The sequence below is a fragment of the Scyliorhinus torazame genome, chromosome 1 (assembly GCF_047496885.1).
Source record: "Scyliorhinus torazame isolate Kashiwa2021f chromosome 1, sScyTor2.1, whole genome shotgun sequence".
Taxonomy (NCBI): Eukaryota; Metazoa; Chordata; class Chondrichthyes; order Carcharhiniformes; family Scyliorhinidae; genus Scyliorhinus; species Scyliorhinus torazame.
Window position 1 is genome coordinate 411,968,545 of NC_092707.1, and position 72,089 is coordinate 412,040,633.

Here is a 72,089-nt window from a genome sequence, read left to right on the forward strand (position 1 = left end):
GGTGGAGCAGGCTCGAGGGGCCAGATGGCCTACTCCTGCTCCTAGTTCTTATGTTCTTATGAGAGTTGAGATGGGGTTTTTAATTGTTTGAGTGGGAACAAAGATAGCAGTTAAGGGTTACTGTATTCACTGTATTGATTTGCATTGTTTACGTGGCGATTGTCAGCTATTTCCTGGTGTGATGTAAAATATAATTTAATACTCTAAGTAGTCAAGTTTGTTTAATACACCATATCCCTATTTTTCCCCAAATCACTCCTGGAGTGAGGTGTCATTTCATCACAGTTTTACCAAATTAAGATCAAATATTGGGGTTCCTGTCCCGTATCTCATCCACTGTTTTCGTCTGGTCTGGGATTGTAACATCAGATCCTCAGCAATGGGGTTGACTGTTAATTGCTCGCAAGGGAAATTAGAGATTGGCAATAAATGCTGATCTTGCCAACAATGCCCACATCCCATAAACAAACAAAACAAACTATACACAATAACCGAGAGAAACTGAATTATTCTGTCAAAATTACGGGATTGTTATTTCCGAAGCAGTATGAATCCGATGAGCAAACTAAGTCCTGCAAATCCCGTAAGAGTTCCCACAATGATCCAGACAAGCTTCATCTTCTCAGCGTCAGCCGGGTCTGTGAAAGGAAATCACATGCTTACGGTTAAAGGACGTGAAATGGATTAGATTCTCGTCAGTCGATGACATTTGAAATGGTAAAGTAGAGAAATGAAAGCAGGTGGAATTCAGACTGAGCAGATATTTCTATCTGCTGGACACCTGGAATAACAATGTCAGTTTAAACTCAGATCAATTTGATTTATTGATAATGCGGCAGGCCAATCTTATATCGCACACTGACCACTTGCTGGCCATTCTGGCTGACTTGGTAACAGTGCAGCAAAGTTCCACAGATGGAAAGAAAACCACCAACAGATCCCCAGTGGGTTCCGTTCTGTATCCTCCTCCGTCCACACCAACATTACACTGTAGGGGAGTGACTTTTGGATAGGTGGTGTGTATTGTGTGACCGACACCACTAATGTGACCAGGCGATCCGTATAAACAAGATGAAGTTTGTTTTTAAACATGGAGGAGTTGAGTTGAGGAAAGGCAGAGCAATGGGGACTGAGATGAAGGTAAAGTTCTCTATATTGGAAGAGGAAATGTCAATGACACATCAGTTAGCAAGATGGAGTTTGTCTAAAAGATTGTGATTGCAAAATTAACAAGGAAGAATTTAGAGAGTTTTAGATTAATGGAACACCCTCCAAAGAGAATTAACCCATTCAAAAAAGTGACTTAAATGTGTGAGTGGGATTGGGACTAAAGTTCAGAGTAATTGTGTTGATTCAGGTCATTGCCAATGTTGGCTGTGATGGGCAGCGTGCCAGGCTGAAAGGGAGCTAATGGGATGGGTTTTGTTTAGTTTATTCCCTCGAGTTACTGACTGGGGTGAACTCTCCTGCTCTTCTTAAGCTACTGTCATGTGGCCTCCTGCATCTCCCAGAGAGAGCGGACCAGGGCTTGGTTTAAAGTCTCGTCTGATCATCCTCTGATAGAATTGTTCCGAATTCTCAATCATTTTGCTGAAGCAAATTGAGACAAACTATTCCGACTTGTGATATTCATTCTTCAGCACGACAAAGAAGAGATTATCGGGCCATTATCACATTGTTATTTAGGGAGCTTGCAGTGCACAAATTGGCCGATACATTTCCTACATTTAAATAGGGCCCAAGCTTTACAAAGGATTTAATTGGTTGTAAAGCACTTTGGGACAACTGGAGTTGTCAGTAAAGGTCCGTATGGCTTGGATTTTATGGAGGTGAGAGTTCCTTGCTCATCATTTGGAGAGTTGGCGGGGACGACTCGACAGCATTGCTGCCATTTCCTGCTCAAATTAACTCGGGTCCGCATTTGGAAAGAAGTCCCAGTCCCTCCATGCACAGCACTACAGTGGCTGAAAGAGGTACTGCAGCACTGTGCCTGAGACAATGTTCCAGGAACTGCATTGATGGTAAGTGGCAGTGTTCCCAGAAAGGGGCAGTCCAGTGGCGATTTTGGAGTTTTTAAATGTAAACCTCCAAGATTTATTGAGAAGAAAAGAAAATTTAACCACACACAATTACATAGTTAAAATTGATTTCACAATATTTTCCCCCAAAAGACTCCCTAATTGATCAGACTCATAAATAAAATTCTTCCAGGCAATACTCCCTAATATATGTTTAAATATCAAAATCCAGTTAATATTAACCAAGGCACAACTGCTGTAACTTGACTGAAAGTATCCCACATGATCTCTCAAACCACGTTTCCCTCAAATGTGAAAATCAAAGACCTTCAGAAACTGCTTTTCACAGTCCAATACATTTCCAGACTGCCTGGATGGTTGATTCAAACATCACGTACTCCCAGCCCAGAGCTGTTTCCAAGGGATCTTTCCCCAACAGCCAATCCCCAACCAGTTCAACAGCTCTCCTCACATATCCTTTTCCCTTTCATCTTCAATTCCAGTGTGTTCACTCTGTATGGACATTGTGGGCAATTCCCTTTGTCAGAGCAGAGCAGCAGGAGTAGGCCATTCAGCCCCTCGAGCCCTCTGTGTTATTCAACTGGGCTATGGCTGAGTGTTGACCTCAGCACCATTTTCCCTCACTATCCCCATAACCCTCAATATCATTGGGACCTAGAAATCCATCAATCAGTATGTCCTGCACTAGATTATATGCTCGAGTCTGTGAAGTTGGATAATGTAACTTGTCCTTACTTATTACAGTGAGCTGGGTTCCATTCCAATCGATATCTCCCCTCACTTCACAATAGTAGATGGCAGCGTCACTGAGCTGAATGTTGCTGATTGTCAGAATGAAGCTGTTACTGGACATGTTTCGAGAAGACTGGAAACGCTCGGAGAAGCCAGGACCCCATCGTGTGTTGTTCAGTATCTCATCTGTTAAAATCCACTCGATGTAAGCTGGTTGTTGTCGGTACCAATGAACATCAGCGTATGTCACAGCGGCGTTATACAGGACGCACTGTAACCGTGCACTCTGACCCTGTCTGATAGGTTCTGGGGCAGGAGACTGGATAACCACTGGGGCATCTGCACCTTTGGAGAGACAATATTCATAACTTAAAAGAGTATCTGGATTTACAAAGTAGCTGTGGTAGTTAACCATAGAATCGTTGGTGCCTCACGGCGCCGAGGTCCCAGGTGCGATCCCAGCTTTGGGTCACTGTCCGTGTGGAGTTTGTACATTCTCCCCGTGTCTGCGTGGGTTTCACCCCCACAACCAAAAGATGTGCAGGGTAGGTGGATTGGCCATGCCAAATTGGCCCTTAATTGGAAAAAATGAATTGGGGACTTGAAATTGTAAAAAAAAACACAGAATCACTGCAGTGGAGAAAGAGGCCATTCAGCCCATCCAGTCTGCACAAACCCTCTGGAAGAGCACCCTTCCTCGGACACTCCCCCACCATCCAAACAAAATCCTTAAATTGGCACCAATACCCATTTGAAGACCGCATTCCACCACCAGCATCAGGAGGGGGACTCCCCATTTGGATAAAAACTAACCACTTCGTGTTTCTAATGGTGACCTGGGGGAGTTCCTCATTGTTAAGTACTGGCTGCCATGACATCAGGAAGGGGGAGGGGGGCCTGTGAAGAGCTACCACCCTGTCCAGGTTGCTAACCCCTCTTCCCACAATCTCAACCTATGACCCCAAACCCTCCCACAATCACCTTTGGTCCGAGTCCCTCAGCCTGAGCTTGTTGTGGGCCACTGGTTTGACTGGTGTTTGCAATGTGCAGCTCCCTGTCTCAGGCACCATGGCCATGTGGAAGGCCCACCGCTGTCTATGTATGTGCCTGATCCTTCACAAAGGAAGCAACATGGGCCTCTCCCTGGATCTCAGGCCAGTGAGTGAGAGACCCCATCACCTGTATCAAGAAGCGGGCTTTGTGTCCAAAAAAGTGTGAACATTTGAGACTTCTGAGAACCACAAGACAAACACGTGGTGTGAAGATTAATGAGAATAATGGAAACTGTACTTACTGGTTACATTCAGCTGTGTTCCATTCCCACTGATATCTCCCCACACTGAGCAGTAATAGACGGCAGTGTCACTGGGCTGCACGTTGCTGATTGTCAGGATGAAGCTGTTGGAGTCGATGTGTCTGGAAGGCTGGAAACGCTCAGAGAAACCTGAATCCCGGTCTACATAATTCTTTGTATCAAGTGCTAAAATCCTCTCCCTCTCTTTCCCTGGCAGCTCCCGGTACCAAGAAACTTTTGTGTATCTCACTGCGGCGTTCTGCATGGAGCAGTGGAACCGTGCAGTCTGGCCCTCTGGGACACGTTCCACACTCAGAGGCTGGATAAGGACTGGAGGGTTCTTACCTTTAAGAGAAAAATATCAACAATTTATAAACAGGTGCTGAGGTTGCAGTCTGGGCAGATTCTCCGCTTTCCCAGCCGTGTGTTTCTCGGTGGCGCGCTGTTCCCAGGCAGCGCGATTCTGCCTTCCCGCTTGTCAATGGGATTTCCCATTGAAGCCACACCACAGGGAAAGCCCCGGGCGAGGGGGCGCTGCCGGCGGCAATCGCAACGGCCAGAGAATTGCAGCCTTTCTTTCTGCTTTTAGTAGAAGTGCCACCCTCCGATCAGAGACTCGGGGGTCCTCGATCACAGGGTCAGACCCATTATTGACCTGTCAATCCCTCCATGCTCACATAATCCAATGGAGCTTCCCAAAAAGAAATGATGTGGGGGTGTGGCTGCCTCTCCAGCCACCCGCTGAGTTCCCATCACCTCCACAAGATTCCACCCATTGTCCCGGCCGCACTGAAGCCGCCAGTTAATGTGTTCCTCACTCACATTCAAAGTGTGGGGCAACTATTTTGTGGCCCTTGTCCTATTAGCTGAAGGAGTTGCTCAATTCAAGAACAAACCTTTGTTTCTTTAGTCCACATTCCAGCAATTCTCATTGATGATTGGAAAGTGAGCATTGAGCTGCTCAATAGTTCAATAAATCATTGTCGATGCCACCAATTTGTGTGGCCAGGACTGCAGGGAACAAAGCTCAGGAAGAGTTCCCACCTCCGGGAGGGGAGGGCAAAGACAGCAAGCTGGAAAATCTCACACACTTGATGGCCCACACCCTGTGATTCTAAAAGAGATCGCTGCAGATTTAGAGAATGCACTCGTTACAAATTTCCCAAATTCCTTCATTTTAGGAACAATCCACGGGGACATCGGCCGGTATTCTGCGCTCGAGGCCGCTGAGATCGGGAAACCCGCTGGGATCGGCGCCGGGCGACAGACCCGTTCCCATTCTACCAGCCCCGCCCCCCCCCCCCCCCCCCGCCCCCTGCAAACTGAAACCTTCTTCCTCACTATTAACCACCAGCTCAATCTTTGTGTCTTTCACAAACTTACTGATCCTCCCTCCACATTCTCATCTGTATCAAACTTCAGCAACATCTCTCTCTTTTCATCAAGATTCAAGTTCTGGGCGGTCAAGTCACTGTTTTTAAACTCAGTCTTTGTGCAATAACACTATTTGGAATAAAAGTAATAAAGCATCGACATTACTCACTGGTTACATTCAGCCGGGTTCCATTCCCAAAGATTTTCCCCCAAATCCCACAGATATAGACAGCGGAGTCACCGAGCTTCACATCTCTGACTGTCAGAATGTAGCTGTTACCGGGAACATCTCTGGAAGGCTGAAACCGATCATACAGACCTGTCGCCCGGGAAACTTCGCCATTTGCATCATGACTCAATATCCATTCATGACTTTGTGAGCGGTACCAATGTACATTGTATAAATCCACAGTCTGCCCTACATTCTTGCTCTGTAAGTCACACAGAAACGTCACTGTTTCACCCTCAGGCACTTTCACAACTTGAGGAGATTGGATAAGAACCGCCCCTGTCACATGACCTGTGAACAGAAAATAACTGAAGATCAGAACAAATAAGAAAATACAAAATAGAAGCTGAAACACAAGTTATTATAAAATCCCGTGTAGATCAGGAATTAATATTGTGCATTGTCATCAGTAACTTGTAGCCCAGTTGCTTTATCCACACCCTGAACTTCACTGTCTCACATCGCACTGTACTGACCAATAATGTCAGCCCAGCATTTTGTGCTCAAAGCCTCGCGTCTCAAGTGGGATTTGAACTGAGCCAAGATGGACACAGTGGGGAGGATTTGAGGGATAGAACGATGTCCTGGAGGTGGGTCAGATTGACCAAATGTGTGCTGGAGTTATGAATGGCTGCTTGCAGGCCTTAGAGCCAGGAACAGAATGTATTCAGCCAGGAGCAGTACAGTTTCCTCTGTTAAGCGTGGTCCAAGTTTAAATTATTGATATAAATGGTAAACAAGAGTCATCCCAGCACAGAACATTGTAGAGCTCCAATTCCCGTCTTCTCTCATTCATTTGTTTATTACCTTATCAAAGGAAATCTAAATATATTACATCTACAAGTTTACCTATGTCTACTCTCTTAGTTAGCTCTTCAAAGAATTCTGTTCAGTGGCATGGTAACAAAGAGGTTAGCACTACTGCCTCACAGCACCAGGGACCCAGGTTCAATTTTGGCCTCGGGTGACTGTCTGTATGGAGTTTGCATCATCTCCCCGTGTCTGTGTGGGTTTCCTCCGGGTGCTCCGGTTTCCTCCCACAGTATAAAGATATACAGGTTAAATAGATTGGCCATGGAAAATTGCCCCTTAGTGTTCGGTTACGGGGATAGGGTGGGGGCCTGACCCTGTGTCATGTGCTCTTTCAGAGGGTCGGTGCAGGCTGGATGGGCTGAATGGCCTCCTTCTGCACTGTGGGGATTCTCTGAGTCTATGAATTGATTTGGTCAAGAATGACACGTCCATTTCAAGTCCATGTTGACTATTCATTCTTCTGTTTGTTTTTTAGAGTCTAGATTTTTTTAGTGGTAATTTCATTATGTTTCATACAACTTATGTGATACCAACTTGTCTATAATTCCCAGGACATGTTATATTTCCTTTCTTAAGTGCAACATTTCTCTTCATTTTATTTTAATTGAGATTTCTAATCACATTGTTGGATGTCATTTCCTGTCTGACTTCACTCTCTTTCCTGGCTTCTTGTGGTTTCGCATCAAGGATCCTATCAGAAGCTGAGAAAGATAAAATCCAAAAGTCTATGAAAACTGATAAAATAATCATCTCCCATTGGGCACGCTGGGTGTGGTAGTATGTATTGGGGGTCATGTGGGACTGGAAGCCCTAATGGCATTGGCTGACAGATCTCGGGTCCTGGTTGGCCGTTGACCTCAAGCTCCGCCCTGAAGGCGAAGTATAAGAAGCCGGTGTCTTCCCCCGCATGCCAGTTTACTATCGGGCTGTTGGGGAACAGACACGCTTAATAAAGCCTCATCGACTTCACTCTATTTGTCTCATGGAGTCTTTGTGCGCTACAATTTATTAAGCGTGTCTGTTCCCCAGCAGCCCGATAGTAAAACTTTCCATTCTCCCGGAGTCGACTAGGCATGGCGTCTCGTGGCCGTTAATTAGGACCGTTGTCGTCGTCGTCTGGAGAGTCCGGGGCCGAGCCTGACAGAGCGTAACCGAAGCGAGCCGTGGTTGTAGTAGTGGGGTGGGGTCCGTTGTTGCCGTCCAAGATGGCGTCGGGGATGGACAAAATGGCTGCCCCCATACATCGCACGTGGCTGAGGGGTCACAAGATGGCGTCGGGGGTGGACAAAATGGCCGCCCCCATGCGTCGTACAGGCCGGGGGCGGTCCAAGATGGCGACGCCCCTCCTCCCCTCGTGGTGGTCGGGACTCAATATGGCGGCATCTGCGGGTCGCACATGGTGTGCTGGGGGGTCTGGGGAGTGCTAGGACCGCGCGGAGTTCCTTCACTGCGAGCGCCAGGGCCGCGGGCGCTAGGACCGCGCGGAGCTCCCTCACTGCGAGCGCCAGGGCCGCAGGCGCTAGGACCATGCGTAGCTCCCTCGCCGGGGACAGCGGGGGTCGGGGCCCAAGCCGGCGGCGCCGGCGGGTCAGGCGCGGGGCCGCGAGCGCAAGGAGCGCGAGGAGCTCCCTCACCGGGGACAGCGGCGGTCGGGGCCCAGGTAGGCGGCGCCGGCGGGTCAGGCGTGGGGCCGCGAGCGCAAGGAGCTCCCTCACCAGGGACAGCGGCGGTCGGGGCCCAGGTAGGTGGCGCTGGCGGGTCAGGCGTGGGGCCGCAAGCGCAAGGAGCTCCCTCACCGGGGACAGCGGCGGTCGGGGCCCAGGTAGGCGGCGCCGGCGGGTCAGGCGTGGGGCGCGGGACGGGGGTGAGGGTGGCGTTCGGGACGCAAAAAACCCCTTTCTCTCCGTGGAGAGTGTTGGCCGGCACCCAAATCGGGAGCGCCGGCGGCGGGTCGTACATGGACTGCGGGGAGGGGGGTTGGGGAGCGTAGGCGGCGTGCAGGGCTCCCAGTTCTCCCGGGGCCGCGGTCGTCGGGACCCAAAATGGCGGCGTCTGCGGGTCGCACATGGCGTGCTGGGGGGGTTGGGAGGCGTAGATTGCTTGTAGGGCTCCCTGTGGCCCCGGGACGGCGGCGACCTCGTGGGATCGGCACACCACCGCATAATGGCCCTTTTTCCCGCAGCTTTTGCAGATGGCTGCGCGGGCCGGACAGCATTGTCGGGGGTGTTTCGCCTGGCCGCAGAAATAACAGCGGGCACCCCCGGTGCGACTCGGCGTTTGGACTGCTCAAGCCTGTGGGGTGTCCGGGGGGGGGGGGGGGGTAGGGAGTTTGCCGCGACGGGTACGTACGGGGCCCAATGGCCTGCCGCACGGTCGGGGCCGTAGGCGCGGGTATTACGCGCGGCGACGTCTAGGGAGGCTGCTAGGGCCCGTGCCTCTGAGAGTCCTAGCGACTCTTTTTCTAGAAGTCTTTGGCGGATTTGGGAGGATTGCATACCTGCCACAAAAGCGTCGTGCATTAACATGTCCGTGTGTTCGTTTGCATTCACCGACGGGCAGCTGCAGGCTCGTCCCAAAATCAGCAGCGCGGCGTAGAACTCGTCCATCGATTCTCCGGGAGCTGGTAGCGAGCGTAGATTTGGTTAACTGGGCGAACGTAGAGACTTCTCAGTGCTGTGAACGCCGTCTGGAAATCGTCGGTGTCTTCAATGAGGGTGAAAATCTCCGTGCTCACCCTCGAGTGCAGGACCTGCAGTTTTTGTTCGTCTGAGACTCGGCCTGTGGTCGATCTGATGTAGGCCTCGAAGGCTACATCACGCTTAATAAAGCCTCATCGACTTCACTCTATTCGTCTCATGGAGTCTTTGTGAGATACACTGGGTAAACTGATCTCCTGACCCAACGATCGTCCAACAATCAAACTGGATCTCGAGAATTTCTGACCACTTTGAGTTCCCAACGCCCCCTGCAGCCTACGGCAACGTTACTGGATTCAGGACCCTCAACGCAAGGGGCAGGGTTCTGACCCTCTGGTGGGCAGAACATTCCAAGGTGGCTTTCTGAGATTGTGAACTCTGCTGAGGCACCGAGTGGGACCTCTTCACATCCCCCTCAACATCACCACAGGATTCCCATTGGGAAGCTCGGATCACTCACACTAATTAGATCAGGAAACATGCTCACAAAATTCCTGACTGAAGCATAGAGGCAGAAAAATGCCTGGAGTTGTGTCAGAGTCACTTCAGCCTTCAGCATCTGTACATTAAACATCCTCCTCAGTGTGCTGACCCCCTCAGCAATCCCTACACCTCCCATTCCCAGTCACACAGCCAGCAGTAAATAGGGGCACACGTTTGGGGGAAAGGCTTCAATAGCGTGACTGTTCCTATGAGACGGATCAGGCTCCTCACGGACATGAAAGGGGTCTGGAGGATTTTGGGATGATAATTCAGGAGCAGTTTATGAATGGTGGATTTGAGGAAGAAATCCGCTGGAAAATTAATTCCCTCCATTTAACATTCTAGGACGGTAAATAATCCAATGAAAATCATCACGCAAATCAGGAGAAATGGGAATAAAAGAATTAACGAGGTGTTGTTAATTTTAAAATTAAATTTAGAGTACCCAAGGAGCAATTTGGAATGGACAATCCATCTACCCTGCACATCTTTGAGTTGTGGGGGTGAAACCCACGCAGACACGGGGAGAATGAGCAAACTCCACACAGACAGTGACCCGGGGTCGTGTTTTAACCCAGGTCCTCAGCTCCCTAGGCAGCAGTGCTAACCACTGTGCCACCGTGCCGCCCAACGATGTTTTGAACATGAAGAGTGAGACAATTGTGTCTGTGAATTGCCGGCCGCTGGAGTTTCAGAGTGGGATCACTGAGCTGGGGGCTCAGTGTTGTCTCTGACGCTGTATTTTCCCATTGAACCATGAGAACCCCAAACTATCCCAACTCTTAAACAGGAAAATCTGACTAAAAACACACATCACCCCCAATAACCAGAAAATCAACTCAAAAACATAACGATGTGCAAGCAGCCCCAGGTTACTTACCCACCACCATACAGAGGGTGAGAGTCAGAACAGAGAGAGCTGGGCAAAACATTCCAAACAAAGTCCTTTTGCAAACACACAATTCTTGTTTCTTTCACACACTCTTCTATTCGATGTTGCTGTGAATGATTGCGGGATGTCTCAATATTAATTCCTATTTTTACTTCTAGAGGTGTGACAGCACGGTGACATTGAGGTTATGACTGCTGCCTCACAGCGCCAGTCACCCGGGTTAGCAATGCTATCTCACAGTGCCAAGGACCCGGGTCAGCTGCTATCTCACAGTGCCATGGACCCGGGTCAGCACGGCTGTCTCATAGTGCTAAGGACCCGGGTCAGCACAGCTGTCTCATAGTGCCAGGGACCCGGGTCAGCACAGCTGTCTCACAGCGCCAGGGACACAAGTTCAATTCCAGTCTTGGGTGACTGTGTGGAATTTGTACATTCTCCCCGTGTCTGCGTGGGTTTCCTCCGGGTGCTCCGGTTTCATTCCACAGAGAAAAGATGCACAGGTTAGGTGGATTGGTCATGCTGAATTATCCCTCAGTGTCCAAGGCTATGCAGGTTAGGTGGACTGGCCATGGTAAATTGTCCCTCAGTGTCTAAAGATGTGCAGGGTAGGTGGATTGGCCATGCTAAATTGCCCGTACTATTCAAAAGCTTACATGGTGACATGGGGCTAGATGTTGGGCGGCACGGTAGCACAGTGGTTAGCACTGTTGCTTCACAGCTCCAGGGTTCCACGTTCGATTCCCGGCTTGGGTCACTGTCTGTGCGGAGTCTGCACGTTTTCCCCCGTGTCTGCGTGGGTTTCCTCCGGGTGCTCCGGTTTCCTCCCACAAGCCGCGAAAGATGTGTTGTTGGTGAATTGGACATTCTGAATTCTCCCTCTGTGTACCCGGACAGGCGCCGGAATGTGGCGACTAGTGTTAACGTAAGCCTACTTGGGACAATAAAGATTATTAAAAAACAAAATTAAGTGTGGAGGAGTGGGCCTTGGCGGGGGGCTCGTTCACAGGGTCAATATCGACTCAATGGGCCCAATGGCCTCCTCCTGCACTGTCGGGAATGTTTCTGTGATTCTCTGATTCATTCCCGTGGAACAGATTGGGTTACTGAGGGACATTAAAGTGGTTTTGGGGATGATAATTCAGGAGCCCCAGCAGCAGACTTCAGCAAGGTTCACCCTGCGTCTCCACAGATACTCGGAGAGCTCGTCAGTACTGACCAGTGGAAATGGCTCCATTTTATTCTATAGACAATGGTCTCCATCCCCTCACTCTGATGGTGTTTTTTAAAAATAAATTTCGAGAACCCAATTCATTTTTTCCAATAAAGGGGCAATTTTGTGTGGCCAATCCACCTACCCTGCACATCTTTGGGTTGTGGGGGTGAAACCCACGCAAACACAGGGAGAATGTGCAAACTCCAGAGCCGGGATCGAACCTGGGACCTCGGCAACGTGCTAACTACTGCGCCACCGTGCTGCCCTCCTGATTCCAGGGATGGCAGGACTGACATATGAGGAGAGATTGATTAGGTTAGGATTGTTTTCGCTGGAGTTCAGACGAATGAGGGGGGATCTCTTAGAGACTTATAAAATTCTATTTATCTAATTCTAGTCGCCATAAATGCCATCTTATTGATCGAGATCGTAACTCCTCTGAACCTTGAATGAAAATTTAAATGGAACCTCTGCCCCTCCCACCCTTTCCTCAGTCTCGTCTGATCCCTAATTGGCAAATATGTCTCCTGCAAGAAGACTACTTCTGCGCGGAGAGTCCGCAAATGAGTAAACACCCGAGACCTTTTAACCCGACCATTACCCCCTCACCTTCACTTTCTGTGGTCCACCTTGAACTTGAACACAGGGAAGTGCGTGACAATGAGCTACCTGTGAACCACTGACCTGAGAATACAGGAAGAAAGAATGGGAACCTCAACCGGTCCATGAACCGCCTCATCCCTTCCCCTCCCCGGGGGGGCTTTCCGAATTGTATAACCTTCCGTAGAACTCCCTGAAGACTTCATTGACCCTCTCTGGGCTCAGCACCATGTTGCCTTCCCTATCCCGCACTCCCCCAATCTCTCTGGCCGCCTCCCTCCTGCGCAGCTGGTGCGCCAGCATCTTACTCGCCTTCTCCCCATACTCATAAACTGCCCCCTTCGCTTTCCTCACCTGCACCTCCGCCTTCCCCGTGGACAGCAAGTCAAACTCCGCCTGTAATTTCCGGCGCTCGTTCAACATCCCCCCTCTGGGGCCTCCGCGTACCTCCTATCTACCCTGAGTATCTCTCCCACCAGTCTCTCCCTCTCCGCCCTCTCCTTCTCTCTGTGGGACCTAATGGAGATTAACTCTCCCCTCCTGACCGCCTTCGGAGCCTCCCAAACCACTGCCACCGTCACCTCTCCTGTGTCATTCGTTCCCACATAATTCTGAATACTCCTCCTTATCCGCCCGCACTCCTCTTCGTCCGCCAGCAGCCCCACATCCAATCGCCAGAGAGGGCGCTGACCCGTTCCGCCCCAGTCGCAGGTCCACCCAGTGCGGGGCATGGTCCGAGACCGCAATGGCCGATCTTTCTACCCCCTCCACCCTCGGGATTAACGCTCTACTCAACACAAAGAAGTCTATTCGTGAATAGACTTTATGGACATGGGAAAAAAAGGAAAACTGCTTCAACCTTGGCCATGTAAACCTCCAGGGGTCCACTCCCCCCATCTGGCCCATGAACTCCCACAAGGCCCTGGCCGCCGCCGGCCTCTTTCCCGTTCTGGATTTGGAACGATCCAAGCCCAGATCCAAGACCGTATTAAAGTCCCCTCCCATAATCAGTTGACTTATCTCCAAGTCCGGGATCCTACCCAGTACGCGCCGCATATGGTCCGCATTGACCCAGTTCCGGGCATATATATTCACTAACACCACCCGAGCCCCCTGCAGCTTGCCACTCACCAATATATACCTGCCCCCCTTGTCCGCCACGATACTCCCCGTCTCAAACGCCACTCATTTACTGACCAAAATAGCCACTCCAATGGTCTTTGAGTCTAACGTTGAGTGAAACACCTGTCCAACCCATCCTTTCCTTAGCCTCATCTGGTCCGCGAGCTTTAAGTGCGTCTCTTGCAACATGGCCACGTCTACCTTCAACCCCTTCAAATACGAGAACACGCGGGACCGCATGACCGGCCCATTCAGGCCCCTCACGTTCCATGTGATCAGCCTGCTTGGGGGGGGTGGGGGGGTAACCATCCCCCCATCCCGCCGACTAGCCATCTCCCTTTTTCGGCCAACCGCGTGCCCCGGCCTCCCTCCTCCAGCTCTCCCCCCGGCGACCCCCCCCGCCCGACTCTCCATCCATACCCCTCACCTGGCTCCCCTTCAGTCAGCAAAGCAGCACCCCTCCCCCCCTTCCCCCCCCAAACCCCCCCCCCCAAACCTCCCCCCCCCCCCGGCCAAGCATCCGCTTAGCTCTGGTTTCCCCCCCATTTTGCTTCCGTGAGTCAGCTCACCCATGCTGATCCCGGCCGCTCCCGCCTCTATATATCCACCCTTAACTTGTTGCCCCCTTCGGGCCACCCAATCCCCCCCCTCCCCCACAGGGTAGAGGGACAAGCGCCATCTGGGACCTCCCCGTGCCCCGGACAGCCCGTCCCGGGCGATTCCCACCCCCTAGCACCGAACACCTGTAAAACAAAACACCTGGAAAACAAGCAAAACAAACAACAAACCCCAACCAAACTAGGGCAGACTTGCCCATAAACTTATGCTTTACCCGCAGTCCTCCCCTCGGTCCCACCCCACCCGCACATTTCACCCCCATACAACAGTCCCTTAGTTCAGGTCCGGCTTCTCCTGCCTGATGAACGACCACGTCTCGTCTGGGGTATCAAAATAGTGTTGCCTGTCCTGGTATGTTACCCACAGTCTCGCCGGGTGCAGGAGCCCAAACCTCACCCCTTTAGCGTGAAGGACCGCCTTTGCCCGGTTAAACCCTGCACGCCTCCTCGCCAGCTCATCTCCCAGGTCCTGGGAAATTCGGATCTCGCCATTCTCCCACTTCCTGCTCCGCTCTTTCTTCGCCCACCGCAGGACTCGCTCCCGGTCTGCCAAGCGCTGAAACCGTATCACCATCGCCCTCGGTGGCTCGTTTACCCTCGGCTTTCCAGCGAGAACCCTGTGCGCCCCATCCAGCTCCAAGGGCCGTGGGAAGGCCCCCGCGCCCATCAGCATCCCCAATATTGTGGCCACGTACGTGCTCACGTCCTCCCCCTCCGCTCCTTCAGGAAGGCCCAGGATCCGCAGATTGTGGCACCGAGATCTGCACTCAAGGCCATCCAGCCTCTCCTGCCATCTGTTATGGAGCGCCTCGTGCGCCTCCACTTTCACCGCCAGGCCCAGGATCTCGTCCTCGTTCTCTGCCACCTTCCTCCTCACCTCCTTGATCTCCTTTTCCTGCGCCTTCTGGGTCACAACAATTCTCTCTATGGAGGCCAGCATCTGCCTTTTCAGCTCCATGAAGCAGTTTTTCAGGAGCTCCTGCTGTTGTCTGGCCCACTGGGCCCACACCTCCCGATATTCTCCGGCCGACATTTTGTCCTCCCGGACCTTCTCGACCTTCTTCCCCGGGTTCGCGCATCTGCCGGCTCCGCTCCTGGTCCTCTCCATGCACCAGCGCGGGGAGGGGGGCTCTCCCACGTCTGTTCCCATGCCGGTCCCTCCTGTTAATTGCCGCCGCCGCTCCTTTTAGCGGCCCGAAACACCGATCCCGGCGGGAGCTGCCGTTCGCGTGACCTAGCAGGTCATGGCCGCTACTGGAAGTCTACACACAATATTTAGGTGTGGCCGCACCAAGGCCCTGTATAATTGCAAAAACCCATTCCTGCTCCTGTACTCGAAACCTCTCGCAATGAAGGTCAACATGCCATTCGCCTCCTTTACCACCTGCTGTACCTGCATGCTTACCTTCAGCGAATGGTGCACAAGGACACCCAGGTCCCGCTGCACACTCCCCTCTCCCAATTTACAACCATTCAGGTAGTAATTTGCCTTCCTGTTTTTGCTTCCTCACACTTATCCAAATTCTACTGCATCTGCCAATGATTTGCCCACTCTCCCAACCTGTCCGGATCATGCTGTAGGATCCCTGCATCCTCATCACAATTCACCCTCCCACCCAACTTGGTGTCACCTACAAACATTGAGACGTTACATTTTGTTCCCTCATCCAAATCATCAATATCTCTTGTGAATAGCTGGGGTCCCAGTATCGGTCCGTGTGGTACCCCACTAGTTACTGCCTGCCAATTTGAAAAGGACCCAATAATCCGTGCTCTTTGTTTCTGCTCTCCCAACCAGTTTTCTATCCACCTCAATACACTTCCCCCAATTCCATGCACTTTAATATTGCACGAGAATTTCTGATGCGGGACTTTGTCAAATGTCTTCTGAAAGTCCAAATATACCACATCGACTGGCTCCCCCTTGTCAACTCTACTACATACATTTTCAAAGAATTCCATTCGATTTGTCAAGCATGATTTCCCCTTCATAAATCCATGCTGACTCTGACTGATCCTGCCACAGCTTTCTAAATGTCCACTACAAAGTTCTTGATAATGGATTTGAGAATTTTCCCCACTGCCAATGTTAGGATTACTGGTCTATAATTCCCTGCTTTCTCTCTGTCTCCCTTTTTGAATATTGGAGTGACATTAGCCACCCTCCAATCAGCAGGGACTGCTCCAGAGTCTATAGAATCCAGGAAGATGACCACCAATGCATCCACTATTTCCAGAGCCACTTCCTTCAGTATTCTGGGATGTAGATTATCAGACCCTGGGGATTTATCCGCCTTCAGTTCCATCAATTTCCCCAACGCCATTTCTCTCCTAATATTGATCTCCCTCAATTCTTCCCTCTCACTCAGCCTTTCATTCTCCAACATTCCTGGTATCTAATTTGTCCTCTTTTGTGAAGATAAAACCAAAGTATGTATTCCATTGCTCAGCCATTTCTTTGTCACCAATTATACATTCCCCCATTTCTGTCTGTAGGGGGCCGACATTTGTCTTTACCAATCTCTTTCTCTTTATGTATTATAGAAACAGTTATAGTCTGTCTTTATGTTCCCTGCAAGCTTACTTTTGGACTGTATTTTCCCCTTGTTAATCAATCTCTTGATCCTTTTTTCTTGAATTCTTTACTGCCCCCAATCCTCAGACTTATTATTTTTCTTGGCCAATCTGTGTGCTTCTTCCTTGGATCGGATACTATCCCTAATTTCCTTTGTAAGACAGAGATTGGTCCTCTTACCCAAGCGAGGCCAGCAGCGCGGGTTCAATTCCTGTACCAGCTGAGGTTATACATTCAGGCCTCGCCTTCTCAACCTTGCCCTCGCCTGAGGTGTGGTGATCCTCAGGTTAAATGGGCTGACAATTGGCAAATAACATTTGCGCTACACAAGTGCCAGGCAATGACCGTCTCCTACAAGAGAGGATCTAACCATCGGTCCTGGACATTCAATGGCATTACTATCGCTGAATCCCCCACAGTCAACATCCTGGGGGTTACCATTCATCAGAATCTGAACTGGACTAGCCATATTGATATTGTGGCTACCAGGACAGGTCAATGGCTAGGAATCCTATGGTGAGTAACTCACCTCCTGACCCCCAAAGCCTGTCCACAACCTACAAGGCATAAGTTAGGAGTGTAATGGAATACTCTCCACTTGCCTGGATGAGTGCAGCTCCAACAGCACTCAGGACAAAGCAGCCCGCTTGATTGCTCCTCCTTCCACAGATATTCAAACCCTCCACCACTGACAAGCAGTGGCAGCCGTGTGTACCATCAACAAAATGCACTGCAGTAACTCACCAAGGTTCCTTAGACAACACCTTCCAAACCCCCAACCACTACCATCTAGAAGGACAAGAGCAGCAGGTACCTGGGAACCCCACCAGCTGGAGGTTCCCCTCCAAGTCACTCACCACCCTGACTTGGAAATATATCGCCGTTCCTTCACTGTCACTGGGGCAACATCCTGGAATTCCCTCCCTAGCAGCACAGTGGGTGCACCTACACGCCAGGGACTGCAGCGATTCAAGAAGGCAACTCACCCCACCTTCTGAAGGGTAACTAGGGATGGGCAATAAATGCCGGCCTAACCAGCGATGCCCCGTAAATAAATATAAAAACATCTAAATCCCCAACCCCAAAGTTGTGAGTGAAGTGCAGCTCGCCAGGTGAGGCCCTCCCTCTGGTGTCCAGTGTTGAATGGGACCGGTTGAATTATCTGTCGGTGGAGCACCGTGAACATGATTTCAGAGAGCTGGGTGTTTGATCAGCATATCTGAGACGCAAAGGGGTAAACGTGGTGCCAAACATTCACCCGGCACCGACCCCGGCACCCGGCATCGACCCCGGCACCCGGCACCGACCCCGGCAGCCGGCATCGACCCCGGCAGCCGGCATCGACCCCGGCACCCGGCATCGACCCCGGCACCCGGCATCGACCCCGGCACCCGGCATCCGAACAGTCGGGATTTAGGTGTCCGGGAATCCTCCGTGTTTGTCCCAGAGGAACTGTATGAACATTCTCTGGATTTCTGTGACAGAGTCAGGGGGAGGGGCCAATGTGACCAGCCGGTACCACAACATGGAGGCATCAGCTGGTTTATGACCAGAACTCGGCCCCTGTAAGACAGCACTCGGAGCAGTCCTGTCCACTCTCTCAGGCGAGCGGTGGCCTTGGCCTCCAGCTCCTGCCAGTTAGCCGGCCAGGATTCCTCAGCCGGACAAAGATGAACGCCCAAGTAGAGGAGGCTGGTCCTGCTCCAGGTGAAAGGCCTGATCTCCTCTAGGAGGGATGTCCATCCGCCCCGGACTGACCCGGAGTCAGGAGCACTCCAGTGGATCCAGGGAGGAGACGCAGCTTCCGCTGCAGGTCAGCAAGGTTCATGAACATGAGGACATGTCATCAGCGGAGGCCAGAAGGACCACTCCAATGCCCAGCTGGCACAGAACCAATCCGGACCACCTCCTCCGCAGGAGGCGCTGAACATGGGTTCAACAACAGGAAGACTCCTTCAATCACCACCAGAGACAATGATTGGGTTCAACAATCATTGACAAATTAATTGCTGCTTATTTTCTCCTGACTCCGAGTTTCCGGAGGTGCTGGGTGCTTTGAGACAGAAAGTCTCGTAGCAGGTAGCCTTATCCATGCTGGGTGGTCAGGGAGCATTTTCCATATCTCCTGTAGTATCCAGAGTTATGCGTGTGCTGTCTGTGGTTCCTGGAGGAGGCCCTCACAGAGATGTACTCCTCTGGAATCAGATCCACATTCCAGTTCTGTAAAAGTCATTTAGATCCGAAACGTGTTTCCTTCTCCAAATACACTGCCAGACTTGCTGAGGTTATCCAGCATTTTCTGTTTATAGTCCATGGGCACCGTGCCCACCACCTGCCCACCCACCCTGACCCCGTCACAATTGTACCCATGGCAAGGGTAATATCGGGAGGCCGACCTGTCCACTGGGCCAATAGAGGCCATTAATTGGCCAAACATTTTGCCACCACTGGCATTGAACCAGCAGCAGGAGAAATCCAAAGCTGACCTGCAGCCGGGCAGCTTTCATTGGGTGGGCTGCTGGCGAGCGAGGGGGCTCCTCCTTTATGCCCCATTGGGCCTATCTGGGCAATGCCCCCAAGCTCTTCCCCACACCCCCCTGCCCCCACCCCCCAGTGAAGTTCCTCATCCTCAAACCATTTCTGTCAATCTTTTCTGCATTTTCTCCAATGCCTTCACATCCTTTCTAAAGTGTGGTGCCCAGAGCTAGACGCAAACCTCCATTGAGACTGGACCCGTCATTTATAAAGGTTCACTAGACCATCATTGCTTTTAGTCCACATCACAATATACATGAACGATCTGGAAGAAGGAACTGAAGGCACTGTTGCCAAGTCTGCAGATGATACAAAGATATGTCGAGGGACAGGTCGTATTGAGGAAGCAGGGGGGCTGCTGATGGACTTGGACAGGCTGGGAGAGTGGGCAAAGAAGTGGCAGGTGGAAAATAATCTGGAAAAGAGTTTATGCATTTTGGTAGGAAGAATGGAGGCATAGACTATTTCGAAATAGGGAGATGCTTCGGAAATCAGAGGCACAAAGGGACTTGGGAGTCCTTGTTCACAATTCTCTTAAGGTCAATGTGCATCTTCAGTTGGCAGTTAAGAAGGCAAATGAAATGTGAGCATTCATGTCAAGAGGGCTAGAATACAAGACCAGGGGTGTTCTCCTGAGGCTATAAAAGGCTCTGGTCAGACCCCATTTGGAGTATTGGGAGCAGTTTTGGGCCCCGTATCTAAGGAAGGATGTGCTGGCCTGAGGTTCACAAGAATAATCCCTGGAATGAAGAGTTTGTCATATGAAGAATGGTTGAGGACTCTCGGTCTGCACTCAGAGTTTAGAAGGATGAGGGAGGATCTCATTGAAACGTACAAGATACTGCGGGGCCTGGATAGAGTGGACTTGGAGAGGATGGTTCCACTCGAGGAGTTTCCACGTGGAGAGGAGTTTCAAAATAGCGACAGCGATTGCTTATTCAGTCAAAGAGAGATAATGGCTTCCCAGCCAGGGATTTTCCTGCCCGGCTTGGGAATGCTCCAAAGCATACTTCCCAATCTCATTTCATTTTCATTTCATTTCATTTTCATTTCATTCATTTCATTTCAAGCACACTTCCCCATGGTGAGAAGTAGAACATCGGGACTGAGTTTCGGGTGAGTTCAGGTTGATGAAGGGTGGAAGATGTGAGGCTGGCTTGGAGAGCATTAGGGGTGTTCTATTTGAAAGTGAGCAATGACGAGGGTTTCAGATGGATGGGGGTTGTTGAGGGATTCGGGGGAGGCAGCCAAAGTATGTCCTCAGTTTACAACATCACATTTTCCTTTGCACCACAATTGGGACAATCTGTAAATAAAAAGAGGATCTCTGTCAAGCCTATTTGTCCTTGTATTTCTCTTCAGGAGGCAGTGGTGTAGTGGTATTGTCACTGGACTAGTAAACCAGACACCCAGAGTAATACTGTGGAGACACAGGTTCAAATCCCACCAGGGCAGATGGAGAAATTTGAATTGAAGGAAATAAATCTGGAATTAAAAATCGAACGATGTCCATGAAACCATTGTCGATTATCATATAAACCCATCTGGTTCACTAATGTCCTCGAGGGAAGGAAATCTGCTGTCCTTACCTGGTCTGGTCTACATGTGACTCCAGACCCACAGTACTGTGGTTGATTCTTTACTGCCCCCTCAAGGGCAATGAATCAATAAATGCTGGCCCGGCCTGCCCCGCCCACATCCCGTGGAATAAAAAACCTGTTGCCAGACAGACTGCAATGATTGTGCATTTTTTAAATGACTTCCTTAAATGTTTCAACGCAGACTTCAGTGGAGAAGTGACAATGCCAGCAGCATTGTTTTGTGCACCCTGCTATTGGACAGTCAAATATGCAGAGGCCACAACTCCACAAACAAAAGCGCGCATTGAGACATGTTCAATCCGATGAGGTCACAAGGATGATTGATGCAGATAGGGCAGTGGATGTTGTCTATATGGACTTCAGTAAGGCCTTTGACAAGGTCCCTCATGGCAGACTGGTACAAAAGGTGAAGTCACACGGGTCAGAGGTGAGCTGCAAGCTGGATACAGAACTGGTTAGGTCATAGAAGGCAGAGAGTAGCAATGGAAGGGTGCTTTTCTGATTGGAGGGCTGTGACTAGCGGCGTTCCACAGGGATCAGTGCTGGGAACTTTGCTGTTCGTAGCATATATAAATGAATTAGAGCAAAATGTAACTGGTCTGTTTAGTAAGTTTGCAGACGACACAAAGTTTGGTGGAATTGTGGATAGCGATGAGGACTTTCAGAGGCTACAGCAGGATTTAAATCGTTTGGAGACTTGGGCGGAGAGATGACAGGTGGAGTTTAATCCGGGCAAATGTGAGGCCTGTTCCTGTGCTGTACTTTTCTTGGTTATTTGTTCTTTGTTCAAAAATAAACTCCTGTGGTATTGTTTAAAGTTCAACTTCCCCTTTTACAGCTTCCTCAATAACATTTCCATCAAGAAGGGGTTTGTGTCCTTTGCATATACGGCCAGCACTGAAAACTGAGTCAGCAACAAACTCGGATGTATTTCTTATCAAAGTTGCTATTCTGGAAGGAAGGTACCTGAATAAAGAGCCAAAAAAATAACAGTTACATTTCTGTAGCACCTTTCACATCAGCTGGACTTGTCCTAGTACATCACACCCGCTGTCTGCCGAGTAAAGTAGGAAATTCAGCTGCTCATTTTCACCCAACGATATCAAAATGGCAGGTTTTAAATGGTCACAGAATTGCTACAGTGCACAAGGAGACCATTCGGCCCATCGAGTCTGCACCTAGCCGCTGACTGATCACTCTACCTAGGCCCACTCCCCGCCCTATCCCGTTTTGGGTGAATTGCTTCCACAGCCTGAAGTTTACACAGTGCCTGTGGACCTGCACTTGAGTGGGAGTCACTGGATTCAATAAAAGAGACATTGAAGGGTGATTGGTGCCAATGTGTTTGCCCTCTTGTTCCTGATTTGTGAATTGTATATCAGAGTGCAGTCCCTCTTTCTCTTGTTATTCCTTTCTCTTTCTGTGACTGGTATTCGAGTTACGTGAACCGTAGTGAGAGTCAGTTACATCTGAAACTTCAGCAGTATCAGATTATACTCGGTGTGAAAGATCAGGAATTTCACCTTTGAAAAATCAGCTTGTTTAAAATGTTTGACTGGATTCTCTCAGCGCTGACTCTGGCCCTCGGTCTCACAATCAGTAAGTAAACACCCAGGGTTGACTTTGTTTGGTGTGGTTATGTTTTGGAATTCGATTTGCTGGTTATTGGTGGGCGACGTGTATTTTGGGTCAGATATTTCTGTTTTGGAAGGTGATAGTTTGGGATTCCTCGCGGTTCGATGGGAAAGTCGGAGATAAGACTGAGTCCCCAGCCCAGTTATCGGTGTGTGTCAGACTGCTGGACTTGGAGGCCAATCAGCTGCTCTTCGAGCTCGAGAAGCCACCCAAACGTTTTCCTGCAGCCTCCCAGAGAACAATCATTTCCACACCAGGGCTGACATCACCTGTCAGCTCAAGCTGATATTAAACTAAAAGGCAGATACAATAAAAAATGTGAAAAGGAAAGAGATACAGAGAGAGTGAGGGAGAATAGTGAGGAAAGGAATGCAGGAAAAGACTGTGAAGAATGATCGATGAGAAGGAAATGGCAGGTTTGTTCACTGAGAATGTTGCAGTCCTTCAGGAAAACAGATTGGATTTGATACGGGTAAAGGCAGTGACAGTGGAGTAAGTGTTGGGATTTAAGATCGATAAATCTCAAGGACCTGATGGTTTCCATGTCAAGTTATCAAAAGAACAGATGAGAAAATTGTAAACGTGTTCCTCAGAAGTTTCCAAAGCTCGGGAGACCCAGGGGTAGTATTTGCACTGGAGAGTAACAAATGTCACCCGGGGTGGCACAGTGGCACAGTGGTTAGCACTGCTGCCTCACAGCGCCAGGGACACGGGATCGATTCCAACCTCGGGTGACTGTGTGGAGTTTGCACGTTCTCCCCGTGTCTGCGTGGGTTTCCTCCGGGTGCTCCGGTTTCCTCCCACAGTCCAAAGATGTGCAGGTTAGGTGGATTGGCCATGATCACTGCACGGGCTTGCGGGGGAGTGGGCCAAAGGAAACAATTGGAAGTTGTTCAAACTCTCCTCATTTCCTCTGTTCAGAAGGTTCTTCTTCCACAATCCGTATTCCCCGGATCTGCTCCAAAGCTCAGCTTCTCAGCGATTGCCGGGAAATGTAACTGTGAAGCAATTCTTTAGCAAGAAGAAGTTGTGAAACTGAAGCAAGGAGGACATTGTGAATTCCGGCATAACCACAATATACAACCTGGCCAGCACTCAATTTCCTCTCCCGAGCTCAGATCGCAGTTGGTCGGGTCGATATCAGAGGGTGTTGGGTGTGGGGCTGGGGGTGCCAGAGAGCAGAGTTGACCATTTCACACTACGATATGTGTTAGTTACTAACCCTGCCCTCCCCACCTCTCCCAGGGGTTAAATACACTTTACATTGGTACCGCTCACAAAGTAAGGAATGGATATTGAGTCATGATGTAAATGGCGAAGTTTCCCGGGCGACAGGTCTGTCTGATCGGTTTCAGCCTTCCAGAGATGTTCCCGGTAACAGCTACATTCTGACAGTCAGAGATGTGAAGCTCGGTGACTCCGCTCTCTATATCTGTGGGATTTGGGGGAAAATCTTTGGGAAAGGAACCCGGCTGAATGTAACCAGTGAGTAATGTCTATCTTATATTGCTTTTATTCCATATTTGACCATATATTCGAGGAATATGATGGAACATTGCCAGCCTCGGAGGCTGTGACCCAGAGGGAGGAACGATCTGGGAAGAAGCCTGAAGTCTGTGAAGTAAAAATGTACAATTTAAACACACACACAGACGTAAAGCGACAGCGTGAGTGTAAAGGTGTGACATCAAAGTTTCACCCCTGAAATCTCTCAGAGCTCCAGGGGGTGTTGTCCGGGATTTTCCCGTTCAGATTCCCGGTGGGGATTCGGGGTGGATTTTGACAGAACTGAAAGTGTGAATTTCTGTCCTCTCTCTCTCTCTGCCTTTCCCCAGCTGATTGGAATTAAACTTTACCGTGCGGGCAGTGTGGGCACTCTGCTGTTCTGTGGGCAGGGAAGCTGCTGATGTGGCACCGATAGGTGGGCTACAGAACCTCTGGTCAAACAGGGAAGCTCTTCCACAATGTCCTCCCTTGATGGTTACATCCTGGCCAGCCTCTCTGCCGCTGCCATTGCAAACCCTCTTGTTGACCAGCGTCACACCCCCGCCTCCTGCTCCTGAGGTTACGGGAATATTGGGTGTCTGAGATCCAGAGGTGTTCCAGTGGCCAAACTGTGTCTAGAGGGAAGGCCGTGATTGTCACTGTCTACAGAGGCTGCTGGGTCTCCTGAGCATTCATCCCAGCATTTTCTGAAATCCTCATTGTCAAAATCTGCAGCACTTTGCTTGCGGTTTATTGTAACAAGTTAGTGCGGATAATACACAATATCCAGGCATCAATACACAGGAACTGGACACAATATTCCAAGTGTGGTCTAACCAAGGTTTTATAAAGTTGCAGCAAAACCTCGCGGCTCTTAAACTCAATCCCCCGTTAATGAAAGCCAACACACCAGACGCCTTCTTCACAACCCTATTAACCTGGGTGGCAACTTTGAGGGAGCTCTGTACGTGGAACCCAAGATCCCTCTCTTCCTCCACGCTTCCAAAAATCCTGCCTTTAACCCTGTATTCAGCATTCAAATTTGACCTTCCAAAACAAATCACTCCACATTTATCTAGGTTGAACTCCATCTCAGCCCAGCTCTGCATCCTGTCAATGTCCTGTTGTAACCTGCAACCGCCCTCAACACTATCTACAACTCCCCCAACCTTCGTGTCGTCGGCAAACTTACTAACCCACCCTTCCACTTCCTCATCCAAGTCATTTATAGAAACCACAAAGAGCTGAGGTCCCAGTGCATATCCCAACACTTAGCCTCAGGATCAGAGAATCCCGCCCCCTATCTCTCAGAATCCTGAAGCAAAAATACTGAAGCAAAATATTTATTCAGGGCCTCCGCTATTTCCTCTGACTCCAGGCACAAGTAATAATAATAATAATCGCTTATTGTCACAATTCGGCGTCAGTGAAGTTACTGTGAAAAGCCCCTAGTCGCCATATTCCGGAGCCTGTTCGGGGAGGCCGGTATGGGAATTGAACCCGCGTTGCTGACATTGTTCTGCATTACAAGCCAGCAGTTTAGCCCACGCTGCTAAACAGCCTCTGTTTCCTCCACTATCCCTGTTCGGCCCTAATCTCACTTTGATCATCCTCTTATTTCTCACATAAGTGTAGAACGCCTTGGGTTTTTCCCTAATCCTTCCCCCCAGGGCTTTTTCATGCCCCCTTCGAGATCTTCTCAGTCCATTTTTGAGTTCCTTCCAGGCTACCTTATAACACTCCAGAGCGGAGTCATGTCCTTGCTTCCTCAACCTCACGTAAGTTTCCTTCTTCCTCTTGACTAGAAGCTCCACTTCTCTTGTTATCCAAGGCTCCTTCACCTTTCCATTCCTTCCTCGTCTCAGTGGGACAAAACTATTCAGCACTCGCAGCAAGTGCTCCTTAAACAACCCCCATATTACTGTTGTGCATTTCCCAACAACAACTGTTCCCACTTTATGCTCCTCAGTTCCTGCCTAATAGCAGTATAATTTCCCCTCCCACAATTAAATACTTTCCCATACTGTCTGTCCCTATCCCTCTCCATGTCTGGCGTAAATGTCAAGGAGTTGTGGTCACTGTCACCGAAATGCTCTCCCACCAAGACATCTGACACCTGGCCTGGTTGTCAAATGTTGGGGTCTGGTCCGGATCCTAACAAATGTTGGGGTTTGCTCCGGGATCCTAACAAATTTTGGGCTCGGGTCCGGGATCCTAACAAATGTTGGGGTTTGCTCCGGGATCCTAACAAATGTTGGGGTCTGCTCCGGGATCCTAACAAATGTTGGGGTCGGGTCCGGGATCCTAACAAATGTTGGGGTTTGCTCCGGGATCCTAACAAATGTTGGGGTTTGCTCCGGGATCCTAACAAATGTTGGGGTTTGCTCCGGGATCCTAACAAATGTTGGGGTTTGCTCCGGGATCCTGATGCCGGATGGATTTGAACAGGTGGATTTGAGATGGTTTATGGATTGAGATTAGATGAAGAGTCAGCAGTCGGGGGGCAGATATGTCTGGATGGTTTCTATGAAGAGAGGATTGATGACAATGGTTTTGAATATTTGAGGAAAGCCCCCAGTGTGTGACCCGAGAGTAAACAATGACAAAGTGTCAGGGGAGGTAAGAAATAGAAATTAACGGGGGAGGGGGGCAATTAGGAAATACGGAGAGAGGGATTGGGAGGGAGAATGGGAAGATTCTGCAGTGATAGGGATCAGGGAGGAGGAATAGGGAAGTTGGGAATGGTGGGGGGAGAGGCAGAGGCAGCTGAACATGTGACCTTAAACAAATAAATCTTTAGCTTTTTCAGATCAGAGCGTTTGATAATTTCTTTACTTTGTCCCCAAGGTAACATCAGCGGATACATTTTTCATTGAAACATTTGCAGATATTCACAACCGTCAGACTGGTGTTTAACTTGTTGATATTTTTCTCTCAAAGGTGCGAATGCTCCAGTCCTTATCCAGTCTCCGAGTCTGGAACGTGTCCCAGAGGGTCAGACTGCACGGTTACAGTGCACCATGCGGAACGCCGCAGTGACACACACCGATGTTCACTGGAACCGGGAGCTGCCAGGGAAAGATATGGAGAGGGTTTTAACACATGATATAAAGAACAACACACAACGGAGTCCAGGTTTCACTGAGCGTTTCCATCCTTCCCGAGACACGTCCAATAAAACCTTCATCCTGACAATCAGCAACGTGCAGCCCAGTGACACTGCCGTCTATTACTGCTCTGTGTGGGGAGGTATCAATGGGAATGGATCACAGCTGAGTGTACCCAGTAAGTGCATTCACAATGACATCACTACATAGAGGGGAGTCCTGTAACCAAACATTCCCAGTGAAGAGGAGAATGGGCTGGGGAATTGCCATTGTGATGTTCTAACCCAATATTCCATGGGACTGTGACTCCTCCCTGGGAGCACGGCATTGTCAACTCTTTCTCCTGCACACTTATCAGCTCCGAATAGAGGTCGTAACCCCAAAACGTTATTTCTGTTCCTCAGCAAAGTTGTGAAGACTGGTTTTATGAAGTGAAATGATTGGAAATAAACACCCACATAGCAGCCAATTAAATGTGGAGTTAGAAACACAGGATTTGGAAATGGGACTGCTGTTTGCCTGGCTGAAATATCCATTATTCCCAGAACTCCAGAGGTACGCCCACTCCTCTGCTTCTGTCCTCTGAAGCGGCCCAATTTTAATAACTCCACCACTGGGAACTTTGCCTCAATGGATGAGGCTGAAGTCTACAATTCCCTCCCTACACCCCTCTACATCTTGACCTATCGCTCCGTTTTAAGATGCTGTGTATTACCTACGCTTGTTGACCAAGGTTATGGTCACCGGGAGAATATTTCCTTGTGTGGTGCAGTGTCAGACATTTTTTGATCAAGCTCTTACTGAAGCTCTTTGTGTTGTTTCCCATGTCAAAGGCGCTACGTAAATGAAAGTCATTGTTTTAATTGTTAGGCTGTTAGATATCACAGCGGCCTTCAGTCCTGCTTCTCCAAAGTACAGCTCCCTCCCTCTCTCAACCCATTTAACTGCAAACATTCCAATTCTACACAGAATCACAATAAAATCATTGTGAAAATAACTGGGAAAAGTGGGGCCAGAGAGATGTCTCTTTGTGGATACAGAAATGGCAGAAAATGGATTTTATGCTGCAAGATTGAATTTTCTGTGCCTGCGTGACCTCACAATATTGTTCGTCGACCATTTTGCAGGTTAAGAGTGTCTTGGGTCCTGAACCCACCCACACACATCCATTGATGATGGGGTCACCAAAACAAGGCCCATAGGAAAAAAACATTTCCTGTCTCCCAGTGTTTTTGAAATCGGTTTGGTCGGTGTTTGATAACTTCTAAAACCCAGGAAGTAAGACCGCTTGAGAACCTGGAGGGAAACCTGACGAGGAGCCAGGGACGTTCTGACAGGTAAGTGTCAAATGGTTTGATGGCTTCAAGTGGTCTTGCTCGGTGCTGAATTGCAGGGTAGATGTGTTTTTACTGAAGTGATTGAAAATGGGAGTCTGATTTGCAAAGGGAAGCTTACCATTACTTTGAACAACATTTTATAAGTGTTGAGATGCTTTAGAGTACTTTGACCATTTGGAAAAATGCTAGACTGCAATCAAAACTGAAGAAAATGCTGTTTTTGATCCCAGGCGCCATGATATACAGTTATTTAAATGTCCAGAGCCCTTTTGAATTGAAAAGAAAAACCTTCAGGTTTCCTTTGGATTGTCCTGATTTTTGTTAATGTCCATTTTAAAGACGTGGTTCCTGAGGAAGCCCCTTATGGATACTGGAGTGTGTGGCTACATATGAGAATATAGGTAGAGATATAGGGATATAAATTATATAAATGACATGGAGGGGGCAGGTAGGGTGTGGAAGGTGACCAGGGGGTTGATGGGGTCAGGATGAGATGGTATAAAATCATTCTTGGAGAGCTGGCCTGATATCCCAGTGAACTGACACTGGCTTTCTAACCAGCCGGCATCACCAGCTGCCCTGGGCCTCAGGAAACCTGGACCTCACCAACAGCACCTCCACAAGGTGAAATTCTGTATCTCTGGGCAGAGGTGAGGGGCTCAGGTTTCCAAAGGCAGGAATTGGCCTGGATCACGTTGTCCAGCCCAACATGAAAACCCAGTCGGTGGTGTCAGGAAACTCAAACCCACCCTCAGATCCATCACATGAGAGAAAGTAACATCCTCAAAAACCAACTGAACTCAGCCGAGTGAGTCCAACTTTCACACAATCTGCAGCCGTGTTCTGACCATCAGCTGCTCCCGGGGCTGCTGGGAAATGAATTATAAAATCGCACCAACATCAGCCACAATGTTCATCACATTTATCAGCGGACAACAACATTTCTGTCCTCACCAATTACTTTCCTTTTATAATGGGGTGGGGGACGCACTGACACAGCGACGAGTCATTGCTGAGGCCCAGGCTCATTGGTTTCAAATTCCACCATGGCTTCCGGTGAGATTTAAATTCAAGTTTTTAATTAATACAGACTCTGGAATATAAAGCTATTCTCCTCAATGGCGACCTTGAAACCATCTGTGACTGTTGTAAAATCCATTTGATTCTCTGATGTCCTTTAGGGAAGGAAGTCTGCCGTCCTTACCTGGTCTGGCCGACATGTGACTGCAGTGTGGTGAATGTAGGAATTTCAGACATGTTGTACTGTGGGTATTTGGTACAATAAGGGTTAAAATCCGGAGTTAGTGTGTGTGACTGCTGCAGTCATGTTTTTATAAATCCTGGTTTTGGAGCCATGGGTGCAATTAAAGCATAGTAAAAAGCTTGGGCTAATGGAGTTTTGTTTGGATTAAGGGGTTTCCCTGTGGAGTTAATTAAGATTTTAGCTTGGTAAAATAATGTCATTTCTGGGAGGAGCAAAGATGTCAGGCATTTTGCGGAGCAGCAGAGTTCAGTTGAGTTTCAGATGGAGATGTGAGCAGGCAGCAAGCATCTCAGTTCAGTTCAAAGATTTATGCCTGTGACTAGATGAGCACTTTCTTCCCAAGCAGTTCAGAAGAGTGTAATCAGAAGGTGAGCTAAAACAAGCTGAAGTATCTTCTGAAGAAATACAGCCAGACTTTCTGCACGATTCTGACAGGGTTGAGATCTTGTCTTCAAATGATCGCTCTTCTTCAAAGAACATCTCTGTGAAGCAGGTATTCTTGAAGGCTAACTGTATTTAACAGTGGATTGAGAGTTGAGATGGGATTTTTAATTGTTTGAGTGGGAACAAAGATAGCAGTTAAGGGTCACTGTATTCACTGTATTGATTAGCATTGTTTACGTGGCGATTGTCAGCTATTTCCTGGTGTGATGTAAAATATAATTTCATACTCTGTAAGTAATCAAGTTTGTTTAATACACCATATCCCTATTTTTCCCCAAATCACTCCTGGAGTGAGGTGTCATTTCATCACAGTTTTACCAAATTAAGATCAAATATTGGGGTTCCTGTCCCGTATTCCATCCACTGTTTTTGTCTGGCCAGGATTGTAACATCAGATCCTCAGCAATGGGGTTGACTGTTAATTGCTCGCAAGGGAAATTAGGGATTGGCAATAAATGCTGCTCTTGCCAACAATGCCCACATCCCATAAACAAACAAAACAAACTACACACAATAACCGAGAGAAACGGAATTATTCTGTCAAAATTACGGGATTGTTATTTCCGAAGCAGTATGAATCCGATGAGCAAACTAATTCCAGCAAATCCCGTAAGAGTTCCCACAATGATCCAGACAAGCTTCATCTTCTCAGCGTCAGCCGGGTCTGTGAAAGGAAATCACATGTTTACGGTTAAAGGACGGGGAATGGATTTGATTCTCGTTAGTCGGTGACATTTGAAATGGTAAAGTAGAGAAATGAAAGCAGGTGGAATTCAGACTGAGCAGATATTTCTATCCGCTGGACACCTGGAATAACAATGTCAGTTTAAACTCAGATCAATTTGATTTACTGATAATGCGGCAGGCCAATCTTATATCACACACTGACCACTTGCTGGCCATTCTGGCTGACTTGGTAACAGTGCAGCAAAGTTCCACAGATGGAAAGAAAACCACCAACAGATCCCCAGTGGGTTCCGTTCTGTATCCTCCTCCGTCCACACCAACATTACACTGTAGGGGAGTGACTTTTGGATAGGTGGTGTGTATTGTGTGACCGACACCACTAATGTGACCAGGCGATCCGTATAAACAAGATGAAGTTTGTTTTTAAACATGGAGGAGTTGAGTTGAGGAAAGGCAGAGCAATGGGGACTGAGATGAAGGTAAAGTTCTCTATATTGGAAGAGGAAATGTCAATGACACATCAGTTAGCAAAATGGAGTTTGTCTAAAAGATTGTGATTGCAAAATTAACAAGGAAGAATGTAGAGAGTTTTAGATTAATGGAACACCCTCCAAAGAGAATTAACCCATTCAAAAAAGTGACTTAAATGTGTGAGTGGGATTGGGACTAAAGTTCAGAGTAATTGTGTTGATTCAGGTCATTGCCAATGTTGGCTGTGATGGGCAGCGTGCCAGGCTGAAAGGGAGCTAATGGGATGGGTTTTGTTTAGTTTATTCCCTCGAGTTACTGACTGGGGTGAACTCTCCTGCTCTTCTTAAGCTACTGTCATGTGGCCTCCTGCATCTCCCAGAGAGAGCGGACCTGGGCTTGGTTTAAAGTCTCGTCTGATCATCCTCTGATAGAATTGTTCCGAATTCTCAATCATTTTGCTGAAGCAAATTGAGACAAACTATTCCGACTTGTGATATTCATTCTTCAACACGACAAAGAAGATATTATCGGGCCATTATCACATTGTTATTTAGGGAGCTTGCTGTGCACAAATTGGCCGATACATTTAAATAGGGCCCAAGCTTTACAAAGGGTTTAATTGGTTGTAAAGCACTTTGGGACAACTGGAGATGTCAGTAAAGGTCCGTATGGCCTGGATTTTATGGATGGTGAGAGTTCCTTGCTCATCATTTGGAGAGTCGGCGGGGACGACTCGACAGCACTGCTGCCATTTCCTGCTCAAATTAACTCGGGTCCGCATTTGGAAAGAAGTCCCAGTATCTCCATGCACAGCGCTACAGTGGCTGTAAGAGGTACTGCAGCACTGTGCCTGAGACAATGTTCCAGGAACTGCATTGAGGGTAAGTAGCAGTGTTCCCAGAAAGGGGCAGTCCAGTGGCGATTTTGGAGTTTTTAAATTTAAACCTCAAAGATTTATTGAGAAGAAAAGAAAATTTAACCACACACAATTACATAGTTAAAATTGATTTCACAATATTTTCCCCCAAAAGACTCCCTAATTGATCAGACTCATAAATAAAATTCTTCCAGGCAATACTCCCTAATATATGTTTAAATATCAAAATCCAGTTAATATTAACCGAGGCACAACTGCTGTAACTTGACTAAAAGTATCCCACATGATCTCTCAAACCACGTTGCACTCAAATGTGAAAATCAAAGACCTTCAGAAACTGCTTTTCACAGTCCAATACATTTCCAGACTGCCTGGATGGTTAATTCAAACATCACCTACTCCCAGCCCAGAGCTGTTTCCAAGGGATCTTTTCCCAACAGCCAATCCCCAACCAGTTCAACAGCTCTCCTCACATATCCTTTTCCCTTTCATCTTCAATTCCAGTGTGTTCACTCTGTCTGGACATTGTGGGTAATTCCCGTTGTCAGAGCAGAGCAGCAGGAGTAGGCCATTCAGCCCCTCGAGCCCTGTGTTATTCAACTGGGCTATGGCTGAGTGTTGACCTCAGCACCATTTTCCCTCACTATCCCCATAACCCTCAATATCATTGGCACCTAGAAATCCATCAACCAGTATGTCCTGCACTAGATTATGTGCTCGAGTCTGTGAAGTTGGATAATGTAACTTGTCCTTACTTATTACAGTGAGCTGGGTTCCATTCCAATCGATATCTCCCCTCACTTCACAATAGTAGATGGCAGCGTCACTGGGCTGAATGTTGCTGATTGTCAGAATGAAGCTGTTACTGGACATGTTTCGAGAAGACTGGAAACGCTCGGAGAAGCCAGTTCAGTATCTCATCTGTTAAAATCCACTCGATGTAAGCTGGTTGTTGTCGGTACCAATGAACATCAGCGTATGTCACAGCGGCGTTATACAGGACGCACTGTAACCGTGCACTCTGACCCTGTATGATAGGTTCTGGGGCAGGAGACTGGATAACCACTGGGGCATCTGCACCTTTGGAGAAACAATATTCATAACTTAAAATAGTATCTGGATTTACAAAGTAGCTCTGGTAGTTAACCATAGAATCGTTGGTGCCTCATGGCGCCGAGGTCCCAGGTGCGATTCCAGCTTTGGGTCACTGTCCGTGTGGAGTTTGTACATTCTCCCCGTGTCTGCGTGGGTTTCACCCCCACAACCAAAAGATGTGCAGGGTAGGTGGATTGGCCACGCCAAATTGGCCCTTAATTGGAAAAAATGAATTGGGTACTTGAAATTGTAAAAAAAAACACAGAATCACTGCAGTGGAGAAAGAGGCCATTCAGCCCATCCAGTCTGCACAAACCCTCTGGAAGAGCACCCTTCCTCGGACACACCCCCACCATCCAAACAAAATCCTTAAATTGGCACCAATACCCATTTGAAGACCGCATTCCACCACCAGCATCAGGAGGGGGACTCCCCATTTGGATAAAAACTAACCCACTTCGTGTTTCTAATGGTGACCTGGGAGAGTTCCTCATTGTCAAGTACTGGTTGCCATGACATGGGGGAGGGGGGCCTGTGAAGAGCTACCACCCTGTCCAGGTTGCTAACCCCTCTTCCCACAATCTCAACCTATGACCCCAAACCCTCCCACAATCACCTTTGGTCCGATTCCCTCAGCCTGAGCTTGTTGTGGGCCACTGGTTTGACTGGTGTTTGCAATGTGCAGCTCCCTGTCTCAGGCACCATGGCCATGTGGAAGGCCCACCGCTGTCTATGTATGTGCCTGATCCTTCACAAAGGAAGCAACATGGGCCTCTCCCTGGATCTCAGGCCAGTGAGTGAGAGACCCCATCACCTGTATCAAGAAGCGGGCTTTGTGTCCAAAAAAGTGTGAACATTTGAGACTTCTGAGAACCACAAGACAGAACACGTGGTGTGAAGATTAATGAGAATAATGGAAACTGTACTTACTGGTTACATTCAGCTGTGTTCCATTCCCACTGATATCTCCCCACACTGAGCAGTAATAGACGGCAGTGTCACTGGGCTGCACGTTGCTGATTGTCAGGATGAAGCTGTTGGAGTCGATGTGTCTGGAAGGCAGGAAACGCTCAGAGAAACCTGGAGACCGGTCTACATAATTCTTTGTATCAAGGGCTAAAATCCTCTCCCTCTCTTTCCCTGGCAGCTCCCGGTGCCAAGAAACTTTTGTGTATCTCACTGCGGCGTTCTGCATGGAGCACTGGAACCGTGCAGTCTGACCCTCTGGGACACGTTCCAGACTCGGAGACTGGATAAGGACTGGAGGTTTCTTACCTTTAAGAGAAAAATATCAACAATTTATAAACAGGTGCTGAGGTCGCAGTCTGGGCTGATTCTCCGCTTCCCCAGCCGCGTGTTTCTCGGTGGCGCGCTGTTCCCAGGCAGCGCGATTCTGCCTTCCCGCTTGTCAATGGGATTTCCCATTGAAGCCACGCCACAGGGAAAGCCCCGGGTGAGGGGGCGCTGCCGGCGGCAATCGCAACGGCCAGAGAATTGCAGCCTTTCTTTCTGCTTTTCGTAGAAGTGCCACCCTCCGATCAGAGACTCGGGGGTCCTCGATCACAGGGTCAGACCCATTATTGACCTGTCAATCCCTCCATGCTCACATAATCCAATGGAGCTTCCCAAAAAGAAATGATGTGGGGGTGTGGCTGCCTCTCCAGCCACCCGCTGAGTTCCCATCACCTCCACAAGATTCCACCCATTGTCCCGGCCGCACTGAAGCCGCCAGTTAATGTGTTCCTCACTCACATTCAAAGTCTGGGGCAACTATTTTGTGGCCCTTGTCCTATTAGCTGAAGGAGTTGCTCAATTCAAGAACAAACCTTTGTTTCTTTAGTCCACATTCCAGCAATTCTCATTGATGATTGGAAAGTGAGCATTGAGCTGCTCAATAGTTTAATAAATCATTGTCGATGCCACCAATCTGTGTGGCCAGGACTGCAGGGAACAAAGCTCAGGAAGAGTTCCCACCTCCGGGAGGGGAGGGCAAAGAGAGCAAGCTGGAACATCTCACACACCTGATGGCCCACACCCTGTGATTCTAAAAGAGATCGCTGCAGATTTAGAGAATGCACTCGTTACAAATTTCCCAAATTCCTTCATTTTAGGAACAATCCACGGGGACATCGGCCGGTATTCTGCGCTCGAGGCCGCTGAGATCGGGAAACCCGCTGGGATCGGCGCCGGGCGACAGACCCGTTCCCATTCTACCAGCCCCCCACCCTCCCCCGCCCCCTGCAACCTGAAACCTTCTTCCTCACTATTAACCACCAGCTCAATCTTTGTGTCTTTCACAAACTTACTGATCCTCCCTCCACATTCTCATCTGTATCAAACTTCAGCAACATCTCTCTCTTTTCATCAAGATTCAAGTTCTGGGCGGTCAAGTCACTGTTTTTAAACTCAGTCTTTGTGCAATAACATTATTTGGAATAAAAGTAATAAAGCATCGACATTACTCACTGGTTACATTCAGCCGGGTTCCATTCCCAAAGATTTTCCCCCAAATCCCACAGATATAGACAGCGGAGTCACCGGGCTTCACATCTCTGACTGTCAGAATGTAGCTGTTACCGGGAACATCTCTGGAAGGCTGAAACCGATCAGACAGACCTGTCGCCCGGGAAACTTCGCCATTTGCATCATGACTCAATATCCATTCCTGACTTTGTGAGCGGTACCAATGTACATTGTATAAATCCACAGTCTGCCCTACATTCTTGCTCTGTAAGTCACACAGAAACGTCACTGTTTCACCCTCAGGCACTTTCACAACTTGAGGAGATTGGATAAGAACCGCCCCTGTCACATGACCTGTGAACAGAAAATAACTGAAGATCAGAACAAATAAGAAAATACAAAATAGAAGCTGAAACACAAGTTATTATAAAATCCCGTGTAGATCAGGAATTAATATTGTGCATTGTCATCAGTAACTTGTAGCCCAGTTGCTTTATCCACACCCTGAACTTCACTGTCTCACATCGCACTGTACTGACCAATAATGTCAGCCCAGCATTTTGTGCTCAAAGCCTCGCGTCTCAAGTGGGATTTGAACTGAGCCAAGATGGACACAGTGGGGAGGATTTGAGGGATAGAACGATGTCCTGGAGGTGGGTCAGATTGACCAAATGTGTGCTGGAGTTATGAATGGCTGCTTGCAGGCCTTAGAGCCAGGAACAGAATGTATTCAGCCAGGAGCAGTACAGTTTCCTCTGTTAAGCGTGGTCCAAGTTTAAATTATTGATATAAATGGTAAACAAGAGTCATCCCAGCACAGAACATTGTAGAACTCCAATTCCCGTCTTCTCTCATTCATTTGTTTATTACCTTATCAAAGGAAATCTAAATATATTACATCTACAAGTTTACCTATGTCTACTCTCTTAGTTAGCTCTTCAAAGAATTCTGTTCAGTGGCATGGTAACACAGAGGTTAGCACTACTGCCTCACAGCACCAGGGACCCAGGTTCAATTTTGGCCTCGGGTGACTGTCTGTATGGAGTTTGCATCATCTCCCCGTGTCTGTGTGGGTTTCCTCCGGGTGCTCCGGTTTCCTCCCACAGTATAAAGATATACAGGTTAAATAGATTGGCCATGGAAAATTGCCCCTTAGTGTTCGGTTACGGGGATAGGGTGGGGGCCTGACCCTGTGTCATGTGCTCTTTCAGAGGGTCGGTGCAGGCTGGATGGGCTGAATGGCCTCCTTCTGCACTGTGGGGATTCTCTGAGTCTATGAATTGATTTGGTCAAGAATGACACGTCCATTTCAAGTCCATGTTGACTATTCATTCTTCTGTTTGTTTTTTAGAGTCTAGATTTTTTTAGTGGTAATTTCATTATGTTTCATACAACTTATGTGATACCAACTTGTCTATAATTCCCAGGACATGTTATATTTCCTTTCTTAAGTGCAACATTTCTCTTCATTTTATTTTAATTGAGATTTCTAATCACATTGTTGGATGTCATTTCCTGTCTGACTTCACTCTCTTTCCTGGCTTCTTGTGGTTTCGCATCAAGGATCCTATCAGAAGCTGAGAAAGATAAAATCCAAAAGTCTATGAAAATTGATAAAATAATCATCTCCCATTGGGCACGCTGGGTGTGGTAGTATGTATTGGGGGTCATGTGGGACTGGAAGCCCTAATGGCATTGGCTGACAGATCCCGGGTCCTGGTTGGCCGTTGACCTCAAGCTCCGCCCTGAAGGCGAAGTATAAGAAGCCGGTGTCTTCCCCCGCAGGCCAGTTTACTATCGGGCTGTTGGGGAACAGACACGCTTAATAAAGCCTCATCGACTTCACTCTATTCGTCTCATGGAGTCTTTGTGCGCTAGAATTTATTAAGCGTGTCTGTTCCCCAGCAGCCCGATAGTAAAACTTTCCATTCTCCCGGAGTTGACTAGGCATGGCGTCTCGTGGCCGTTAATTAGGACCGTTGTCGTCGTCGTCTGGAGAGTCCGGGGCCGAGCCTGACAGAGCGTAACCGAAGCGAGCCGTGGTTGTAGTAGTGGGGTGGGGTCCGTTGTTGCCGTCCAAGATGGCGTCGGGGATGGACAAAATGGCTGCCCCCATACATCGCACGTGGCTGAGGGGTCACAAGATGGCGTCGGGGGTGGACAAAATGGCCGTCCCCATGCGTCGTACAGGCCGGGGGCGGTCCAAAATGGCGGCGCCCCTCCTCCCCTCGTGGTGGTCGGGACCCAATATGGCGGCATCTGCGGGTCGCACATGGTGTGCTGGGGGGTCTGGGGAGCGCTAGGACCGCGCGGAGTTCCTTCACTGCGAGCGCCAGGGCCGCGGGCGCTAGGACCGCGCGGAGCTCCCTCACTGCGAGCGCCAGGGCCGCAGGCGCTAGGACCGCGCGGAGCTCCCTCACCGGGGACAGCGGTGGTCGGGGCCCAGGTAGGCGGCGCCGGCGGGTCAGGCGTGGGGCGCGGGACGGGGGTGAGGGTGGCGTTCGGGACGCAAAAAACCCCTTCCTCTCCGTGGAGAGTGTTGGCCGGCACCCAAATCGGGAGCGCCGGCGGCGGGTCGTACATGGACTGCGGGGAGGGGGGTTGGGGAGCGTAGGCGGCGTGCAGGGCTCCCAGTTCTCCCGGGGCCGCGGTGGTCGGGACCCAAAATGGCGGCGTCTGCGGGTCGCACATGGCGTGCTGGGGGGATTGGGAGGCGTAGATTGCTTGTAGGGCTCCCTGTGGCCCCGGGACGGCGGCGACCTCGTGGGATCGGCACACCACCGCATAATGGCCCTTTTTCCCGCAGCTTTTGCAGATGGCTGCGCGGGCCGGACAGCATTGTCGGGGGTGCTTCGCCTGGCCGCAGAAATAACAGCGGGCGCCCCCGGTGCGACTCGGCGTTTGGACTGCTCAAGCCTGTGGGGTGTCCGGGGGGGGGGGGTAGGGAGTTTGCCGCGACGGGTACGTACGGGGCCCAATGGCCTGCCGCGCGGTCGGGGCCGTAGGCGCGGGTATTACGCGCGGCGACGTCTAGGGAGGCTGCTAGGGCCCGTGCCTCTGAGAGTCCTAGCGACACTTTTTCTAGAAGTCTTTGGCGGATTTGGGAGGATTGCATACCTGCCACAAAAGCGTCGCGCATTAACATGTCCGTGTGTTCGTTTGCATTCACCGACGGGCAGCTGCAGGCTCGTCCCAAAATCAGCAGCGCGGCGTAGAACTCGTCCATCGATTCTCCGGGAGCTGGTAGCGAGCGTAGATTTGGTTAACTGGGCGAACGTAGAGACTTCTCAGTGCTGTGAACGCTGTTTGGAAATCGTCGGTGTCTTCAATGAGGGTGAAAATCTCCGTGCTCACCCTCGAGTGCAGGACCTGCAGTTTTTGTTCGTCTGAGACTCGGCCTGTGATCGATCTGATGTAGGCCTCGAAGGCTACATCACGCTTAATAAAGCCTCATCGACTTCACTCTATTCGTCTCATGGAGTCTTTGTGAGATACACTGGGTAAACTGATCTCCTGACCCAACGATCGTCCAACAATCAAACTGGATCTCGAGAATTTCTGACCACTTTGAGTTCCCAACGCCCCCTGCAGCCTACGGCAACGTTACTGGATTCAGGACCCTCAACGCAAGGGGCAGGGTTCTGACCCTCTGGTGGGCAGAACATTCCAAGGTGGCTTTCTGAGATTGTCAACTCTGCTGAGGCACCGAGTGGGACCTCTTCACATCCCCCTCAACATCACCACAGGATTCCCATTGGGAAGCTCGGATCACTCACACTAATTAGATCAGGAAACATGCTCACAAAATTCCTGACTGAAGCATAGAGGCAGAAAAATGCCTGGAGTTGTGTCAGAGTCACTTCAGCCTTCAGCATCTGTACATTAAACATCCTCCTCAGTGTGCTGACTCCCTCAGCAATCCCTACACCTCCCATTCCCATTCACACAGACAGCAGTAAATAGGGGCACACGTTTGGGGGAAAGGCTTCAATAGGGTGACTGTTCCTATGAGACGGATCAGGCTCCTCACGGACATGAAAGGGGTCTGGAGGATTTTGGGATGATAATTCAGGAGCAGTTTATGAATGGTGGATTTGAGGAAGAAATCCGCTGGCAAATTAATTCCCTCCATTTAACATTCTAGGACAGTAAATAATCCAATGAAAATCATCACGCAAATCAGGAGAAATGGGAATAAAAGAATTAACGAGGTTTTGTTAATTTTAAAATTAAATTTAGAGTACCCAAGGAGCAATTTGGAATGGACAATCCATCTACCCTGCACATCTTTGAGTTGTGGGGGTGAAACCCACGCAGACACGGGGAGAATGAGCAAACTCCACACAGACAGTGACCCGGGGTCGGGTTTTAACCCAGGTCCTCAGCTCCCTAGGCAGCAGTGCTAACCACTGTGCCACCGTGCCGTCCAACGATGTTTTAAACATGAAGAGTGAGACAATTGTGTCTGTGGATTGCCGGCCGCTGGAGTTTCAGAGTGGGATCACTGAGCTGGGGGCTCAGTGTTGTCTCTGACGCTGTATTTTCCCATTGAACCATGAGAACCCCAAACTATCCCAACTCTTAAACAGGAAAATCTGACTAAAAACACACATCACCCCCAATAACCAGAAAATCAACTCAAAAACATAATGATGTGCAAGCAGCCCCAGGTTACTTACCCACCACCATACAGAGGGTGAGAGTCAGAACAGAGAGAGCTGGGCAAAACATTCCAAACAAAGTCCTTTTGCAAACACACAATTCTTGTTTCTTTCACACACTCTTCTATTCGATGTTGCTGTGAATGATTGCGGGATGTCTCAATATTACTTCCTATTTTTACTTCTAGAGGTGTGACAGCACGGTGACATTGAGGTTATGACTGCTGCCTCACAGCGCCAGTCACCCGGGTTAGCAATGCTATCTCACAGTGCCAAGGACCCGGGTCAGCTGCTATCTCACAGTGCCATGGACCCGGGTCAGCACGGCTGTCTCATAGTGCCAAGGACCCGGGTCAGCACAGCTGTCTCATAGTGCCAGGGACCCGGGTCAGCACAGCTGTCTCACAGCGCCAGGGACACAAGTTCAATTCCAGTCTTGGGTGACTGTGTGGAATTTGTACATTCTCCCCGTGTCTGCGTGGGTTTCCTCCGGGTGCTCCGGTTTCATTCCACAGAGAAAAGATGCACAGGTTAGGTGGATTGGTCATGCTGAATTGTCCCTCAGTGTCCAAGGCTATGCAGGTTAGGTGGACTGGCCATGCTAAATTGTCCCTCAGTGTCTAAAGATGTGCAGGGTAGGTGGATTGGCCATGCTAAATTGCCCGTACTATTCAAAAGCTTACATGGTGACATGGGGATAGATGTTGGGCGGCACGGTAGCACAGTGGTTAGCACTGTTGCTTCACAGCTCCAGGGTCCCACGTTCGATTCCCGGCTTGGGTCACTGTCTGTGCGGAGTCTGCACGTTTTCCCCCGTGTCTGCGTGGGTTTCCTCCGGGTGCTCCGATTTCCTCCCACAAGCCGCGAAAGATGTGTTGTTGGTGAATTGGACATTCTGAATTCTCCCTCTGTGTACCCGGACAGGCGCCGGAATGTGGCGACTAGTGTTAACGTAAGCCTACTTGGGACAATAAAGATTATTAAAACACAAAATTAAGTGTGGAGGAGTGGGCCTTGGTGGGGGGCTCGTTCACAGGGTCAATATCGACTCAATGGGCCCAATGGCCTCCTCCTGCACTGTCGGGAATGTTTCTGTGATTCTCTGATTCATTCCCATGGAACAGATTGGGTTACTGAGGGACATTAAAGTGGTTTTGGGGATGATAATTCAGGAGCCCCAGCAGCAGACTTCAGCAAGGTTCACCCTGCGTCTCCACAGATACTCGGAGAGCTCGTCAGTACTGAGCAGTGGAAATGGCTCCATTTTATTCTATAGACAATGGTCTCCATCCCCTCACTCTGATGGTGTTTTTTAAAAATAAATTTCGAGAACCCAATTCATTTTTTCCAATAAAGGGGCAATTTTGTGTGGCCAATCCACCTACCCTGCACATCTTTGGGTTGTGGGGGTGAAACCCACGCAAACACGGGGAGAATGTGCAAACTCCAGAGCCGGGATCGAACCTGGGACCTCGGCAACGTGCTAACTACTGCGCCACCGTGCTGCCCTCCTGATTCCAGGGATGGCAGGACTGACATATGAGGAGAGATTGATTAGGTTAGGATTGTTTTCGCTGGAGTTCAGACGAATGAGGGGGGATCTCTTAGAGACTTATAAAATTCTATTTATCTAATTCTAGTCGCCATAAATGCCATCTTATTGATCGAGATCGTAACTCCTCTGAACCTTGAATGAAAATTTGAATGGAACCTCTGCCCCTCCCACCCTTTCCTCAGTCTCGTCTGATCCCTAATTGGCAAATATGTCTCCTGCAAGAAGACTACTTCTGCGCGGAGAGTCCGCAAATGAGTAAACACCCGAGACCTTTTAACCCGACCATTACCCCCTCACCTTCCCTTTCTGTGGTCCACCTTGAACTTGAACACAGGGAAGTGCGTGACAATGAGCTACCTGTGAACCACTGACCTGAGAATACAGGAAGAAAGAATGGGAACCTCAACCGGTCCATGAACCGCCTCATCCCTTCCCCTCCCCGGGGGGGGTTTCCGACTTGTATAACCTTCCGTAGAACTCCCTGAAGACTTCATTGACCCTCTCTGGGCTCAGCACCATGTTGCCTTCCCTATCCCGCACTCCCCCAATCTCTCTGGCCGCCTCCCTCCTGCGCAGCTGGTGCGCCAGCCTCCTACTCGCCTTCTCCCCATACTCATAAACTGCCCCCTTCGCTTTCCTCAGCTGCACCTCCGCCTTCCCCGTGGACAGCAAGTCAAACTCCGCCTGTAATTTCCGGCGCTCGTTCAACATCCCCCCTCTGGGGCCTCCGCGTACCTCCTATCTACCCTGAGTATCTCTCCCACCAGTCTCTCCCTCTCCGCCCTCTCCTTCTCTCTGTGGGACCTAATGGAGATTAACTCTCCCCTACTGACCGCCTTCAGAGCCTCCCAAACCACTGCCACCGTCACCTCTCCTATGTCATTCGTTCCCACATAATTCTCAATACTCCTCCTTATCCGCCCGCACACCTCTTCGTCCGCCAGCAGCCCCACATCCAGTCGCCAGAGAGGGCGCTGACCCCGTTCCACCCCAGTCGCAGGTCCACCCAGTGCGGGGCATGGTCCGAGACCGCAATGGCCGATCTTTCTACCCCCTCCACCCTGGGATTAACTCAACACAAAGAAGTCTATTCGTGAATAGACTTTATGGACATGGGAAAAAAAGGAAAACTGCTTCATCCTTGGCCGTGTAAACCTCCAGGGGTCCACTCCCCCCCATCTGGCCCATGAACTCCCACAAGGCCCTGGCCGCCGCCGGCCTCTTTCCCGTTCTGGATTTGGAACGATCCAAGCCCAGATCCAAGACCGTATTAAAGTCCCCTCCCATAATCAGTTGACTTATCTCCAAGTCCGGGATCCTACCCAGTACGCGCCGCATATGGTCCGCATTGACCCAGTTCCGGGCATATATATTCACTAACACCACCCGAGCCCCCTGCAGCTTGCCTCTCACCAATATCTACCTGCCCCCCTTGTCCGCCACGATACTCCCCGTCTCAAACGCCACTCATTTACTGACCAAAATAGCCACTCCACTGGTCTTTGAGTCCAACCTCGAGTGAAACACCTGTCCAACCCATCCTTTCCTTAGCCTCGTCTGGTCCGCGAGCTTTAAGTGCGTCTCTTGCAACATGGCCACGTCTACCTTCAACCCCTTCAAATACGAGAACACGCGGGACCGCATGACCGGCCCATTCAGGCCCCTCACGTTCCATGTGATCAGCCTGCTTGGGGGGGGTGGGGGGGTAACCATCCCCCCATCCCGCCGACTAGCCATCTCCCTTTTTCGGCCAACCGCGTGCCCCGGCCTCCCTCCTCCAGCTCTCCCCCCGGCCGACTCTCCATCCATACCCCTCACCTGGCTCCCCTTCAGTCAGCAAAGCAGCACCCCTCCCCCTTCCCCCCCCAAACCCCCCCCCCCCCCAAACCTCCCCCCCCCCCCCCCCGGCCAAGCAGCCGCTTAGCTCTGGTTTCCCCCCCATTTTGCTTCCGTGAGTCAGCTCACCCATGCTGATCCCGGCCGCTCCCGCCTCTATATATCCACCCTTAACTTGTTGCCCCCTTCGGGCCACCCAATCCCCCCACTCCCCCACAGGGTAGAGGGAGAAGCGCCATCTGGGACCTCCCCGTGCCCCGGACAGCCCGTCCCGGGCGATTCCCACCCCCTAGAACCGAACACCTGTAAAACAAAACACCTGGAAAACAAGCAAAACAAACAACAAACCCCAACCAAACTAGGGCAGACGTGCCCATAAACTTATGCTTTACCCGCAGTCCTCCCCTCGGCCCCTCCCCACCCGCACATTTCACCCCCATACAACAGTCCCTTAGTTCAGGTCCGGCTTCTCCTGCCTGATGAACGACCACGTCTCGTCTGGGGTATCAAAATAGTGTTGCCTGTCCTGGTATGTTACCCACAGTCTCGCCGGGTGCAGGAGCCCAAACCTCACCCCTTTAGCGTGAAGGACCGCCTTTGCCCGGTTAAACCCTGCACGCCTCCTCGCCAGCTCATCTCCCAGGTCCTGGGAAATTCGGATCTCGCCACTCTCCTACTTCATGCTCCGCTCTTTCTTCGCCCACCGCAGGACTCGCTCCCGGTCTGCCAAGCGCTGAAACCGTATCACCATCGCCCTCGGTGGCTCGTTTACCCTCGGCTTTCCAGCGAGAACCCTGTGCGCCCCATCCAGCTCCAAGGGCCGTGGGAAGGCCCCCGCGCCCATCAGCGTCCCCAATATTGTGGCCACGTACGTGCTCGCGTCCTCCCCCTCCGCTCCTTCAGGAAGGCCCAGGATCCGCAGATTGTGGCACCGAGATCTGCACTCAAGGCCATCCAGCCTCTCCTGCCATCTGTTATGGAGCGCCTCGTGCGCCTCCACTTTCACCGCCAGGCCCAGGATCTCGTCCTCGTTCTCCGCCACCTTCCTCCTCACCTCCTTGATCTCCTTTTCCTGCGCCTTCTGGGTCACAACAATTCTCTCTATGGAGGCCAGCATCTGCCTTTTCAGCTCCATGAAGCAGTTTTTCAGGAGCTCCTGCTGTTGTCTGGCCCACTGGGCCCACACCTCCCGATATTCTCCGGCCGCCATTTTGTCCTCCCGGACCTTCTCGACCTTCTTCCCCGGGTTCGCGCATCTGCCGGCTCCGCTCCTGGTCCTCTCCATGCACCAGCGGGGGGGGGGGCTCTCCCACGTCTGTTCCCATGCCGGACCCTCCTGTTAATTGCCGCCGCCGCTCCTTTTAGCGGCCCGAAACACCGATCCCGGCGGGAGCTGCCGTTCGCGTGACCTAGCAGGTCATGGCCGCTACTGGAAGTCTACACACAATATTTAGGTGTGGCCGCACCAAGGCCCTGTATAATTGCAAAAACACATTCCTGCTCCTGTACTCAACCTCTCGCAATGAAGGTCAACATGCCATTCGCCTCCTTTACCACCTGCTGTACCTGCATGCTTACCTTCAGCGAATGGTGCACAAGGACACCCAGGTCCCGCTGCACACTCCCCTCTCCCAATTTACAACCATTCAGGTCGTAATCTGCCTTCCTGTTTTTGCTTCCTCACACTTATCCAAATTCTACTGCATCTGCCAATGATTTGCCCACTCTCCCAACCTGTCCGGATCATGCTGTAGGATCCCTGCATCCTCATCACAATTCACCCTCCCACCCAACTTGGTGTCACCTACAAACATTGAGATGTTACATTTTGTTCCCTCATCCAAATCATCAATATCTCTTGTGAATAGCTGAGGTCCCAGTATCGGTCTGTGTGGTACCCCACTAGTTACTGCCTGCCAATTTGAAAAGGACCCAATAATCTGTGCTCTTTGTTTCTGCTCTCCCAACCAGTTTTCTATCCACCTCAATACACTTCCCCCAATTCCATGCACTTTAATATTGCACGAGAATTTCTGATGCGGGACTTTGTCAAATGTCTTCTGAAAGTCCAAATATATCACATCGACTGGCTCCCCCTTGTCAACTCTACTACATACATTTTCAAAGAATTCCATTCGATTTGTCAAGCATGATTTCCCCTTCATAAATCCATGCTGACTCTGACTGATCCTGCCACTGCTTTCTAAATGTCCACTACAAAGTTCTTGATAATGGATTTGAGAATTTTCCCCACTGCCAATGTTAGGATTACTGGTCTATAATTCCCTGCTTTCTCTCTGTCTCCCTTTTTGAATATTGGAGTGACATTAGCCACCCTCCAATCAGCAGGGACTGCTCCAGAGTCTATAGAATCCTGGAAGATGACCACCAATGCATCCACTATTTCCAGAGCCACTTCCTTCAGTATTCTGGGATGTAGGTTATCAGACCCTGGGGATTTATCCGCCTTCAGTTCCATCAATTACCCCAACGCCATTTCTCTCCTAATATTGATCTCCCTCAATTCTTCCCTCTCACTCAGCCTTTCATTCTCCAACATTCCTGGTATCTAATTTGTCCTCTTTTGTGAAGATAGAACCAAAGTATGTATTCCATTGCTCAGCCATTTCTTTGTCACCAATTATACATTCCCCCATTTCTGTCTGTAGGGGGCCGACATTTGTCTTTACCAATCTCTTTCTCTTTATGTATTATAGAAACAGTTATAGTCTGTCTTTATGTTCCCTGCAAGCTTACTTTCGTATTGTATTTTCCCCTTGTTAATCAATCTCTTGATCCTTTTTTCTTGAATTCTTTACTGCCCCCAATCCTCAGACTTATTATTTTTCTTGGCCAATCTGTGTGCTTCTTCCTTGGATCGGATACTATCCCTAATTTCCTTTGTAAGACAGAGATTGGTCCTCTTACCCAAGCGAGGCCAGCAGCGCGGGTTCAATTCCTGTACCAGCTGAGGTTATACATTCAGGCCTCGCCTTCTCAACCTTGCCCTCGCCTGAGGTGTGGTGATCCTCAGGTTAAATGGGCTGACAATTGGCAAATAACATTTGCGCTACACAAGTGCCAGGCAATGACCGTCTCCTACAAGAGAGGATCTAACCATCGGTCCTGGACATTCAATGGCATTACTATCGCTGAATCCCCCACAGTCAACATCCTGGGGGTTACCATTCATCAGAATCTGAACTGGACTAGCCATATTGATATTGTGGCTACCAGGACAGGTCAATGGCTAGGAATCCTATGGTGAGTAACTCACCTCCTGACCCCCAAGGCCTGTCCACAACCTACAAGGCATAAGTTAGGAGTGTAATGGAATACTCTCCACTTGCCTGGATGAGTGCAGCTCCAACAGCACTCAGGACAAAGCAGCCCGCTTGATTGCTCCTCCTTCCACAGATATTCAAACCCTCCACCACTGACAAGCAGTGGCAGCCGTGTGTACCATCAACAAAATGCACTGCAGTAACTCACCAAGGTTCCTTAGACAACACCTTCCAAACCCCCAACCACTACCATCTAGAAGGACAAGAGCAGCAGGTACCTGGGAACCCCACCAGCTGGAGGTTCCCCTCCAAGTCACTCACCACCCTGACTTGGAAATATATCTCCGTTCCTTCACTGTCACTGGGGCAACATCCTGGAATTCCCTCCCTAGCAGCACAGTGGGTGCACCTACACGCCAGGGACTGCAGCGATTCAAGAAGGCAACTCACCCCCACCTTCTGAAGGGTAACTAAGGATGGGCAATAAATGCCGGCCTAACCAGCGATGCCCCGTAAATAAATATAAAAACATCTAAATCCCCAACCCCAAAGTTGTGAGTGAAGTGCAGCTCGCCAGGTGAGGCCCTCCCTCTGGTGTCCAGTGTTGAATGGGACCGGTTGAATTATCTGTCCACCGACCCCGGCACCCGGCATCGACCCCGGCACCCGGCACCGACCCCGGCACCCGGCATCGACCCCGGCACCGACCCCGGCACCCGGCACCGACCCCGGCAGCCGGCATCGACCCCGGCAGCCGGCACCGACCCCGGCACCCGGCATCGACCCCGGCACCCGGCATCGACCCCGGCACCCGGCATCCGAACAGTCGGGATTTAGGTGTCCGGGAATCCTCAGTGTTTGTCCCAGAGGAACTGGATGAACATTCTCTGGATTTCTGTGACAGAATCAGGGGGAGGGGCCAATGTGACCAGCCGGTACCACAACATGGAGGCATCAGCTGGTTTATGACCAGAACTCGGCCCCTGTAAGACAGCACTCGGAGCAGTCCTGTCCACTCTCTCAGGCGAGCGGTGGCCTTGGCCTCCAGCTCCTGCCAGTTAGCCGGCCAGGATTCCTCAGCCGGACAAAGATGGACGCCCAAGTAGAGGAGGCTGGTCCTGCTCCAGGTGAAAGGCCTGATCTCCTCTAGGAGGGATGTCCATCCGCCCCGGACTGACCCGGAGTCAGGAGCACTCCAGTGGATCCAGGGAGGAGACGCAGCTTCCGCTGCAGTTCAGCAAGGTTCATGAACATGAGGACATGTCATCAGCGGAGGCCAGAAGGACCACTCCAATGCCCAGCTGGCACAGAACCAATCCGGACCACCTCCTCCGCAGGAGGCGCTGAACATGGGCTCAACAACAGGAAGACTCCTTCAATCACCACCAGAGACAATGATTGGGTTCAACAATCATTGACAAATTAATTGCTGCTTATTTTCTCCTGACTCCGAGTTTCCGGAGGTGCTGGGTGCTTTGAGACAGAAAGTCTCGTAGCAGGTAGCCTTATCCATGCTGGGTGGTCAGGGAGCATTTTCCATATCTCCTGTAGTATCCAGAGTTATGCGTGTGCTGTCTGTGGTTCCTGGAGGAGGCCCTCACAGAGATGTACTCCTCTGGAATCAGATCCACATTCCAGTTCTGTAAAAGTCATTTAGATCCGAAACGTGTTTCCCTCTCCAAATACACTGCCAGACTTGCTGAGGTTATCCAGCATTTTCTGTTTATAGTCCATGGGCACCGTGCCCACCACCTGCCCACCCACCCTGACCCCATCACAATTGTACCCATGGCAAGGGTAATATCGGGAGGCCGACCTGTCCACTGGGCCAATAGAGGCCATTAATTGGCCAAACATTTTGCCACCACTGGCATTGAACCAGCAGCAGGAGAAATCCAAAGCTGACCTGCAGCCGGGCAGCTTTCATTGGGTGGGCTGCTGGCGAGCGAGGGGGCTCCTCCTTTATGCCCCCATTGGGCCTATCTGGGCAATACCCCCAAGCTCTTCCCCACACCCCCCTGCCCCCACCCCCCAGTGAAGTTCCTCATCCTCAAACCATTTCTGTCAATCTTTTCTGCATTTTCTCCAATGCCTTCACATCCTTTCTAAAGTGTGGTGCCCAGAGCTAGACGCAAACCTCCATTGAGACTGGACCCGTCATTTATAAAGGTTCACTAGACCATCCTTGCTTTTAGTCGACATCACAATATACATGAACGATCTGGAAGAAGGAACTGAAGGCACTGTTGCCAAGTCTGCAGATGATACAAAGATATGTCGAGGGACAGGTCGTATTGAGGAAGCAGGGGGGCTGCTGATGGACTGGGACAGGCTGGGAGAGTGGGCAAAGAAGTGGCAGGTGGAAAACAATCTGGAAAAGAGGTTATGCATTTTGGTAGGAAGAATGGAGGCATAGACTATTTCGAAATAGGGAGATGCTTCGGAAATCAGAAGCACAAAGGGACTTGGGAGTCCTTGTTCACGATTCTCTTAAGGTCAATGTGCATCTTCAGTTGGCAGTTAAGAAGGCAAATGAAATGTGAGCATTCATGTCGAGAGGGCTAGAATACAAGACCAGGGGTGTTCTTCTGAGGCTATATAAGGCTCTGGTCAGACCCCATTTGGAGTATTGTGAGCAGTTTTGGGCCCCGTATCTAAGGAAGGATGTGCTGGGCTTGGAAAGGGTCCAGCTGAGGTTCACAAGAATAATCCCTGGAATGAAGAACTTGTCATATGAAGAATGGTTGAGGACTCTCGGTCTGCACTCAGAGTTTAGAAGGATGAGGGCGGATCTCATTGAAACTTACAAGATACTGCGGGGCCTGGATAGAGTGGACTTGGAGAGGATGGTTCCACTCGAGGAGTTTCCACGTGGAGAGGAGTTTCAAAATAGCGACAGCGATTGCTTATTCAGTCAAAGAGAGATAATGGCTTCCCAGCCAGGGATTTTCCTGCCCGGCTTGGGAATGCTCCAAAGCATACTTCCCCATCTCATTTCATTTTCATTTCATTTCATTTTCATTTCATTCATTTCATTTCAAGCATACTTCCCCATGGTGAGAAGTAGAATATCGGGACTGAGTTTCGGGTGAGTTCAGGTTGATGAAGGGTGGAAGATGTGAGGCTGGCCTGGAGGGCATTAGGGGCGTTCTATTTGAAATTGAGCAATGACGAGGGTTTCAGATGGATGGGGGTTGTTGGGGGATTCGGGGGAGGCAGCCAAAGTATGTCCTCAGTTTACAACATCACATTTTCCTTTGCACCACAATTGGGACAATATGTAAATAAAAAGAGGATCTCTGTCAAGCCTATTTGTCCTTGTATTTCTCTTCAGGAGGCAGTGGTGTAGTGGTATTGTCACTGGACTAGTAAACCAGACACCCAGAGTAATACTGTGGAGACACAGGTTCAAATCCCACCAGATGGACAAATTTGAATTGAAGGAAATAAATCTGGAATTAAAAATCGAAAGATGTCCATGAAACCATTGTCGATTATCATAAAAACCTATTGGGTTCACTAATGTCCTCGAGGGAAGGAAATCTGCCGTTCTTACCTGGTCTGGCCTACATGTGACTCCAGACCCACAGTACTGTGGTTGATTCTTTACTGCCCCCTCAAGGGCAATGAATCAATAAATGCAGGCCCGGCCTGCCCCGCCCACATCCCGTGGAATAAAAAACCTGTTGCCAGACAGACTGCAATGATTGTATATTTTTTAAATGACTTCCTCAAATGTTTCAACGCAGACTTCAGTGGAGAAGTGACAAGGCCAGCAGCATTGTGCACCCTGCTATTGGACAGTCAAATGTGCAGAGGCCACAACTCCACAAACAAAAGCGCGCATTCAGACATGTTCAATCCGAGGAGGTCACAAGGTTGATTGATGCAGGTAGGGCAGTGGATGTTGTCTATATGGACTTCAGTAAGGCCTTTGACAAGGTCCCTCATGGCAGACTAGTACAAAAGGTGAAGTCACACGGGTCAGAGGTGAGCTGGTAAGATGGGTACAGAATTGGTTCGGTCATAGAAGGCAGAGAGTAGCAATGGAAGGATGCTTTTCTGATTGGAGGGCTGTGACTAGCGGCGTTCCACAGGGATCAGTGCTGGGAACTTTGCTGTTCGTAGCAGATATAAATGATTTAGAGAAAATGTAACTGGTCTGATTAGTAAGTTTGCAGACGACACAAAGTTTGGTGGAATTGCGGATAGCGATGAGGACTTTCAGAGGATACAGCAGGATTTAAATCGTTTGGAGACTTGGGCGGAGAGATGACAGGTGGAGTTTAATCAGGGCAAATGTGAGGCCTGTTCCTGTGCTGTACTTTTCTTTGTTCTTTGTTCTTTATTCAAAAATAAACTCCTGTGGTATTGTTTAAAGTTCAACTTCCCCTTTTACAGCTTCCTCAGTGACATTTCCATCAAGAAGGGGTTTGTGTCCTTTCCATATACGGCCAGCACTGAAAACTGAGTCAGCAACAAACTCGGATGTATTTCTTATCAAAGTTGCTATTCTGGAAGGAAGGTACCTGAATAAAGAGCCAAAAAAAGAACAGTTACATTTCTGTAGCACCTTTCACATCAGCTGGACTTGTCCCAGTACATCACAGCCGCTGTCTGCCGAGTAAAGTAGGAAATTCAGCCGCTCATTTTCACCCAACGGTATCACAATGGCAGGTTTTAAATTGTCATAGAATTGCTACAGTGCACAAGGAGACCATTCGGCACATCGAGTCTGTACCTAGCCTCTGATTGATCACTCTACCTAGGCCCACTCCCCGCCCTATCCCATTTTGGGTGAATTGGTTCCACAGCCTGAAGTTTACACAGTGCCTGTGGACCTGGACTTGAGTGGGAGTCACTGGATTCAATAAAAGAGACATTGAAGGGTGATTGGTGCCAATCTGTTTGCCCTCTTGTTCCTGATTTGTGAATTGTATATCAGAGCGCAGTCCCTCTTTCTCTTGTTATTCCTTCCTCTTTCTGTGACTGGTATTCGAGTTACGTGAACCGTAGTGAGAGTCAGTTACATCTGAAACTTCAGCAGTATCAGATTATACTCGGTGTGAAAGATCAGGGGCGAAATTCTCCCGAAACGGGGCGATGTCCGCCGACTGGCGCACAAAACGGCGCCAATCAGACGGGCATCGCGCCGCCCCATAGGTGCGGAATGTTCCGCATCTTTGGGGGCCGAGCCCCAATATTGAGGGGCTAGGCCGACGCCGGAGGAATTTCCAACCCGCCAGCTGGCGGAAACGGCCTTTGTTGCCCCGCCAGCTGGCGCGGAAATGACATCCACGGGCAGCGCATGCGCGGGAGCGTCAGCGGCTGCTGACAGTTTCCCACGCATGCGCAGTGGCGAGAGTCTCTTCCGCCTCCGCCATGGTGAAGACCGTGGCGGAGGCGGAAGGGAAAGAGTGCCCCCACGGCACAGGCCCGCCCGCGGATCGGTGGGCCCCGATCGCGGGCCAGGCCACCGTGGGGGCACCCCCCGGGGCCAGATCGCCCCGCGCCCACCTCAGGACCCCGGAGCCCTCCCTCGCCGCCTTGTCCCGCCGTTCAAAAGGTGGTTTAATCCACGCCGGCGAGACAGGCAATTTATCGGCGGGACTTCGGCCCATCCGGGCCGGAGAATCGAGCGGGGGGGCCCGCCAACCGGCGCGGCCCGATTCCCGCCCCCGCCGAATATCCGGTGCCGGAGACTTCGGCAACCGGCGGGGGCGGGATTCACGGCGGCCCCCGGCTATTCTCCAACCCGGAGGGGGGATCAGAGACTGACGCCCCAGGAATTTCACCTTTGAAAAATCAGCTTGTTTGAAATGTTTGACTGGATTCTCTCAGCGCTGACTCTGGCCCTCGGTCTCACAATCAGTAAGTAAACACCCAGGGTTGACTTTGTTTGGTGTGGTTATGTTTTGGAATTCGATTTGCTGGTTATTGGTGGGCGACGTGTATTTTGGGTCAGATATTTCTGTTTTGGAAGGTGATAGTTTGGGATTCCTCGCGGTTCGATGGGAAAGTCGGAGATAAGACTGAGTCCCCAGCCCAGTTATCGGTGTGTGTCAGACTGCTGGACTTTGTCACGATATGCAGACATGCACATAATGAGATACAGACAGGCAGCTAATGAACACAGAGAACAGGACATAACTAATCAGCAGGCAGAACACTTGGGGGTGGTTTCCCATTATAAAAAGCACGAGGCACTCACACTCCACCTCTTTCAACTGGGGACATCTACAGAGTGAGTCAGGTGTATATATCACATAACACCTACAGTACATGGCTAAGAGCCAGTCTGGTTCAGTCAGACAGAGTAATCACATTTAGGATAGCAGAGTGTTGAACTCACAGAGAACTGAGCTAACTGTGTGACAGGTTCAATAAATCAAATTGAACTAACTTCAAGGTCTGGAGTATATTTCAGTTATAGCTGCACCAGTTGCAGCCCGTGTTACCTCAGTGTGCTTAACACGACATAGTACCAGAAGACTGCTATCCCTAGGTTGTTTACCTCAATCTGTTCCGTGACGACCAGCAAATGTATCCCGGTACCATGGAGAAGATCCAGGCTCCTCAACAGCTGCGGACCTCCAGCAATCTCAGTGCCAATTGACGGAATTTCAAGCAAAGGTTTCTGCTGTACATCGAAGCCTCAGACCTCGAGGGTGCGCCTGATACAAGAAAGATCGCGCTTCTCCTCTCAACTGCGGGGGATCAAGCCATCCAACTCTTTAACTTGTTTAACTTCACCGAAGGCCAGTACAAGACAAAGTTTCAGACCATCCTGGACAAGTTTGATAGTCATTGTGAAGTGGACTCCAATGAAATCTTCGAGCGCTAGAGATTCAAACAACGCCTACAAGGTAAAGATGAATCTTTCATCTCCTTCTTAACTAATCTCCGTCTACTAGCGCTGTCCTGCAACTTTGGTGATATTGCTGACTCCATGATCAGAGACCAAATCGTGTTTGGAGTTCACTCTCATCCTCTGAGAGAGCAGCTCTTGAAAATCAAGCATTTGACCCTGTCAGTCGCGATTGAAACATATACAGTGCATGAGCATGCCAAAAATCGGTATTCCCAATACAAATCGGCTGAAAATGAGAAACTTGCCTCCCACGAGGCAGAGAGTGTACAGGTCATCGCCCGGATGCAGCACCTCAGCATTGAAGACAGCGGCCATCTCGCGCGCTTTTCCTGGAGCCCCACGCATGCGTGATGCGAACGGGTTAACGAAGCGGCCGACACCCACACTGCGCAGGTGCTGATGTCTGCCGACCGCACTGTGCATGTGCGACGACGCACGGAGCGTAACAACGTCATGACGTGCCCGAACTGCAGCACCGCCCACTTAAAGAAACACTGCCCTGCAAGAGGCAGGTGCTGTTTAAATTGCGGAGAGCCTGGACACTATGCAGCCTTGTGCAGGTCTGCACCACCAGTCAAGGGCCAGCACTCCCAATTCCAACGCAGGCGCATTCGGAGTGTCCAACAAGGTTTACAGGATTCTGATCCTGGTAGTCCAACGGATCCAGAGGACGATTGCCTGGAGTTCCCCTGCCATGTGGGCATCATTACCACACGTGAACATGCCTGACTGACATCATCACGGTGCCTGCCCATCCTCACTGCGGATTCTGCGGACCAATGGCGAGCGGTGATGCAAGTAAATCAATGCTCTATCCAGTTACAGCTGGACACAGGTGCTTCTGCCAATCTCCTTTCACAGGCAGATTTCAACCGCATCAAGAAGCCACCCAAGCTCCTTCCAGCAGTCTGCCAGCTCCTGGATTATAACGGCAATGCCACCACAGCACTGGGATCCTGCCAGCTGCTCGTCTCCAACAGGAGCATTCGCGCAAGGCTAAGGTTTGAAATCATCAAGCCAGACATGGCCTCCCTGCCCGACGCATGCGCATGCAAGCAGCTAAACCTTGGCAGCGGGTCTACACAATGCCCTCCCCCAACGTGGATCTTCAAGCCAGCATTAACGACATCCTCGCTCAGTATCCGGATGTGTTTGACGGGATGGGCATTCTGCCATATCGGTACAAGATCCTGCTACGGCCTGATGCCACGCCTGTGGTCCACGCACCACGACGGGTCCCGGCTCCACTGAAGGAGCGTCTGAAGGCTCAGCTAAAGGATCTTCAGGACCAGGGCAGCATTTCCAAAGTTACAGAACCGACTGACTGGGTCAGCTCGATGGTATGTGTAAAAAAGCCTTTGGGGGAGCTGCGCATCTGCATTGATCCCAAGGACCTCAATCAGAATATAATGCGGGAACACTACCCCATCCTGGAGCGGGAGGACACTGACAAGTGAGATGCACACGCCCAGTTTTTCACAAAGTTAGATGCGTCACATGGATTCTGGCAAATCCAGCTGGCTGAGTCCAGCAGAAGGTGTCATAATATAAACCAGTATATCATGGTGCAGACACACACTGATGGACACACAGTGGGACCAATCAACACACACAACACCGCAGCCAATCACCAGTGAGAGCACATGCACCATAAAGACAGGGGGCATCAGAGTTCCCGCTCATTCGAGTTGCAGCTAGCTAGGAGGACAGAGCTCACAGCCTGCAACACAGACATTCACCATGTGCTGAGTGCATCGACTGGTTAGAACAAGGCAAAGGTTTTTAGTTCAAGCTAGTATCTTATTAACCCACAGTCTAAGTATGTTTAAACAGTTAATGATTCAGTAAAATAGTGGCACTATTTCAAGTGTTGGTGACCTGTATGTGATCCAGAACACCCAACACATCATGATACCAGGGGTGGTGGGATACTAGCACTTCTTAGACCAACCTGCAAGTGATCTGCCTTCCGCCAGCATTCCATCATCCTGCAACATGGACAACATCAGCCCGCCGCCGCCGCTCCGCATCGCCGGCAACCTTGGGGCCAACTGGAAGATTTTCAAACAGTGCTTCCAGCTCTTCCTCGAAGCCACGGACAGGGAGGGCGCCTGGGACACCAGAAAGACTGCTCTTCGCCTCTCCACGGCCGGGGACTATGCCACCCACATTTTCAACTCTCTCACCTTTGCAGATGATGAAGATAAGATGAAGTTCAAGACGGTCCTCCTCAAGTTTGACACTCACTGCAGCGTAGAGGTGAATGAAAGTTTTGAATGCTACGTGTTCCAGTAGCATTTGTAGGATAAGGATGAACCTTTCCAATCTTTTCTCACGCACCTCCGCATCCTTGCGCAATGTTGCAGCTACGACTGGGAGGTCATTGTGTAGACCCGCTGCACAAGGTTTAGCTGCTTGCATGCACATGCGTCGGGCAGGGAGGCCATGTCTGGCTTGATGATTTCAAACCTTAGGGCCCACGTCCGACTCCATGATATGCGACCTGATCGTTTTCGGTGTTCAGTCAGACCCCCTATGTCAGCAGCTCCTCAAAGTAAAGCAAATCACCCTAGCGACCGCCCTCGAGACCTGTGTCTTACATGAAAACGCCACAAGTCGGTATTCCCAGAAACAAGCGACTCAAACGGCGCGGCAAGGTCCCTGCGAGGCGGAATGGGTCCAAGTGATTGAGCACCTCCAAGGCCTCAGCCTGGATGAGGGCGGTCATTTCCGGAGTCAGGAGGTCATGTTGCAGCTGTACAAAACTCTGGTATGGCCGCATTTGGAGTATTGCGTACAGTTCCGGTCACCGCATTATAGGAAGGACGTGGAGGCTTTGGAGCGGGTGCAGAGGAGATTTACCAGGATGTTGCCTGGTATGGAGGGAACATCCTATGAGGAAAGGCTGATGGACTTGAGGTTGTTTTCGTTGGAGAGAAGAAGGTTAAGAGGAGACTTAATAGAGGCATACAAAATTATCAGGGGGTTAGATAGGGTGGACAGTGAGAGCCTTCTCCCGCGGATGGAAATGGCTGGCACGAGGGGACATAGCTTTAAACTGAGGGGAAATAGATATAGGACAGAGGTCAGAGGTAAGTTCTTTACGCAAAGAGTGGTGAGGCCGTGGAATGCCCTACCTGCAACAGTAGTGAACTCGCCAACATTGAGGCCATTTAAAAGTTTATTGGATAAGCATATGTATGATAATGGCATAGTGTAGGTTAGATGGCTTTTGTTTTGGTGCAACATCGTGGGCCGAAGGGCCTGTACTGCGCTGTATTGTTCTATGTTCTATGTTCTATGTTCTATTTCGCGCGCTTTTCACGGCCTCCCGCGCTTGTATGCACCAAACGAGGTGACGGCGACGTTGAGGGACGTAATGCGCAGGCGCGCACCACGCACGACCGCACCACGCATGCGCGGTGGTGCAGCGAACGTGCTGACGTCACAACGTGCGGCAACTGTGGCTCTGCCCATTTAAAGCGGCAATGACCCGCAAAATCTCGTCCATGTCTACGATGTGGAAGACTTGGCCACTATGCTGCCTTCTGTCGAGCAGCTCAGCCTGCCAACTCATATCACTTCAGCCAGCCTCGCAGGAATGTTTTTTTTCTCATAGATTATCATAGAATTTACAGTGCAGAAGGAGACCATTCAGCCCATCGAGTCTGCACCGGCTCTTGGAAAGAGCACCCTACCCAAGGTCAACACCGCCACCCTATCCCCATAACCCAGTAACCCCACCCAACACTAAGGGCAATTTTGGTCACTAAGTGCAATTTATCATGGCCAATCCACCTAACCCGCACATCTTTGGACTGTGGGAGGAAACCGGAGCACCCGGAGGAAACCCACGCACACACGGGGAGGATGTGCAGACTCTGCACAAACAGTGACCCAAGCCAGAATCGAACCTGGGACCCTTGAGCTGTGAAGCAATTGTGCTATCCACAAGGCTACCGTGCTGTTCGGGCAATTCAACCCGCGGTCACCGAGTCCGATGCGGACCTCCCACACAGCAGTGACACCGAGGACCAGAAGGCGCCTTTTGAGTCGGTGTCGTAACGAAAAACAGGCTGTCCCCGAAGCAAAGACACCAGCCGCTGTCGGTATACAGCATCGATCCAGACGATGAGTGGTGTGCCACCCTGACAGTCAACCAGAATTCGTCGCCCACCTCAGAGACTTAATTTGTGAACTTTGTGGATTTATGGACTTTCTGATTCGTTCTGTTCTTCCGTTTAATCGTTCATTGGTTTGTATATAGTGTTCATCTCGTTATTCTTGTGACACACTGTTTTTTTCTGCACCAGGCACCTTCCCATGTAAATAGCTTAGTTTTTACGTACATAGTCCGGTAAATATTTCGCACACACGTAGTCACGAACATTCACCATACACTATTTATTGCCACGCAGGTACATTTTTATAAAAGGGGGGATGTCATAACATACACCAGTATATCATGGTGCAGACACACACTGATGGACACACAGTGGGACCAATCAACACACACAACACAGCAGCCAATCACCAGTGAGAGCACACGCACTGTAAAGACAGGGACCATCAGAGTTTCCGCTCATTCGAGTTGCCGCTCGCTAGGAGGACAGAGCTCACAGCCTGTAACACAGACATTCACCATGTGCTGAGTGCATCGACTGGTTGGGACAAGGCAAAGGTCTTTAGTTAAAGCTAGTATCGTATTAACCCACAGTCTAAGTATGTTTGAACAGTTAATGATTCAATAAAATAGTGTTGCACTATTTCAAGTGTTGGTGACCTGTATGTGATCCAGAACACCCAACACATCAGAAGGCTCTGCACCTTCAACACACCCTTTGGCAGGTACTGCTATAACCGTATGCTGTTCAGCATTGTCTCGGCCTCAGAGATCTTCCATAGAATCATGGAGCAGATGATGGAGGGCATTGAAGGGGTTCGTGTGTATGTGGACGACGTTATCATATGGTCCACAACCCCCGAAGAGCACATCTCTCGTCTCCAGCAGGTATTCCGCCGTGTCCATGCCAATGGCCTCAAGCTGACAGGGCCAAGTGTTGCTTTGGCATGTCGACACTTAAGTTCTTAAGTGACCAGATATCTCAGCAGGGTGAGCGCCCGGACACAGATAAGGTCTAGGCCATCGAAGCCATGAAGACCCCTGAAGACAAGAAGGCAGTGCTGCGCTTCCTAGGCATGGTAAACTTTTTGGGCAAGTTCATCCCTAACCTGGCCTCACACACCACGGCCCTCAGACACCTGGTGAAAAAGTCTCCTGCCTTTGAGTGGCAGGCAGCTCATCAAGCAGAGTGGTTGGAGCTGAAAACCAAGCTCACCACTGCACCTGGATTGGCATTTTTCACGCCGCAGTGACACACACCGATGTTCACTGGAACCGGGAGCTGCCAGGGAAAGATATGGAGAAGGTTTTAACACATGATATAAAGAACAACACACGACGGAGTCCAGGTTTCACTGAGCGTTTCCATCCTTCCCGAGACACGTCCAATAAAACCTTCAACCTGACAATCAGCAACGTGCAGCCCAGTGACACTGCCGTCTATTACTGCTCCGTGTGGGGAGATATCAGTGGGAATGGATCACAGCTGAATGTAACCAGTAAGTGCATTCACAATGACATCACTCCATAGAGGGGAATCCTGTAACCAAACATTCCCAGTGAAGAGGAGAATGGGCTGGGGAATTGCCATTGTGATGTTATAACCCAATATTCCATGGGACTGTGACTCCTCCCTGGGAGCATGGCATTGTCAAATCTTTCTCCTGTCGCCATATCAGCTCTGAATAGAGATGGTAACCCCAAAACATTATTTCTGTTATTCAGGTCGGCTTTGAGAATTCCAAAAAAGTTACAAATTGGACATTGCAAAACATTAATACATGAGTGACCATCGCTGATGCAGGTACCATAACCTCCCCGAATACATCACTAGTTCACCCCCAACAACATCAGGTCTGTGTACGTTATTAAACACCCTTCTTAACTTGTCCTACAGGTTTGAAGGAATGTGCCCGTACCGACCGAGCTCTCTCAGCCCCTGCACCCTGTTTAAAATTGTACCAACTCATTCACATTGCCTCTCCTCATCTTTACCAAACTGAGTCACTTTCCACTTCTTTGTGATAAATTTCATCTGTCCCGACTCTACCTATTTCACCGTTCTGTCAATATTCCCCGGAACCTGACACTGTTCATCTCACTCTTCCCGACATTCCTGAAATTGGAGGGAGCTGTTCACTGGGAAATTCTGCCTCCTCTACTCGAGCCCATTTTAAATATTTAAAAATCTTGCTCATGTCCCCTCTTGCTGAAAATTAACCAGTGCGACAAAATCTGATTGTGTCATCACACCGAGCCTCCCCCATTGTCTGCCTGTCTCTCTGAGGACATGGTGCTGGGCACAGCCCTCTGCACACACTGCTGCCATCACTTTAGTCAGGGTGCATGCGGGAGCTGGACATTACTCTCAGATTCGGGTTGCCTTGTCCCAGCCTTGCCTTGTTATTTTAGGACAATTACATTGAGCAGAAAAGGAATGAAACAATTGTTTATAAATCACCTATCACAACTTCAGGGTGTCCAAACACGATTCGCAGACAATTAAATATATTTACACAGGAAAATAGGAATGTAGTATTACCACCCCCTGAGCTAGTGTGCGGTCAATTCCAGCCCCACTGGACCTGGAGTCGCAACACAATTGAAATTAAACAATAATTCTTCGAAAAACTCCCAAATTTTTGACTGCCCAATAATTAGTCACCAGGTTTGTAAATCCCAAAACATTAATTTTTATCAATGACAATAACTATAATTAAATATGCAGCAAGTACAACAGGCTAACAAATATATAATTCCTCATCCCCCCACTTTAATTCACCCCACCCTCTACACACACATACACAAGACAAACAAACACAGAGGGAAAAGAGGGGTGTATACGTAATGGTGACAGTTAAAGGATAAGAGTCCTTGTTGCAGATGGTTGTCTTCTCTCCCACCTTCCTTCAGTCCAGGCTTTCAGTTCGAGGTTTCTGCTTTCAGTCTCTAAGGGTTTGCACTGCAGATTCATCCAGGTTCTCTGTAGATTCAGAAATACAGCAGCTGTGCAGCATTTCTGAGGAAAGGGAGAGAGAGAGAGACTTACACAGTTTCTTCTCTGAGTGTTCACAGCCTGACTGTCCTTTCCTTGGTTCTCTGGGAACCATCTCTCTCGGATAGGATCCAATCACCACCTGTCGCCGGGCAGAATACAGCCTTTTGCCAATTCATTGGCCACCAAGCAACCAATCGAGCTGAATCCCTCCAGTCTCCCTTGGGTGCCAAAATGCCGGCTGTTCAAAGGTTAACACAACGCACTAGATTGCAAGCACTTCATCTGCGCGGTTTAAAGGTACATGTCCATTAAACATCCATGGATCGAAAATGATAGTGGCAAAATAAATGAAATGGAAAATAAGGGAATCAACAGGAGTGGCCCTTACAATATGAACAGTAGTAGGCCATTCAGCCCCTCGAGCCTATCCCGCCATTCAATGAGATCATGGCTGATCCGTGCTAACTCCATATCCCTACCTTTGGCCCATATCCCTTAATAACTTTGCTGAACAGAAATCTATCTTGGATTTAAATTTCACAACTGAGCTAGCTTCAGCTGCTGTGTGTGGGAGAGAGTTCCAAATCTCGACCACACTTTGAGTGAAGAAATGCTTCCTGACATCTCTCCTGAACGGTCTGGCCCGAATGTCTAGACCATGCTCCCTAATTTTAGAGTCTCCAAACGGTGGGAATAGTTTATCTGTCTTTCCCTGCTTTCTCCTGCTATCGGAATCACTGCTGTAGGGAACACACAAATCCCACACAAACGGCAATGATAGAAATGGGCATATCATCTGGTTTAGGGATCTTGAAATAATGGTGTGGGGTATTTCATCTCGAGCTGCAAGGATGGACTTGGCTGAACCCCTCAGTTCAGTGATGGCTCCTCCTAAAGAGCAGCTTCAATACTGTACAGATTGTCTCGATATCTGTGGAACTCTCTGCACTGGAACCGAATCCATGACCTCCTAACTCGGAGGTGTGATCACTTCCACTAAGTCACACCTGACACTCTTCATCATGTCCATTGCAATCTGTTTGGAAACTCATATATTAAACAACAAGTCATCATATAACTTTATTTAATGAATCGTTAAACTTTGAGTGATGGAAAATCTATTTCTTTGCATTGAACTCCATCTGTTTGCTATGCACAGGTCGATTGGCTGACCCAGTCCTTATTCAGTATCCAAACATCAGCAAGGTGCCAGAGGGTGATACTGTGGAGTTACAATGTGCCATGTACAATGCCAGTGTGAATGACACTGATGTCCACTGGTATCACCAGAGACCCGGGTACGAGAGGCAGTGGACGATGAGCTGGTTTGTAAATGGCACCATCAGCAAGTCCCGGGTTTTCCAGGACCGTTTTCAGCATTCCCAGGATTTCAGCAGGAACAGTTACATTCTGACCATTGTGAATGTGACCCTCAATGATACAGCTGTCTATAGCTGCAGTGTGTGGAGCTACATCCATGGAGCAGGGAGCCAGCTCAATGTCACAGGTAAGTCAATACTGACTCACACTGACCGAGTGACAGTAACAATAAGCGGATTGGGAACCTGTTTTACCTCCCACAGCAGAGTAGACACGTGCAAACATACACAGCCACACACAATACTGTAGTGGGCACAGAATGCAGAGTGGCAATGTGATTTGGAGAGTGAAAGATGCAAGAATTGAAGAGTGGAGATATGAGAATGGATCAATAACTTTTCAATGATCCATGGGAGTGTCTGTCACTGACTAGGTCAGCGTTTATTGCCCATCCCTAAATGCCCTTGAGAAGATGGTGGTGAACTGCTTTGTTGAACTTCTGCAATCAGAGACGTTTGATACATCTGAGTGTCCTGTTGGGCTATTTCAGAGAGCAGTTACTATCAACAACATTGCTGTGGGGCTGGAGTCGCCTACAGGCCAGACTGGGTAAGGATGGCAGATTTACTTCACTGCAGGATATCAGCAAACCAGATGGGTCTTTGTAACAATCTGGCAATTTCATTATCACCATTACTGGGAATAACATTTTTATTGTAAATGTATTTAATTAACTGTATTGAAAATCCTCGGGTGCCGTGGTGGGATTTGACCAATGGAAGAAACAAGGACGAGTGTTGGACATACGATGTTCGAAGCTGCTCCAGTATTTAATCTGCTCTTGTCAATCCACTCCATTCCCCCATCCTCTCCCCAACTCCTTTGATTCACTCAGTGAACACAAATTGATCAAATTCAGTCCTGAAAACACCCAACAACAGGACAGAGCTTCCTGTGCTCGTGAATTCCAAAGGTGCACAACTATTTTCCTCCTTATCTCATGGCCAAGCCCTTATTCTGAGATGGTGATTCTCCCATTCGAAACTCCCCAGCCAGGGGAAGCAGCTTCCCAGTTCTCCCCTGCCAAATCCCTCAAGGATTTTCAATGTTTCAATGAGTTTATCTTTAATTTTTCTCAACTCCAGAGATGATACGCCCTGTCTACTCAATGATAGGCCCTGTCGACTCAATGATAGGCCCTGTCTACACAATGATAGGCCCAGTCTACACAATGATAGGCCCTGTCTACTCAATGATAGGCCCTGTCGACTCAATGATAGGCCCTGTCGACTCAATGATAGGCCCTGTCGACTCAATGATAGGCCCTGTCGACTCAATGATAGGCCCTGACTACTCAATGATAGGCCCTGTATACACAATGATTGGCCCTGACTACTCAATGATAGGCCCTGTCTACTCAATGATAGGCTCTGTCTACACAATGATAGGCCTTGTCTACTCAATGATAGGCCCTGTCTACACAATGATTGGCCCTGTCTACTCAATGATAGGCCCTGTCTACACAATGACAGGCCCTGTCTACTCAATGATAGGCCCTGTCTACACAATGATAGGCTCTGTCTACACAATGATTGGCCCTGTCTACACAATGATAGGCCCTGTCTACTCAATGATAGGCCCTGTCTACACAATGATAAGCTCTGTCTACACAATGATAGGCTTTGTCTACACAATGATAGGCCCTGTCTACTCAATGATAGGCCCTGTCTACACGATAGGGTCTGTCTACACAATGATTGGCCCTGTCTACACAATGATAGGCCCTGTCTACTCAATGATAGGCCCTGTCTACACAATGATAAGCTCTGTCTACACAATGATAAGCTCTGTCTACACAATGATAGGCTCTGTCTACACAATGATAGGCCTTGTCTACACAATGATAGGCCCTGTCTACACAATGATAGGCCCTGTCTACACAATGATAGGCCCTGTCTACTCAATGATAGGCTCTGTCTACACAATGATCGGCCCTGTCTACTCAATGATAGGCCCTGTCTACTCAATGATAGGCTCTGTCTACTCAATGATCAGCCCTTTCTACTCAATGATCAGCCCTGTCTACTCAATGATCGGCCTTGTCTACACAATGATAGGCCCTGTCTACACAATGATAGGCCTTGTCTACTCAATGATAGACCCTGTTTACACAATGATAGGCCCTGTCTACAAAATGATAGGCCCTGTCTACACAATGATAGGCCCTGTCTACTCAATGATAGGCCCTGTCTACACAATGATAGGCCCTGTCTACACAATGATAGGCCCTGTCTACACAATGATAGGCCCTGTCTACACAATGATTGGCCCTGTCTACTCAATGATAGGCCCTGTCTACACAATGCTAGGCCCTGTCTACTCAATGATAGGCCCTGTATACACAATGATAGGCTCTGTCTACACAATGATTGGCCCTGTCTACTCAATGATAGACCCTGTCTACTCAATGATAAGCTCTGTCTACACAATGATAGGCTCTGTCTACACAATGATCGGCCTTGTCTACACAATGATAGGCCCTGTCTACACAATGACAGGCCCTGTCTACTCAATGATAGGCTCTGTCTACTCAATGATCAGCCCTGTCTACTCAATGATCAGCCCTGTCTACTCAATGATCGGCCCTGTCTACTCAATGATAGGCCCTGTCTACTCAATGATAGGCTCTGTCTACTCAATGATCAGCCCTGTCTACTCAATGATAGGCCCTGTCTACTCAATGATCGGCCCTGTCTACACAATGATCGACCCTGTCTACTCAATGATAGGCCCTGTCTACACAATGATAGGCCTTGTCTACTCAATGATAGACCCTGTTTACACAATGATAGGCCCTGTCTACACAATGATAGGACCTGTCTACACAATGATAGGCCCTGTCTACTCAATGATAGGCCCTGTCTACACAATGATAGGCCCTGTCTACACAATGATAGTCCCTGTCTACACAATGATAGGCCCTGTCTACACAATGATTGGCCCTGTCTACTCAATGATAGGCCCTGTCTACACAATGATAGGACCTGTCTACTCAATGATAGGCCCTGTCTACACAATGATAGGCTCTGTCTACACAATGATTGGCCTTGTCTACACAAGATAGGCCCTGTCTACTCAATGATAGGCCCTGTCTACACAATGATAAGCTCTGTCTACACAATGATAGGCTCTGTCTACACAATGATAGGCCCTGTCTACTCAATGATAGGCCCTGTCTACACAATGATAGGCCCTGTCTACTCAATGATAGGCCCTGTCTACACAATGATAGGCTCTGTCTCCACAATGATTGGCCCTGTCTACACAATGATAGGCCCTGTCTACTCAATGATAGGCCCTGTCTACACAATGATAAGCTCTGTCTACACAATGATAGGCTCTGTCTACACAATGATAGGCCCTGTCTACTCAATGATAGGCCCTGTCTACACGATAGGGTCTGTCTACACAATGATTGGCCCTGTCTACACAAGATAGGCCCTGTCTACTCAATGATAGGCCCTGTCTACACAATGATAAGCTCTGTCTACACAATGATAGGCTCTGTCTACACAATGATAGGCCTTGTCTACACAATGATAGGCCCTGTCTACACAATGATAGGCCCTGTCTACACAATGATAGGCCCTGTCTACTCAATGATAGGCTCTGTCTACACAATGATCGGCCCTGTCTACTCAATGATAGGCCCTGTCTACTCAATGATAGGCTCTGTCTACTCAATGATCAGCCCTTTCTACTCAATGATCAGCCCTGTCTACTCAATGATCGGCCTTGTCTACACAATGATAGGCCCTGTCTACACAATGATAGGCCTTGTCTACTCAATGATAGACCCTGTTTACACAATGATAGGCCCTGTCTACAAAATGATAGGCCCTGTCTACACAATGATAGGCCCTGTCTACTGAATGATAGGCCCTGTCTACACAATGATAGGCCCTGTCTACACAATGATAGGCCCTGTCTACACAATGATAGGCCCTGTCTACACAATGATTGGCCCTGTCTACTCAATGATAGGCCCTGTCTACACAATGCTAGGCCCTGTCTACTCAATGATAGGCCCTGTATACACAATGATAGGCTCTGTCTACACAATGATTGGCCCTGTCTACTCAATGATAGACCCTGTCTACTCAATGATAAGCTCTGTCTACACAATGATAGGCTCTGTCTACACAATGATCGGCCTTGTCTACACAATGATAGGCCCTGTCTACACAATGACAGGCCCTGTCTACTCAATGATAGGCTCTGTCTACTCAATGATCAGCCCTGTCTACTCAATGATCAGCCCTGTCTACTCAATGATCGGCCCTGTCTACTCAATGATAGGCCCTGTCTACTCAATGATAGGCTCTGTCTACTCAATGATCAGCCCTGTCTACTCAATGATAGGCCCTGTCTACTCAATGATCGGCCCTGTCTACACAATGATCGGCCCTGTCTACTCAATGATAGGCCCTGTCTACACAATGATAGGCCTTGTCTACTCAATGATAGACCCTGTTTACACAATGATAGGCCCTGTCTACACAATGATAGGACCTGTCTACACAATGATAGGCCCTGTCTACTCAATGATAGGCCCTGTCTACACAATGATAGGCCCTGTCTACACAATGATAGTCCTTGTCTACACAATGATAGGCCCTGTCTACACAATGATTGGCCCTGTCTACTCAATGATAGGCCCTGTCTACACAATGATAGGACCTGTCTACTCAATGATAGGCCCTGTCTACACAATGATAGGCTCTGTCTACACAATGATTGGCCTTGTCTACACAAGATAGGCCCTGTCTACTCAATGATAGGCCCTGTCTACACAATGATAAGCTCTGTCTACACAATGATAGGCTCTGTCTACACAATGATAGGCCCTGTCTACTCAATGATAGGCCCTGTCTACACAATGATAGGCTCTGCCTACACAATGATTGGCCCTGTCTACACAATGATAGGCCCTGTCTACTCAATGATAGGCCCTGTCTACACAATGATAAGCTCTGTCTACACAATGATAGGCTCTGTCTACACAATGATAGGCCTTGTCTACACAATGATAGGCCCTGTCTACACAATGATAGGCCCTGTCTACACAATGATAGGCCCTGTCTACTCAATGATAGGCTCTGTCTACTCAATGATCAGCCCTGTCTACTCAATGATCAGCCCTGTCTACTCAATGATCGGCCCTGTCTACTCAATGATCGGCCGTGTCTACACAATTATAGGCCCTGTCTACACAATGATAGGCCTTGTCTACTCAATGATAGACCCTGTTTACACAATGATAGGCCCTGTCTACTCAATGATAGGCCCTGTCTACACAATGATAGGCCCTGTCTACACAATGATAGGCCCTGTCTACACAATGATAGGCCCTGTCTACACAATGATTAGCCCTGTCTACTCAATGATAGGCCCTGTCTACACAATGATAGGCCCTGTCTACTTAATGATACCCTGTCTACACAATGATAGGCTCTGTCTACACAATGATTGGCCCTGTCTACTCAATGATAGACACTTTCTACTCAATGATAAACTCTGTCTACACAATGATAGGCTCTGTCTACACAATGATAGGCCTTGTCTACACAATGATAGGCCCTGTCTACACAATGATAGGCCCTGTCTACTCAATGATAGGCCCTGTCTACACAATGATAGGACCTGTCTACACAATGATAGGCCCTGTCTACTCAATGATCGGCCCTGTCTACTCAATGATAGGCCCTGTCTACTCAATGATAGGCTCTGTCTACTCAATGATCAGCCCTGTCTACTCAATGATCAGCCCTGTCTACACAATGATAGGCCCTGTCTACACAATGATAGGCCCTGTCTACACAATGATAGGCCCTGTCTACTCAATGATAGGCCCTGTCTACACAATGATAGGCCCTGTCTACACAATGATAGGCCCTGTCTACACAATGATAGGCCCTGTCTACACAATGATTGGCCCTGTCTACTCAATGATAGGCCCTGTCTACACAATGATAGGCCCTGTCTACTCAATGATAGGCCCTGTCTACACAATGATAGGCTCTGTCTACACAATGATTGGCCCTGTCTACTCAATGATAGACACTGTCTACTCAATGATAAACTCTGTCTACACAATGATAGGCTATGTCTACACAATGATAGGCCTTGTCTACACAATGATAGGCCCTGTCTACACAATGATAGGCCCTGTCTACTCAATGATAGGCTCTGTCTACTCAATGATCAGCCCTGTCTACTCAATGATCAGCCCTGTCTACTCAATGATCGGCACTGTCTACTCAATGATAGGCCCTGTCTACTCAATGATAGGCTCTGTCTACTCAATGATCAGCCCTGTCTACTCAATGATCAGTCCTGTCTACTCAATGATCGGCCCTGTCTACACAATGATAGGCCCTGTCTACACAATGATAGCCCCTGTCTACACAATGATAGGCCCTGTCTACTCAATGATAGGCCCTGTCTACACAATGATAGGCCCTGTCTACACAATGATAGGCCCTGTCTACACAATGATAGGCCCTGTCTACACAATGATAGGCCCTGTCTACTCAATGATAGGCCCTGTCTACACAATGATAGGCTCTGTCTACACAATGATAGGCTCTGTCTACACAATGATTGGCCCTGTCTACTCAATGATAGACACTGTCTACTCAATGATAAACTCTGTCTACACAATGATAGGCTCTGTCTACACAATGATAGGTCTTGTCTACACAATGATAGGCCCTGTCTACTCAATGATAGGCTCTGTCTACTCAATGATCAGCCCTGTCTACTCAATGATCAGCCCTGTCTACTCAATGATCGGCCCTGTCTACTCAATGATAGGCCCTGTCTACTCAATGATAGGCTCTGTCTACTCAATGATCAGCCCTGTCTACTCAATGATCAGCCCTGTCTACTCAATGATCGGCCCTGTCTACACAATGATAGGCCCTGTCTACACAATGATAGGCCCTGTCTACACAATGATAGGCCCTGTCTACACAATGGTAGGCCCTGTCTACACAATGATTGGCCCTGTCTACTCAATGATAGGCCCTGTCTACACAATGATAGGCCCTGTCTACTCAATGATAGGCCCTGTCTACACAATGATAGGCTCTGTCTACACAATGATTGGCCCTGTCTACTCAATGATAGACACTGTCTACTCAATGATAAACTCTGTCTACACAATGATAGGCTCTGTCTACACAATGATAGGTCTTGTCTACACAATGATAGGCCCTGTCTACACAATGATAGGCCCTGTCTACTCAATGATAGGCTCTGTCTACTCAATGATCAGCCCTGTCTACTCAATGATCAGCCCTGTCTACTCAATGATCGGCACTGTCTACTCAATGATAGGCCCTGTCTACTCAATGATAGGCTCTGTCTACTCAATGATCAGCCCTGTCTACTCAATGATCGGCCCTGTCTACTCAATGATCGGCCCTGTCTACACAATGATCGGCCCTGTCTACTCAATGATCGGCCCTGTCTACTCAATGATAGGCTCTGTCTACACAATGAACAAGAACTTACGATGATTGTTTACTTTCCGCCGTGAGGACCTTTTCCAGGATCTGATCCATGCGGAGCTGTATTTCACACTCCAGCAACATCTTTTGGGCAGCATTACTGATGTAGTTTACATTGATTTTAGTAAGACACATGACAGATCGATCAGTAAATTAGAAAGACCCAAGATAACGTATTATAGAATCATCGAATCCCTCCAGCGCAGAAGGAGGCCATTTCGCCCATCGAGTCTGCACCGACCCTTCAAATGGGCACTCTATCCCTGTCCAATCCTATCCCCATAACCTAATTGTCCTTCCATAATTGTCCTTGTGGAGGTGGTGGTGAGCTGCCTTCTTGAACCGCTGCCGTCCCTGTAATGTAGGTACATCCACAGAGCAGTTAGAGTGGAAGCTCCGGGATTTTGACCCAGCGACAGTGAAGGAACGGATATATTTCCAATCAGGATGGTGAGTGACTTGGAGGGGGGCTTGCAGATGGTGGTGTTCCCAAATGCCTGCTGCCTTTGTCCTTCTGGATGGTAGAGTTTTGAAATTACTGCCAAAGGAGGCTTGATGAGTTTCTGCAGTGTATCTTCTATTGCGATCCTGGACAAGACTGTAACAGTGGCTGGGATATGGGACAGAACCCAAATATTTTATTTTAATTGTGTAAGAGTTTGAGGAAAGGAGACCTCACTCCAGGAAGGATTTCATGAAGAAATAGGGACATAGTAAACAAACCTCAGTACTAACACAGTATTAAAGTATCTTTCACATCAGACCTGAAAATAGTTTACAATTACGCCTTCAACAATACTCCTCAATACAGTGAATACAGCAACCCTTAACTGCTATCTTTGTTCCCACTCAAACTACTAGAAAATACATCTCAGCTCTCAGTCTACCTTCAGTACCTTTAGCTCTCAGGAATACCTGCTCAACAGGGATGCCTGGCTAATCTACTTTGATAAAGAAAGGTGGCTTGACACTGCTTTCAAGGTAAGATCTGACTCCTGTCAGACCCATGCAGAAACTCTGGCCCTATCTCTTCAGAAGCTGTTTCAGCTGGTTTGTTCACCCTTCCAGCCACACTGCTCTCTGTCTGCAGACAGAGCTTTTAACTGAACTGCAGAGAACAAACTGCTTAACTTCTGGTCACAGCTTCAGTTCGAACTCCACTGACCTGCATTCCCTGCAAAATGTCAGATACCCTAGGTCCACCCAGTAATGACGTCATCTTACCAAGCTGAAATCTAATTAACTCCACAGGGAATCGCCTTAGTCCAAACAAAACTGCATTAGCCCAAGCGTTTCACAATAATTTCATCATTGGGAGCACTGGCTCCCAAACCTGTGTTGCCCTTCAAACTAGGATTTATTTTGAAACATGCTTACAGCAGTCACACATTCTATCCCAGGCTTATAACCCTTACCCCACCAAGTACATATAATACAATATATCAGAAATTCCTACATTCATCACACTTGTAGGTGGTACACACAGCTGTTACTTGCTTTGATGGTGGAGGGACTGAATGTTTAAGGAGGTGGATGGGGTGCCGATCAAGTGGGCTGTTTTCTCCTGGATGGTGTTGAGCTTCTTTTGTGTTGTTGGAGCTGCGGTCATTCAGGCAAGTGGAGAGCATTTCTCACCTGACTGAATGGTGGACGGGCTTTGGAGAGTCAGGAGGTGAGTTACTTACCGCAGGTTTCCTCACCTCTGACCTGCTCTCGTAGCCACACTGTTTCTATATATTTAATGCAGTTAAGTTTCTGGTTAAGGGTAACCCCCAGGATGGTGATACTGAAGGATTCAGCGATGGTAATGTCCTTGACTGTCAAGGGATGATGGTTAGATTCTCTTTGGTCGGAGATGACCATTGCCTGGCACTTGAGTATCATGAATGTTGCTTTCCACTTGTAAAGCGAGCCTGAATGTTGTGCAGGTCTTGATGCACAGGGACTCAAACTGCTCCAGTATCTGAGGAGTTGTGAATGGTGTTGAACATTGTGCAGTCATTGGTGAACATCCGCATTTCTGACCTTACGATGGAAGGAAGGTCATTGATGAAGTAGCTGGAGATGGTTGGGCCGAGGACACTGCCCTGAGGAATTCCTACAGTGATGTCCTGGCACTGAGATGATTGACCTCCAACAACCACAACCATCTTCCTTTGTGCCGGGTTTGAGCCCAACCAATGGAGA

General features: G+C 49.2%; 2 protein-coding genes across 2 annotated transcripts; both read right to left on the reverse strand.

Moving 5' to 3' along the window:
• Positions 1-204: 204 nt before the first annotated feature.
• LOC140429244 (uncharacterized) lies at positions 205-32,648 on the reverse strand. Its single transcript, XM_072516004.1, has 6 exons — positions 32,596-32,648; positions 21,705-21,781; positions 5,609-5,959; positions 4,066-4,410; positions 2,775-3,116; positions 205-638 (listed from the first exon to the last, which is right to left on the reverse strand). Exons 1-6 carry the CDS (start codon positions 32,646-32,648, stop codon positions 532-534), a joined length of 1,275 nt encoding a protein of 424 aa, XP_072372105.1. The 3' UTR covers positions 205-531.
• LOC140429250 (uncharacterized) lies at positions 30,317-42,311 on the reverse strand. Its single transcript, XM_072516017.1, has 5 exons — positions 42,269-42,311; positions 35,684-36,034; positions 34,148-34,492; positions 32,878-33,202; positions 30,317-30,751 (listed from the first exon to the last, which is right to left on the reverse strand). The coding sequence occupies exons 1-4, from the start codon at positions 42,309-42,311 to the stop codon at positions 32,985-32,987; spliced, it is 957 nt and encodes a 318-aa protein (XP_072372118.1). The 3' UTR covers positions 30,317-30,751; positions 32,878-32,984.
• Positions 42,312-72,089: the final 29,778 nt, after the last annotated feature.

Bases quoted from the DNA above. Each gene is read 5' to 3' on its own strand.
- LOC140429244 (XM_072516004.1), bottom strand. From the start codon at position 32,648: ATGTCCAGACAGAGTGAACACACTGGAATTGAAGATGAAAGGGAAAAG. The intron at 4,411-5,608 runs GTGAGTAATGTC...TTTCTCTTAAAG, and splicing joins AACCCGGCTGAATGTAACCA to GTAAGAACCCTCCAGTCCTT. The intron at 639-2,774 runs GTAAGGACAAGT...TTCCTTTCACAG, and splicing joins AACCCAGCTCACTGTAATAA to ACCCGGCTGACGCTGAGAAG.
- LOC140429250 (XM_072516017.1), bottom strand. From the start codon at position 42,311: ATGGACCGGTTGAGGTTCCCATTCTTTCTTCCTGTATTCTCAG. The intron at 36,035-42,268 runs GTCAGTGGTTCA...TTCTGTTCACAG, and splicing joins CTTTCTTCCTGTATTCTCAG to GTCATGTGACAGGGGCGGTT. The intron at 34,493-35,683 runs GTGAGTAATGTC...TTTCTCTTAAAG, and splicing joins AACCCGGCTGAATGTAACCA to GTAAGAAACCTCCAGTCCTT.